Source organism: Cynocephalus volans, chromosome 10 (assembly GCF_027409185.1).
Source record: "Cynocephalus volans isolate mCynVol1 chromosome 10, mCynVol1.pri, whole genome shotgun sequence".
NCBI lineage: Eukaryota > Metazoa > Chordata > Mammalia > Dermoptera > Cynocephalidae > Cynocephalus > Cynocephalus volans.
In genome coordinates, this window is record NC_084469.1 from 90809442 (window position 1) to 90874180 (window position 64739).

Consider the following 64739-nt stretch of genomic DNA (forward strand, 5'->3'; position numbering starts at 1 on the left):
AATATCTGATACAGTTTGCTATAAGGATTCAATCAGATGATGTAGGTAAAACACTGGCCTGGTTCAGTGGCCAATAAGTGGCAAAGATATTATGAGGATAATTTCTAAAATACCTTTTTCTATAATGCCAATGCATTTTCCCAAAAGATAGAGGACTTGAAAAGTATGCAGAATGCCAAAGTACTCAAGATCCGATCAGCCAAACCAAAACCCCTTATTTATTGATGATGTAAACCAGGGTCGATGTGAACACATCAGACCCCATCCCACATCTACTAGATCAACCCTACTTAATCTTAGTGTAGCTCAAATGCTAGACTCTGACCAGAACAGGGTTCGAGTCCCAGAAATGCTTGCACACGCTATGTGACCTGAGACTAATGATTTCACCTCTCTAACACCAGAGGTTAATCCTACACAGTAAACCTATCCCTCACGGGGCTATTTAGAAGAATTCAATGAATGATGCACAAAGCTCGGTAAGTGGAAAGGGCTCGATAAGAGAGAGCTGCTGTTATTACTTCTACTACTCCGCCAGTCTTTCCTCCTCTTTTTGAGGGTTTCGCTCCTTTTGGGGCCGGGGACTCGCCTCAGGCTGTCTCTGTCGCGACTTCCAGCTCCACTACTGTCCCGGGCTCTTCTTCGTGGTGCCTGCTCAGAAGGGTCTTCCTGACCGCCCCCATTCCCCCCACCTCCAGCTCCTAAGCTAGCGCCACTAAGGAAGCGCGGACAACACTCCGCGGATCCTAGGAGCTGGAGCAAAGGGACAGAAGCAAAGGGAAAGAACTAACCTCCGCCTGAAACACTTCGGCTGGGCTGTGGCCCCGCTGTCCTCTGATCAATCAAAAGCGAAGAAGCGACCCCAGGACCAAACACAAGCGGCAGCGGCGGAGCAATGCCCGCCCTTTTAGAGCGCCCTGGCGCCTCATTGGATGTGTCCGAGAGCGAACCCAACGATAAGCCACTTAGAAGAGAGCGGGGCCAGCCAATCAGAAGGGCAACCGCAGCGGGGCTGGGCTAGTGCCAGAAGGGAGGCGGTAGGCCAGCCACAGACTGGCGCGGTGCGAGCTCGCGGCTTGTCAGCACCAAACACCTGACTAGGCGGAAAGCCCGCTGGCCGGGCTCTAACCCCCAGGCCAATTAATGGTGGGGCAGCGCAATGGGGCATTCTCTCTGCGGGGTGCTAGGGGGCTGATACATGAAGTACGCAGTTAATTCTGGTTCGGCAGTCATAGTGTGAGTGAGAATTTGAAGTACGAGCACCTAGGCCAATCACAGGTCAAGGCACTGCCCCGCTGTGGTGTCTTCCCTGTCCCCGTATGCTTCCGGGTGACGCGGGATGAGTTGTGCAGCCAATCTGTGGTGGGACAGGGCAAGAGGCGGGAAAGGGGAGCTGCCCACAGGCTCCTGAAGCCTGGCTGGCTCTTGAGGGCCTCCCAGCCAATCAGGTGTGGCGGTAGCCTACACACACCCACACACACCCTCGCCCCATCCCCCCACCCCTCACACCCTCCCCGCTCCCCTCTCCCCTCCCCACACTTCTCCACAGATTGTAAAGGGTTGAGAGAAAGCTGAAAGTGTTGCCAACTAGAGCTACTTGGGGTGGCAAGATAGGCAGTGGTATCCCCGAGCACTTGGCGGGGGAGCCTCAAAGGCTATATGTAGAAGGAGGTTCAGTACCCAGTCTCTTCATACAGAGGGTGAGAAAGGGCAGACTCCACAGCCAATCAACACTGGGGGCCGGCTAGAAGACAGGTGAGATCTCAGCCTTAGAGGCCCAAAGCCTAAATCTCAGACCAATCAAACTCAAGGCCCCACCCCTCCACAGCACGCTCGAGCTCCGCAGCCAATCAGCTGCGGCCCGAGACAGAAGCGAGGAAGTAGCGCTGTCAGCCACTCGAGGCTGTTCCCACCGCGCAGGCGGCCTGAGCCAGGAGAAAGTGCGGCCCACGCTGCAGCCAATCAGCGTCCGCCTCGGGATCCAGGCGCTAAGAGCGAGCTGTGCACGCACCCAGGCCTGGTTTTCCTGGCCTCGCCCTGCTCCCCACTTTCTAACGGCCAGTACTCAGGCTTGCACCACCACTGACTATGTGTGAGGCTGAATGGGCAGGAGGAACAGGGGCTGAGCCGGTGAGTGCCATGGTTTTTCTTACTCTTCCTTTTCCGGCTTGGGCCTGGCTCAGGCAAAGCTGGGTAATGGCTTGAGGGGCCGCCCTGGAGGTAGGGGTAGTGAAGGTTGAGGGTTTTAGGCCCTAGGGCCTTCCTTTGCCCTGGAGAAGCTCGAAATGGGTGCTTCTGGGAGCTTTGGGGCCTCAGCTGGGCAGAGGCCAAGCCAGCATGCCTTCTGAGTTGGTCCATGATCCCTGAGGCCAGCCTGAATTGGAAGTGTGTTCTGGGGAAATTGGAGGCCCTTACACTGCATGGGGTCATTGGTCATGACGTATGGCCTCTGAACAGGGAGAGGTTGTCTGGGGTCTCTGGACTGAGTCTGGATCTAGTAGCTGAGAGGAGAGGCCTGTGGCTCTCCAGAGGTTATAGGGAGTCACTAGCCAAGTCACTGAAACTTCTGTAGTGTGCATTCGGGAGGTTTTCTGGTGTCTTTGGACTCAACCTGGGCTGGGAGTGAATCTTAGTGAGGTCGAAAGCCCACTGGGAAGTTGTCAAGGGTCACTGCATCCAGGTTGGGCTCGGAACATGCAGTTGCAAGGCTTTCTGGGGTTTTTGGACTCCAGGTTGAGGTGCTCTTGGCAGATTTCCCAGTATTAGGTCCAGGTTGTACAACATGGCCATAAGATTAGGCCAGTGATCCTCCAGAGATTCTGGGGAGGAGATTTCTGAATCCCAACCAAGCTGTTTGCCCTGCATGAAGTATTATTGCCCTGTGGTGGCTCTGAGCAGAACTGAGATTGGGTCATGTCTGAGGTTTTTCAGTCTCCCTGTCCCCACTCTTCCCCATTTCCTTTCTGGTCATTTTCAGAACATATCAGGTTTTAAGCATGGGTTAGGTGCATGGGGAAGATAAATGTACTGGAGCAAAGGAAGAAGTGCGCAAGATATTCTACTCTTTAGGAAATCACCCAGGTTGTCTTTACTGATGATTTCACTCAGCTTTTCAATGGTATTAAAGCTTTCAGAGTAATTTCATGTCCACCTAGAGTTCTTAAACCAGGAGTAGGAGGTGCAGGAGGTGGTCTGAGTGGGATTGAACGGTCTGTGAACTCCTGGAAATCATAAGAAAAATTGTATGTATGTGTGTGTGTATTGGGAGGGATGGCAAAGGGGCTACAAGGATAAGCAAGAAGAAATATTTAACCCCTCCAGGGATGGGCTTCAGAGCAATCTGTGAAACTCTTGTCATTCATATGCAAATTGGTATGAGTGTCTACAATTCTTCTAATGGAGGGATTGTCTCATGACTTACATTCTCAACCAGATGATGACCCCTTAAAGCAGACTTCTGTATTATTTGTGGGACCTGGATAAGACTACAGAGATTCTCCATTTTATTCCCACACCTGGTATTGGCCCGCACTTCAAGATGTCTCACATGCTAGCCTGCACATCCAAGCTCAGTCTACATGCCCCTCACACACAATCAGGGCCTAGAGTGTGTACATCAATCACACAGTTCACTCTCATGAATATAGACCTGCGTTCGAGTCTTGTGTAGGCCCTGGAAGTGGGCTCAGAGTCATTTGGTCTAGGAAATCCAGGGCTCTGGATTCCTAGAGCACAGCCTAGAAGTGTGTGGGTGGGTGGGTCAGTGGGGGCTCACAGGTTCCAGGTGAGCACTTTCTAGATTCCCTTGGACTCCTCATCCCACAGGAAGGGATGTAGCCAAAGGAGGTAAGAGGGGAGCCTTCTGCCTGGGTTAAGTCAATACTGGTATTCAGTACTGGTCCTGAAATATCTCCTGTAAGGAAGTTGAGGGTCTTGGAAGAGTTAGCCCCATATTAGAGCTGAAGAGAAAGGCCACTCACTGTAGAGATGCAGTAGAACCTAAGTTTTCTGACTTCTAGTCTAGTTATTTTTCCACTTAATCCACAAAAGGTGTGGTATGATAGGGTCTTTATGACCTAGATTCAGCTCACCTGGGTATGATTACGTCTGGCTCTTAGGTTATATAGAACATAGATTTAAGGGAAGAAAGGAAATAATTTACCCTGTGGTGTTTCTTCTCTGATATGTATTGGATGTATTTAACTAGAAAGAGTGAACATCTTGAAAGTTCATATAAGATTTGGATAATTGGTCTTTATATGAAGTGCTGTGGGGAGTTTAAGGAGATGTGTTCCTGGGAAGAGTGGCTAGTTCATAGATTTTTTTTTTTTTTCTCGTTTTTTCCTGCCTGCCTCCTATAGAATTTTTCTACATTGAATCTTGTTCAGTGTAGCTTGGGGAGAGTGCTCAATATTTAAAATGAGAAAAAGGAAGAATATTTTTCATAAAACAATCATCCCTCTAATTGGCCTATTCTGATAGTTTAATTTTAATTATAATATTTGAAGAGAATCGATATTTGTATTGCTGTGTTGACATTGTTACATCAAGCAGGGTTGCAGCTTATGATACAAGGATTTCTGGAAAGTTTTTATTTTGCATCCAGGGTGTGCACTAAGGACCTCACACATTTTCCTCTTAGTGTTCCATTGGTTAAGCTTATTGGTAAGAATAAAAAATACCAGATTTCAAACTACTCAATAACATGAGTATTAAAAAGGACTGAGAGGCAGAAATCATGCCTTCTTTTCTCAAATACTCCTCTTCCAATTATGTCCTACCTAATCTCTCCTACCCACTCTACCCTCTGCCAGGATGCAGACTTGTGTCCTCATAACCTGTGGTTTCCTGGCTCTAGCTCAGAGGAACAACTGCAGATGATTCCTGCTGAGTCAGCCTGGGAAGTGGAAGGTGGGCAAGGTTTTTGAGACTAGGGAGGGGAGATTTTTCAAGAATAGCAAGTCAGTAGTGTCCCTACCCTTCCAAATCAAAGTGCTATTTGCTTCTGCTGTCACTACTCAGTGCAGGATGGCTTGGGTTGTGCTGTCAAGAATGTAGGGACATGGCCTAGAGTGTCATCAGTATAAGGGCTGAGGTGCAGAGGACTCTAGAGATACCTCTAAGGAGGCAGTCTCTAAGGGGATATCCTCAGGTGGGGTAGACACCAAGTAGGAGGCAAGATGGGGTTTCCCATTCTTGGGGGCTTTTTTCACTAAGTGGGGAGTCCCCTTGCCCCTTCTCCTCCCTTTTAGGTTCCCCCAAAGGCCACAGGCAGTCCCTGTCAACTACATTTGGCTTACAGAGGATTCTGCCCTTTGAGCACAGTCTCCCACTCTCTTGATCATCAATGGGCAAACCACACCAGTGGGGAAGCTGAGTCACCAGCACATGATGTAGGGCTGGGAGGTGAGGGGAACCACACTCCACTGGGTGACTTTCAGACTCCTGTACCTTTCCTTCCATATTTAGTGCCTCTCCCTCATGGCTTTCTCCACCTATTCCTTGTCTTTAGGGATTGTGTGTTTCTGTGTTGGAGAAAGGATGTTTCCCTCTGCATACATACATATTAAAGGGATTGATGCTTTAAGTGTTTTTTATATGGGTGTCCAATGTGTTCCTGGGTGTGGTGGTGTGAGGAGTTAGAAAGCTCAGAAATGGAAAATATTTAATGTTCATAGTAGCAGATGAATACAGCTTGCCAATTTGCATTTTGCCTTTCACTTTGACTCATCTTCCCCTCTCCCCATCCTCTTGCCCCTCCAGCATCCTCACCCATTGACACACCCTGTCTGATCTAGGAAGGGTTATCACCTGCCTGCACCCAAACTAAAATGAGAGGGAAGGCACATTAGGTCTGCAAGGAGAGAATAGGAAGCTGGTCTGAACATTCTGGGGACCTGGAGCCAAAGGAAGAAATGGGAGCTTGGAGAAACAACATTTGGGTCTAGGTAGGGGACCAGGATTTAAGGGAGAAACCTAGGGAGAACCAGACTGTGTCTTGTCACCAGAGCCACCTATCAGCACTTGACTTGTTTATTGTCCAATTATTTATTGCATATATATGATATGCTGGGGACATATCATAAATACCTCATCAACATTTGTTAAATGAATGAAATATTTGCTACAGGATCAGGGATAACAGAATAAGAAACAGAAAAATAAATGTGAATCTCTCAGACCTCATCCCTTCCTCAGATTAAAGAATGCTAAAGTGTGAAAAGAGGGAGAATCTCCAGGGACCCTGACCCGTTGGGCAGGAAGTGAAAGAAACCCCTGAGTCCTGATTTCAGAGAAATTTCATTTGTCATAAGTCCAAGAAAAGGAGGTTTTCTCTTCGAAGACCACCACCGGCACTTCCTGGAGTTGCCCCCTTGAAAGCTTGATGGGAGGATCTGAGTCATTCACACACTCAGTCCCCAGTGGTGGCCCAGATGACAGGGGTCATTCCCACAGAGCAAATGAGGCTTCCCAGTACCAAGTCAGTGAGAGTGAGTAGGTAGGCATGCTTTTGGCTCTTTCACCCTCCCCTTGGAATCCAGATTTTTTCAGTCCTTTTTTCTCCTGAGGTAGTAGAAATAGCTTCCAGCTATTACAGCTCTATTGTCACCTTTAAGAAATACAACTAATACCATTTGAATGGTACAATGTACTTACAAACCATTTTCACAGTCATCATGTCATTTCATCTTCACCCCCACCTCCAAATGAGGTAAGCAGAGATTATCCCTATTTCATGAATGAGGTAACTGAGTCTCAGAGACGTGACTTGCACGAGGTGACTCAACTAGTAAATGGCAGAGATGAGACTCAAATGCAGTTCTGATTATTCCAAAGTCGTTATTCCTACAGATATACTTCTCTGATTCTAGGGGTTCACAAATGAAAGAGACAGGAGGTTAGGAGGAAGAATGTCTGGGTTCTGGAAGTAGAGGGGCCAGTCTCTTGCAGGCGTAAAGCAGAGCCAGGGGTATAAAACCACACCCCTTTGGGGGACTGTGGCAGACTGATACTTGGGACATCCAATGGAGGACTGTGAGGTCAGGGGCGGAGCTAGCTCCTGGGGGGGCCCCAGGAGCCCCACAGCAGTTCAGAGCATGCGGTGTCCAGGAGGAAGCTACAACTGGTGAGTGGTTGCTTCTCCCCAGCTGAGGCTTTCCTTCCATTATACCCCTTTTTCTGTCTACCCCCTGCCAATGTGTAGCCCTCTCTCCCTGAGGTATCCAAATAGTAACCCTCCCTCCACAAGGGTCTTTACTCACAGTGAGCCTGTACCTAGGAATATGCCTGCTGGGTGCTAAGGCACCTAGGTTCTGTTTCTCTTTATATCTGGGCTCCCAGTTCTTAAAAGCCAATGTGATGGTTTTGATGTGTGATAAACTCCTGCCTTGTTGGATTCTGTCTTTCTACTCTTCACTTTTTGGCTTCTGAAAAAACAAAATTAAACTATCTCCTCTTGAGATACCTTCTTGAAATAGCTTCCCTCTCTATAGTTTTCATTTCTCTTTCTCCCACTTCCTAGAGGGTCAATTCTGCTCCAAAACCTCTCTCCATCACTGGGTCAGGAGACGTTTCTCTTGTGGCTTCTGCACCTGCTCTTGAATCACTGGATGGGAGTCTTTGGTCTCTTCCAGTTCTTTCTTTGAGGATGTGTTCTAGAAGCTTCAGCCTCAGGCAGTTGGCTGATCAATGCCCTTAGAGCCTGCCCTCCTGCAGCCATGACCCCCGTCTTGCTGCCCTCTCCACCTTTCAGGCATGATGGGCTCCACATGATTGGCTTATGAAGGGAGGACCCATTAGCTTTCTAAGTTCTCCCATTAAGCTGTCTTGCTCCATTCCTAAATGCTAGGGTTGACTGGATTTTATGGCAATCTCTTTGTCTGGAATGAGACAAAGCCTAGCAAGCCTGGCCTGCTCAAAGGTTTTTCCCTGCACAGGGGCTTGGAGAAGCAGAATTATCAATGTCTGCTATTGTTTAAGTCAGAAATTGCCAATTGGCAAGCCCCACCTATACGAGTCTTAAACCCATTACTTGATATTTTTGTTAACTGCCTGGCCCTTGCTCTTTAAGTCCTGAATTTGGTCTAATTTCCATTCTCTGACATCACCATCCCCACCCCTGGCTCCTGTTATGATTCTGGATAGTCTCAGGTCCTCTTTTGGGTTACTTCATTTGCTCCATTCAGGACAGAGAGCTCTGATCTAGGACCAGCAACTCACTCTTTCTCCCCTCATCTCCACAGGCTTGAGAATATGCTGTTCCTCCCTCCCCTTTCTACCATGGACCCCACATTGTGGCCTTTCTCTCAGAGCTTCTGAGATTAGTATCCAGGAAAGGCACAATGCCATTGCCCCCTACAAGACTGCCCAGCCCCTATAGCTCTGATCGGCTGGTACGGCTAGCAGCCAGGCTCCGGCCAGCTCTATGTGATACACTGATTACTGTAGGGAGCCAGGAGTTCCCTGTCCACAGCCTGGTGCTAGCAGGTGTGAGCCCCCGGCTGGGCCGCAGGGGCCGATGGGCTCTGGTAGAAGGCATTAGCCCTTCCACCTTTGCCCAGCTTCTGTACTTTGTTTATGGGGAGAGTGTAGAACTGCAGCCCGGGGAGCTGGGGCCCCTTGAGGAGGCAGCCAGGGCCTTGGGGGTGCAGGCCTTGGAAGAGGCATGCAAGAGGGCTCGAAGGGACAGGCCTAAAGAAGAGCTGGATCCAGGGCTGAAGAAACATCAGGAAGAGCCAGAGAAATCCATGAGGGATTCTGAGAGAGAACTGGGACTTGGAGAGAAGCGACAACCAGAGAAGTTTTTTAGAACTGATGGAAGAGAACACGAGATGTTGCACAAGTACAAGCCACCAAGAGAGAGCACTGAGATGGCAGGGGCAATGCAGGAAGGCCAGGAGAAGCAGATGAAATCAAAGAAGGAGAAACTCAGCCAATCCCCTGTTGGTCACAGGGGAGCAGATGGGAAGCAAGGAGTGGTCATGTGGGTGAGGGGGAGTCCAGCGGGCTCTGAGGAAAGTCTGCGGGAGTTCCCTGGCCCCATTCCCCCACCAGGTTCCCTCCAAACCAGCATCATCCCCAGGCCCTGGTGGGCTGAGGCCCCTCAGTTGGGGGAGGGCCAGCCTGCCCTGTGGAGCATCCTGCTGTTGCCGCCCAGATATGGCACTCCTTTCTCCCATAGCACCCCCATCACTGGAGCCTGGCAGGAGGTCTGGCCTCGGGATCAGAGGTGAGTGAAGGGCCTAGTGGAAGGCCTCCAGGCTGGGAGAGAGTGGTCCAGGAGAGGCAGCTGTGATGGGTGGAAGGGTATCACATCTCTTATGTCTACTGTACATTTTCTGAGCTAGGGATGGGACAAGAAGCTCCCACCACAGGGGAAGCCAAAGCCAGCCCCTGAGGAGAACTCAGGACACCCCTCTCCTCAGGAACGGGCCAGGGTTGGCCACGCTGTAACTCTTCCTCACCCTACCTCCAGGATCCCACTGTCCTTAAACCCCCACAAAGGACTCTGGAGCCAGAACCAGCTTGCTTCCTCCAACTCCACCCCAGGTAAGTCCTGCACTGTCCTGCACACACCCCATAACATGTTCTCCTCTAGGGCTGGAGCTCCAGAAGTCCAGCCTAAGCAGGGCCCCTACCTCACTCTGCTTCCTCCAGGTTCCCTCCCCCAGGGTCCCACTCAGCCCAGCCCTGGGGAGATGGAAGAGTCTGTTCAGGGGCACACAGGTGACTAGGGTGAAGACACTTTTGCTTCAGCCCCACTGTAACCCCTGATATCTTGCCTGGGTGTTCCAGCGATTTGACTCTGGGGAATCACTTTTTTTTTTTTTTGGCCCTGCCCTCCTTTGACTTCTCTGTCACTACAGGTGGGCTTGCAACCTGTGTGGGTGATGAGGGCACAACAGGCCACCCATCTCGGCAACACCCTCCTGCTCGGTCTCGGCCCTATTCTTGTTCTGTCTGTGGAAAGAGGTTTTCACTCAAGCATCAGATGGAGACACACTACCGAGTCCACACAGGTATGGGCGCCCTGCCCAGTGTGAATTGTCTGCTTCCTTCCCAACTCCTGTCTGCCTGCTCCTGAATCCCTCTCTGCGTGCCTGGCTCCCGCACAATTTCTTTCCTCTGTCACCTGATCTACCGCTAATTTGGCCAGCCTTCGCCCCCTTTTTCTTTCCTTCACTGGCCTCCCCCTCTGCCTGTCCTAGGAGAGAAGCCCTTCTCCTGTAGCCTCTGTCCTCAACGCTCCCGGGACTTCTCAGCCATGACCAAGCACCTGCGGACGCATGGGGCCGCTCCCTACCGCTGCCCTCTATGCGGGGTCGGCTGCTCCAGCCTGGCTTCCATGCAGGTCCACATGCGCGGCCACTCACCCAGCCAGCTCCCGCCCGGATGGACCATTCGCTCTACCTTCCTGTACTCCTCCTCCTCCTCGAGGCCGTCCCAGCCCTCAACCTCTCCCTGTAGACCCTCTTCCTCCACCACCTGACGGGGTGTCGGTAGCTTCTTTGGCCTCAGCCAAGAGTCCAATTAAAGAATGAAAGGCGGGCCTGCTCGGCTTCTGACCTGGCACCGCTGCTACGGTGGCCTAGAAAATTCTGCCCCAGAAGCACCTCTGGAAGGGCACCGAGAGCTCTCTCCCAGATGTCCGCGGGTCGCAGAAGTCTGGGTCAGTGAGCAGAGGTGGGCGAGGGGACTGAGGTTTGCACGAGTGAAGGTTAACTGTATACGGGGGCTGTCAATTGCATAATCAGAATAAAGAGTTTCCTGTGCTCTCCTCTCAGGACAAGAAAGCCGAGTCCAGACTTTAGTCTGTGTGCAGGGGTGGGGTGGGGGCAGCCTTGCCCCCTTATCCTGTAGTGTTCCCTGGTGACCGTACTTCCGCTGTCCAGCAGGGCGACACTTCCTCCATATCCCGGGGCACCCGGTTCTCCCCCGGAGGCTCGGTGTCCGCAGCAGGCCCTGGGGTGGGGGGGTGCTATGAGACCCCCAAGTCATTTGCCCTTTCCGCAGCAATCCACGGCGCGCGGAGTCTGATCGGGGCGCTCCTGGCCCCAGGCTAGAGAGGAAAGCGTGCTCCGGATCTACTTTCGGCCAGCCGCCTCCTCTTTCTAAGCACAGGAGCCCTGAGACCGCAGCCTCTCCAGCAACTTACCACCACGTCCCGTGGAACAGCCTCCAGGTCGCGCCTGGAACTGAAACTAACCCTTTGCCACCGCCCCTTCCCCTGCCCACGCCTCCCGCAGCCACGAACTTCATTTCCCAGTGTCTTCCGGGTTCCTGGGGTCCGAATTCGGCTGCACTCGGGGAGTCGTAGTCCAAGCGAGACTCTAGCTCAGACAAGAACATTGGGAGGATCCCGGAGCGAGGACCACACCTCCCGGAGACCCGGGAACTAGCTTTCGGGTCCTGGTCGGGGAGCCAATAGTCCCAGCTCTAGTGCTTCAGCTCCCGGCGGAAGGAGCGAGGAGTATGGACTACATTTCCCGGAAGGCCCTGCGGCTCGCCCCTCTCCGGCCGCGACACGGTGGTCTACGCTCTTCTGGCGCAGTCTAAGGGTGACTGCCGACCAGCCTCGGACTCCCCTTCCCGTGGTGCCCCGCGCGTGGCAGGCTCCGGCGCTAGTTGTTGTCGTGAGCCGCAGGTGCTCCGCCCCGTCTGTCCTCTCCCTCCCCTCCCCCGGCCCTGCGCACGGGCCGCCCCTCCCCCCGCCTCCCCGGCCCCTCTCACGGTGCCAAGATGGCGGCGGCGGCGGGCGGCGGCAGTTGCCCCGGGCTTGGCTTCGCGCGGGGCCGCTTCCCGGGCCGGCCGCGGGGCTCCGGTGGGGGCGGGGTCCGAGGCGGAAGGGGCAGCGGGGCCGAAAGAGTGCGGGTAGCTCTGCGCCGCGGCGGCGGCGCGGCGGGGCCGGGCGGAGCCGAGTTTGGGTCGGACGTTGCCCTGCTCCATTTGCTGGGGTTCCGGCGGGGCCTGCGCCGGCTCCGCCGCCTGTGGGCCGGCCCACGGGTTCAACGGGGTCGGGGCCGGGGCCGGGGCTGGGGCCCGAGCCGGGGCTGCGGCCCGAGCCGCGGCTGCGTGCTGGAGGAGGAGAGCAGTGACGGGGAATCCGACGATGAGGTGAGGCGGTCGGAGGCGTCCCCGGCGCCGGGCGGGGCGGAGGCCAGGGGCTTCCAAGGGTCTGGGTGGCCCTAGGGGTGGCGTGGGCAAGGGGGATCCTCAGGGCCCTTGCGGAGAGAAAGGGTCCTGGAAAAGGCACGGAAGGAGGTAGACTCCATGGAGCTTTCGGTGGAAAGGGCCTCTGAAAGTGGAGAGAAGCCCTGGCTGCAGCTAGGCACTTGGGCCCGAGGCGAGTCCTGCTGAAGTGCCCTGGGCTGATCCTTCTTAATAGTCAGCAAAGCTAGGACAGTAGAGGTTTGGGCGAGGGGGCAGTGGGGACTGCATGCCCAACTAGTGGTGGTGGTTAACAGCAGCAGCATGGCTTTATTGGACCAATACTAGAGCTGTCTGGGCGCTTACCTGTAGGCTGCTCCGCTGGGCCTCATAATCTCTGACACATCCCTGCTTTCACCAGTGCCCCAGTTCCTCTTCTGATCTAAGGTAGAGTGGTGGAGGGCTTCCTCTTGGGGCACGGTTGAAGAGGAGTAGAGTGAAGGCTGAGACTGGGCACTCTGGCAGGTCTAAGTTCAGTTCAGGTTGTATCCCCCAATTTTCAGAAAAGACAGGAAGGTGTGGGTTGTATTACTTAGGACAGTTAATAACCACTTGAGGGCTCAGTGTGGATCCTGATATCAAAAACCATTTGATGCCCCCACACACATGCATCCTGCTTGGGTACCCCCATTCCCATCTCCATTCAGGAAGAAACTATGGCCTGAAAAGGTGTAAATGGAGATCCCATTTTTTTCTGGATTGGAATATGATGCAGTCTAAGTGTAGGGCCTACTGCCTGACCCGGGGTGACCCTGTTGTGTTCTCTTTTGGGTCTGCAAACCACTGATGGCTGTGCTGATGTGGGCTAGCACTGGGGATGGGGGTCCAGAATACCTTGTGTCTCCGTCCTTAGGGAGACACCCTGTTTTCTACTCCTCTCTGACCTTCCAGTCTTTTAAAGTTCTTTTGTAAATAGATACGGGCACGTTAAGGGGGAAGCTGGGGATATTCCTCTATACCTAAATCCCAGGTGGAACAAAGGCTTTGGCACTGACTGCTATTTCTCCCCTCCACCCCGGCCCCTAAATCAGGAGTTTCAGGGTTTTCATTCAGATGAAGACGTGGCCCCCAGTTCCCTGCGCTCTGCGCTCCGATCCCAGCGAGGTGAGTGATGGGGAAACTCTACCTCTGTAGCTGCACAGGAGTGTTATTCTCACCCTTCATGTCAGCTCTTTGCTGTTCAGCTAGTCTCCATCAGTTACTGAGTGTGTTCTGTGTTAACAGATCAAGCTAGGCTGGGCTGTGGGGGAAACAGACAAGTAAGACTTAGTCCCTGCCCTCCTGGAGCACTTTTCTCAATCTGCAGGGCCAGCTTGACCCATCTCCCCACACCTATTCTCCTTTTAGGTCGAGCCCCTCGAGGTCGGGGCCGCAAGCATAAGACAACCCCCCTTCCTCCTCCTCGCCTAGCAGATGTGGCTCCTACCCCCTCAAAGACCCCTGCCCGGAGACGGGGTGAGGAGGGCACAGAACGGATGGTGCAGGCACTGACTGAACTTCTCCGGCGGGCCCAGGCACCTCAAACCCCCCGGAGCCGGGCATGTGAGCCCTCCACCCCCCGTCGGTCTCGGGGACGGCCCCCAGGACGGCCAGCAGGCCCTTGCAGGAAGAAGCAACAAGCAATAGTGGTGGCAGAAGCAGCTGTGACAATCCCTAAACCTGAGCCCCCACCTCCTGTGGTTCCAGTAAAACACCAAACTGGCAGCTGGAAGTGTAAGGAGGGCCCCGGCCCAGGACCTGGGACCCCCAAGCGTGGAGGACAGTCTGGGCGAGGAGGCCGTGGAGGCAGGGGCCGAGGCCGAGGCGGACTTCCCCTTGTGATCAAGTTTGTTTCAAAGGCCAAAAAAGTGAAGATGGGACAGTTGTCCTTGGAACTTGAATCAGGTCAGGGTCAAGGTCGACATGGGGAAAGCTGGCAGCATGCCCCCCAAAGAAGAGTTGGATCAGGACAGGAAGGGGACCCTTGCTGGAAGAAGCAGGAGCAGAAGCTGGAGGAGGAGGGAGAGGAGAAGAAAGAAGAAAAAGACAAGGAGGAGGGAGAAGAGAAGGAAGAGAGAGCTATAACTGAGGAAGAGACGATGCTAACCAAGGAAAAGGAAGAAGCAAAGCTGCCATCACCACCGCCGACTCCTCCAGCCCCTTCACCTTCTCCACCCCTCCCACCCCCTTCAACATCTCCACCCCCACTTTGTCCTCCACCACCCCCAGTGTACCCCCCACTCCTACCATCCCCACCACTGCCTCCTGCCCCAGAGGAGCAGGAAGAATCCCCTCCTACTATGGTCCCAGCTACGTGCTCCAGGAAGAGGGGCAGGCCTCCCCTAACTCCCAGCCAGCGGGCAGAGCGGGAAGCTGCTCGGGCAGGGCCAGAGGGCACCTCTCCTCCCACTCCATCCCCCAGCACCACCATGGGAGGTCCTACAGAAGACAATCCCACCGTGGCCCCCAAAAGTACCACCTTCCTGAAGAATATCCGGCAGTTTATTATGCCTGTGGTGAGTGCCCGCTCTTCCCGTGTTATCAAGACACCCCGGCGATTTATGGATGAAGACCCCCCCAAACCCCCAAAGGTGGAGGTCTCACCTATTCTGCGACCTCCCATCACCACCTCCCCACTTGCCCCACAGGAACCTCCACTAGCCCCCTCTCTGCCACGTGCTCCAACTCCCCCATCTACCCCAGTTCCACTCCCTGAGAAGAGACGGTCCATCCTAAGGGAACCCACATTTCGCTGGACCTCACTGACCCGGGAGCTGCCCCCTCCTCCCCCAGCCCCTCCACCTGCCCCATCCCCACCCCCTCCCACCCCCTCCCGAAGGCCCCTTCTCCTTCGGGCCCCTCAGTTTACCCCAAGTGAAGCCCACTTGAAGATCTACGAATCGGTGCTTACTACTCCTCTTGGGGCTCCTGAAGCCCCTGAACCAGAGCCGCCTCCTGCTGATGACTCTCCAGCTGAGCCTGAGCCACGGGCAGTGGGTCGCACCAATCACCTCAGCCTGCCTCGATTTGCCCCTGTGATCACCTCTCCCATTAAGGCCGAGGTGCGCCCTCATGGGGCTCCAGCTCTGAGCAATGGGCAGCAGTGTCAGGCTCAGCCACAGCAGCCCCTACAGGCTTTGCAAACCCAGCTGCTGCCCCAGGCACTACCACCACAGCAACCACAACTACAGCCGCAATTACAGCTGCAGATACCACCGTCACCACAGCAGACGCCACCACTGGAAAAGGCCCGGATTGCAGGCCTGGGTTCTTTACCACTGTCTGGGGTAGAGGAGAAAATGTTTAGTCTCCTCAAGAGAGCCAAAGTGCAGCTATTCAAGATTGACCAGCAGCAGCAGCAGAAGGTGGCATCTTCGATGCCGGTGAGCATCGTGCTTTAGGTGTCTACACCCAAACCATCCAGCCTCTATTCTCTGCAATCCCTTAACCTCCTGCCTCCCTAGACACTATCCTGCATTGCAAGGAACCCTCAGAACCAGTCCTTCACTTATTCCCTAGATTCCTGTCTTCCTTCCCTGGCCCCATACCTTCCCTGTGCTATTCCCTGGCCCCATTTTTTCTCACTTTCCAGCCCCTGACCCTGTTTATTCCCCTACCAGCCAAGTCCTGGAGGGCAAATGGAAGAGGTCGTGGGGACTGTCAAGCAGATCTCAGACAGAGGTTCTGTCAGGTCTGAAGATGAATTGATGGAAGCTAAAAGGGAGAGACCCTCGGTATGCAGTGGGAAGAAGACCCTCTGAAGAAGGCTGGTTGGAGGAGCAGGGCTGCAGAGCACAAGGAACAATCTCCCACATGTATTCCTGGTGTCTTCTTCCTCAGGGCCCTGAGTCCCCTGTGCAAGGCCCCCGCATCAAACACGTTTGCCGTCATGCTGCTGTGGCCCTGGGTCAGGCCCGGGCCATGGTGCCCGAAGATGTTCCCCGCCTCAGTGCCCTTCCTCTCCGAGATCGGCAGGACCTCACCACAGAGGGTAGGAGGGCTGTGTTGTTGGGAGACTTGACAGCCATGTCAGGTTTGGGGGTGAGCAAATACACCAAGAACCTAAGAGAGAGGGAGCTGAGTCAGCTGCTTGGAGCTAAGTGGCAAGTGTGGTGGAGGGCTAGGTCTTAGACAAAGCGGGTTGGTTTGGTGGCACCTGGAATCTATCACTGTTGGAATGTGAGAACCAGAGGGCTAATTGAATAGGATCTGAGGAAGAACAGGGAAATGAGGTAGAATGCCTGGTGGCTTTCTGGTTCCATCCCCTCCTTTCTGCTGCAATAGATACGTCATCAGCATCTGAGACTGAGAGTGTCCCATCACGGTCCCAGCGGGAAAAGGTGGAGTCAGCAGGGCCTGGGGGAGACTTGGAGCCTGCGGGGTCTGGAGGGACCCTGACGCACACTCCCCGACGCTCGCTGCCCTCCCACCATGGCAAGAAGATGCGGATGGCTCGGTGTGGACACTGTCGGGGCTGCCTACGTGTGCAGGACTGTGGGTCCTGCGTCAACTGCCTGGACAAGCCCAAGTTTGGGGGCCCCAACACCAAGAAGCAGTGCTGTGTGTGAGTAGCTAGGGTGTATCCTCCATTCCCACCCATGGTTGTCAGTCACTCAGACCATCTGCCCCAGCTCCTCCTCTGCCCAGCCAGATCAGTGGGATTGGCATCCTTGTGGAGAGCTTCCCTCTCTTCCCCCAGACCACCAGTCCCCTACCCTGGTGACGTGCTGCTCCCCTCCCCAGATACCGGAAGTGTGACAAGATAGAGGCTCGGAAGATGGAAAGGCTGGCTAAAAAAGGTAATGAGGTTTGAGGACCATTTCTTCACAAAACTTTATTTAGATTTGTGGTATGGAGGAAACCATGTTTTCTTTGCTGTCCCCCCTTATCCTTGCAGTTCACCACCTTTGTCTTCCTTTTCCATTGTGTGCTTTCATTTCTCTTCTGTATTCATAGTCTTCTGTCCCACTTTCTGACTTTTCTCTATCCCAATGTACCACGTCCCTGGCTGCACTCAGATTCTACTAAGTCCCCTGTTCCCACAGGCCGGACGATAGTGAAGACGCTGTTGCCCTGGGATTCCGATGAATCTCCTGAGGCCTCCCCTGGTCCTCCAGGCCCACGCCGGGGGGCGGGAGCTGGGGGGCCCCGGGAGGAGGTGGTGGCCCCCCCAGGGCCCGAGGAGCAGGACTCCCTCCTACTGCAGCGCAAGTCAGCCCGGCGCTGCGTCAAACAGCGACCCTCCTATGATATCTTCGAGGACTCGGATGACTCGGAACCTGGGGGTCCCCCTGCTCCCCGACGTCGGACCCCCCGAGAAAATGGTGCGACCCTCTTGATGCTTTTTCTATCAAGCAGTCAGTGTTGTGTCTTTTGTGTGGAAGGGACAGGGCTCCCAGACCCAGGGTTCTCTCAGTCTGATAGAGAAGGTGGCTTAGGGCAGAGGAGGCAGTTTTAGGTAGATGTGCAGAACTGGTGTGTGAAGTTCTTAGGTTGATGAACAAGATGTGAGTCGTCTAGTGGGCCCTGGTTAATTAAAGAAGGTCCTGGGAATCCAGGTAACATTTTGGGGTTGTAGAAGAACGGGGAAATGGGGCATGGAAGGAGAGAGACCTCACTGCTCACGTGTCCTGCCTAGAGCTGCCGGTGCCAGAACCTGAGGAGCAGAGCCGGCCCCGCAAACCAACCCTGCAGCCTGTGTTGCAGCTCAAGGCCCGAAAGCGCCTGGACAAGGTCAGCATGGCCTGCTCCGAGAACCCTGATCCCTGTGTAAGGCATGGCTCCTGCCCTCCAGGAGCTACCTGGCAAGTCAGGGTGATAGGCACACCTGAGTGTTGTGCTGTGTTCATTCTAGAGGACAGGCCCTGAGGGCTGAAGCAGGCCTGGCCTATCTGGAAAACAGAGTGGGGTCTGGGCAAAAGGCAGGTCCAGCAGGCTGGGGGAAAGAACAGTGAGGAGAGGAATCTGCATAGAAAATGGGGCTGGCAGCCTTCTGACCACCACCACCATTTCTCCCTAGGATGCTTTGGCCCCTGGCCCCTTTGCTGCTTTTCCCAATGGCTGGACCGGGAAACAGAAGTCCCCTGATGGTGTGCACCGAGTCCGTGTGGATTTTAAGGTATGACATAGATGGGGGCAGGTTGCAGGGCTTGTGGTTGGAAGAAATTTATTGATCATGTTAGAGAACCCAGGGCTGTGAGGATGGATCTGACTTGTGTTCTTGGCTGCTCTTAGATCCTGTATCCTCTCTTCTCTTAGGAGGATTGTGACCTAGAGAACGTGTGGCTGATGGGTGGCCTGAGTGTGCTCACTTCCGTGCCAGGGGGGCCACCGATGGTGTGCTTGCTGTGTGCCAGCAAAGGACTGCATGAGGTTGGATCTCTGCCCTTTTTCACAGACCCCCCCCACCAAGTCTCCATTGTCCCTTACTGCCTGATTTCTTGGGCCCTCTTATCCAGGTCTCATCCCCTGACCCTCTGGCCTCACGCTGTGCCCATTATTCACTCTCCTCCACTCCTACCCCCAGCTGGTGTTCTGCCAAGTCTGCTGTGACCCTTTCCACCCATTCTGCCTGGAGGAGGCTGAGCGGCCCTTGCCCCAGCATCATGATACCTGGTGCTGCCGCCGCTGCAAATTCTGCCATGTCTGTGGACGCAAAGGCCGGGGATCCAAGGTTTGGGCACTGAGTCAGCCTAAGCTAAGTGGAAGTATGGAGGAAGGGGTATCCCTTTGCCAGTAGGTTTTGCCATTGCTGTCTTTTTCCAACATCCGACAGCACCTCCTGGAGTGTGAGCGCTGCCGCCATGCTTACCACCCTGCCTGCCTGGGGCCCAGCTACCCAACCCGGGCCACACGCAAACGGCGCCACTGGGTGAGAGATGTTGCCCACACCCTTTGCTTTGCTGTTCTAATTAATAACATCACCACCCCCAGACTTGCTGTAGGCCAGTGCTCTCATGAGGAGGGGTGGATTGGGGATCCTTTTGAGAATTTGATAAATGATGTTTCTTATTCAAAAATTTCACATAGATAGAGTTTAAATGCAGAGTTCATATGTAATGGTTTTAGGTGCTTGTGGATTCCTATTACCAGGGTCAGAATCCTCTGCTCTTGCCTAATATCTACTCCTGCCCCTCACCACTTCCTCTCTCTTCTTTCTCCTTGTCTCTCTTACACGTCTTTTCTTCTCTCACCTGCCCTTCCTCAACTGTTCCTGCATACCCTCAGCTCCTCCTTGCCCATCTCTCCCCTCATGTTGCTCCACACTTGTATCTGGCTTTCCTCTAACATCGCACTTTTCCCCCAGATCTGTTCAGCCTGTGTGCGCTGTAAGAGCTGTGGGGCAACTCCAGGCAAGAACTGGGACGTCGAGTGGTCTGGAGATTACAGCCTCTGCCCCAGGTGCACCCACCTCTTTGAGAAAGGTGGGGACCTGGCAGGGGAACTGGGCCCTGGGGGGCCATAGGGGAATGGGCCAGGCTCCTAGACAGGCAGCTAGAACACACACTCTTTTCTCATGGCTTTCCACCTTCTAACCACGGAACTTTGTCTTCAGGATACTCTTCCACAGATGTTTATCCAGTATATAAAATAGAGGGACACAGAATTCCTTCCAAGGGCCGTGAGAGTAAAGGGAATGGTGCTCAGCCTTTTTGGTCTGTGAGGTCCCTTTTGGAACCTCGAGTCTCCACTGCACAATTTAAAAACCTGGGCTTTCTTCATTTATTCAGGCAGCACATTTAGCAAGGTCTTGCTTTTTGTGAGACATTGGGGCTGTAGAATTAGAAAAGAGAGTATCTCCAGCCAGTTTTTTGGAGTTGGTAGGGACCCAAGACAAGGGCATAATGGAGATGGACCATGTAGCAGTCAGGGTATGGTTGGCCCCTGAACAGTTACTCTGAAGGGTAGATAGTAATTCCATCCTCTCTGACTCTCCCTCCTCTTCCTTTTTCCTCCAGGAAACTACTGTCCGATTTGCACACGCTGCTATGAAGACAATGACTATGAGAGCAAGATGATGCAGTGTGCACAGTGTGACCACTGGGTGCATGCCAAGTGCGAGGGTCTCTCAGGTGAGTAGATGGAGCAGCCGGGGTGTGGCTTCAGCCCTGAAGGAATCCCTACGCCCATCACAGGCCCACAGAGGACAAGTGGGCTAAATGTCTTTGGCCTAGGGGCTTCTGAGAGCCCTTACATCCTCCCAAACCATTTTCTCCTTTCCCGCTTGGGCTATTCTAGATGAAGACTACGAGATCCTTTCGGGACTGCCAGACTCGGTGCTGTACACCTGTGGACCATGTGCTGGGGCCACACAGCCCCGCTGGCGAGAGGCCCTGAGTGGGGCCCTTCAGGGGGGCCTGCGCCAGGTGCTTCAGGGCCTACTGAGCTCCAAGGTGGCAGGCCCACTGCTGCTGTGCACCCAGGTCTGGAGGGCCCAGGAGGCAGGATAGGGTGGGGCCAGGCCCAGCACTAGCCCTGCTGACTTCCACCCTTTGCAGTGTGGGCAGGATGGGAAGCAGCTGCACCCAGGACCCTGTGATCTGCAAGCTGTGAGTCAGCACTTCGAGGAAGGCCACTACAAGTCCGTGGTGAGTGGGACACTGGGAGAAGCAGGTGGGTGCCAGGAGGAGAGGGCTGGGGTTGAGGCTAGGGTTAATATCCTGACAAACCCCCTTATAGCACAGCTTTATGGAGGATGTAGTGGGCATCCTGATGAGGCACTCAGAAGAAGGTGAGACTGCAGAGCGCCGGGCTGGAGGCCAGATGAAGGGGCTCCTACTGAAGGTGAGCTCTTTGGGGGATGCCTGTAGGGTGGTTTGAGTGGTAGTGGCGGGGAGAGAGTGGGTTCTTCAGACCCTGCCCCCGCCAACTCTTCTGGGGAAGCCAGTTCTTCTCATCCTGTTAATCCACTCCCCAGCTGCTAGAGTCTGCGTTCGGCTGGTTCGACGCCCACGACCCCAAGTACTGGCGACGGAGTACCCGGCTGCCAAAGTGAGCAAGGCTGGGTAGCAGGAGGGGAACCAGGGAGTGAGGGCAAAAGCAAAGGCACCTGGGAATCCAGGAGTCAGGGTGGGCTGAGAATACATGAAGAGCAGAGTTAAGGTCTGGAGGCTGAAGAGGAGGATGGCAGAACCAGGATGAGATTTCCCAGTGGTTCTAGACTAGCAAAGCTTTGTTTCTACTTTGTGCAAAGCAGTTTTGGGGACAGAGCAGTGAGCAAGTAAGGTTAGACTTTGCTTAAAGAGCTCATGTTTGTGGAGCTGGGCAGACAACTGAGGACTCAGATGGTCAGGGAGGTGATGGGGGGAAGCCCAGGGAGCTGTGGGAACGCAGAGGAAGCACCTGCTGGAGTCTAGGGATCAGAGAAGACTTCCTGAAAGAGGTGACATCTGATCTGAGATGTGGAAGAAGGTTATACCAGACACGAAGAACAGCATTTTATATGTCAGAGGTAGCACAAGAGGGCCTGTCTTGTTTGAGGGATTGAGAGAAATTCCATGTGGAGAGAGGCTTACGAAGGGTGTTGTGGCATGTTTAGTCTGGTGTCGTGGGGAGGCCCCAGTCCAACTGCCCTTATTAGACATGTCAGATGCTGACCCTGCCTGTCCACAGCGGAGTCCTTCCCAATGCGGTATTGCCCCCATCCCTGGACCATGTCTATGCTCAGTGGAGACAGCAGGAACCGGAGACCCCAGAATCAGGACAGCCTCCAGGGGATCCTTCAACAGGTACTAGAAAGTGGGGGAGGCTTCTCACTCCTAAGTTGGTGGGCCAGGCTTCAGACCCTGATTCCTGGACCGCTCTTCCCACATTTTTCCCAGCTTTCCAGGGCAAGGATCCAGCTGCTTTCTCACACCTGGAGGACCCCCGTCAGTGTGCACTCTGCCTCAAATATGGGGATGCGGACTCTAAGGTGAGGCTTGCTGTGTGAAGCCCCAGATAATGGGGCATGGTCCCAGATCTCCCCATCACACCACTCTTCTTCTGCCCCCAGGAGGCAGGGCGGCTCCTGTACATCGGGCAGAATGAGTGGACACATGTCAATTGTGCCATTTGGTCAGCTGAAGTGTTTGAGGAGAATGATGGCTCCCTCAAGAATGTGCATGCTGCTGTGGCTCGAGGGAGGCAGATGGTGAGGGCATGGGCCTGGAGAGGTGGGCAGCCCTCAGGGTCTCAGGTAGGGCCCCTTCTCCAGTGGAGACAGCTCTTAATCTTGTTCTCTACCGGCGCATGTTCTTTCACTTCTGGTCCTAGGTACCTGCAGCTTTTTTCCTATTTGTGCCTTCTGGCCATATTCTGGGCCTGAAGCCTGGGGGACTAAAAGAAGACCTGTTGATTGAACTTGTGCTAGATGCTTCCTGTACAGTGTGGCATTTAGCTCTTACTATGTCCCCGTGAGGTGAAGTGTTGCCTGGGTTAGAATTCCCCCACTCAGCAGTGTGGGACCTGGGCCAGGTACTGGAGAATGTCTCAAGTACTCCATAAAGAGTTAGTATGATAGAGATATCTACTGTAGGGGGCAGCTGTGGGGATTAAATAGAATAAAACAGGTTCCACATTGGAATGGTGTGAGAACGATGGTAGGTGCCACTCTGTAAGTGTTAGCTGTTATCCTTTTCCATACTACAGCACTTTATTGCAAAAAATCTGAAATAGTTTTGATGTGTGATGTTTGCTGTGTGAGGCGCTGGACTAGACAAGGGCCTAAGCAGTGTCCCAGAAACAGTGATGCTGAGCATCAGACCCTGGTCCCAGTCACTGGCTTCTCCCCTTAGCATTCCCTCCTACCCACAGCGCTGTGAGCTCTGCCTGAAGCCTGGAGCCACGGTGGGCTGCTGCCTTTCCTCCTGCCTCAGCAACTTCCACTTCATGTGTGCCCGGGCCAGCTACTGCATCTTCCAGGATGACAAGAAAGTTTTCTGCCAGAAACACACAGACCTCCTGGATGGCAAGGTGGGCCAGAACTGTGGGGGAGACAGCTTTCCTTTGCTTTCTTCTCCTGTTCTATTCAGCAAACCCCATGGCCACTCAGGCCTAGCCCCTGCTGCCTCTCAGTGTCTCCTCCTTGTATGTTCTCCCAGAGTCTTTTAGGCCAAGCCTCTGACTGTTCAGACCTTGCCTATAGAGCTTTTCCCTGCATCCCCCTCACCCCCCACCAATCCAGCAACTCCCCTTCACCACCTACCTACCAGGAGATCGTGACTCCCGACGGTTTTGATGTTCTGCGCCGAGTCTATGTGGACTTTGAGGGCATCAACTTCAAGCGAAAGTTCTTGACAGGCCTTGAACCTGATGCCATCAATGTGCTCATTGGTAAGCCACTTGCTCTCTACCCTAGTCTTCTTGACCCTTCCTGGCCTCTGCCCCTTCTGACCTCTTCTTTGCACCATAGGCTCCATCCGAATTGACTCCTTGGGTACTCTATCTGATCTCTCTGACTGTGAGGGACGGCTCTTCCCAATTGGCTACCAGTAAGCAGTCCAGGGGTGATCAGTGGGGCTGGGGGAGCTCCAGGGCTGGATCCTGTTTCTCAAGTTGTCCTAATCCTCTTGTCTCACACGTCTCCTCGCCAGGTGTTCCCGCCTGTACTGGAGCACGGTGGATGCTCGGAGGCGCTGCTGGTATCGGTGCCGAATTCTGGAGTATCGGCCATGGGGGCCGAGGGAAGAGCCAGTTCATCTAGAGGCAGCAGAGGAGAACCAGACCATTGTGCACAGCCCTGCCCCTTCCTTAGGTACGGCCTTGGTACTACCTCATTTTCTTCCCTGAATGCAGCCCTCCCTGAACAATTACCAATCAATCCCCATTGCCCTCTCCTCTCAAAAAACTTCAGGATGCCTGCTTTTCAGTAATAGATAACTTATGGGCTGTGCGTGATGTGCCAGGGGCTGTGCTCAGCATTTCACAGGAAGTGAGAAGGGGAGAGCACCATGCTTCCTGCTTGAGGAGGGTGGTGATCTTGTAGACAACTGTAGGGAGCAGTGTGTTTACACCTCCTTGACTTGGGTCTCCATGCTCATGTAGTGCTTCTCCAGCCCTCTGAGAAAGGTACAAATTGTACTGTGCCTTGTTGGGGGGCAGTTGCTTTTCACAGTAACATAGTGGTGGAGCCAAGGTTTGAACCTGGATCTGCTCAATTCCCAAACTGGCACTCTTACAGCCATACTGGCAGTGAAGGATGTAGCTGAGACCTGGATGGCATAAAGCAGAGAATAGGCGTGGAGATTAGTAATGGCAGAGGTTGTCATGGGCCGAATGAGAGGAGGAAGAGATTTGGATTGTGTTTGTGGGTAAGGGCTTTTTTCCAGGTTGGAGCATGCGGTGAAGTGGAGAAGAGAGGAGGGTGCAGCCATCCTGGCTGGAAACAAGGCAGTGTTGGGAGGAGGAGGGAGAGATGAGCTTGCAAAGACTGGGTGGAGGCAGGTAGTGGAGAGCCTCAAGTGCCAAAATAGGGCAGGTACATTGTGATGTGGCAGAGATGCCCAGAGCAGGTAAGAAAGTGGTAGAACTGGCCATGCTGGAGAGAGGGCATTGCCCCTCATGACATGCAGGGCCTGGATCAGAGAGCAGTAGGCAGCCAGGAAGTGAGGAGATGGCAGAGGATGGGTGAGGAGAGGTCATGACGGGACCCTGACCCACCTGTATGTAGAGGTTTTGTAGATGCCACGGGAGGGGTTGGGGACATCGGTGATGAATGGAAACCAGTGTGTGTCGTGACCAGGTCAGGGGCCTAGAAGGCACAGATGGCTTAAAAGGAGGGAGGGCATATAGTAAGAGGCTTTAATGAAGAGCCCCTACCACCCCTGATGCAGTTCTCTTGCCTTTTTAGAGCCCTTAGATCATGAGGACCCCCCACCAGATACAGATGCCCTTATCCCTGGAGCTCCTGAGCACCACTCACCTGTTCAGAACCTGGACCCCCCTCTTCGGCCAGATTCAAGCAGCGCCCCTCCTCTGGCCCCCCGCTCCTTCTCAGGGGCTCGAATCAAAGTGCCCAACTACTCGCCATCCCGGAGGCCCTTGGGGGGTGTCTCCTTTGGCCCCCTGCCCTCCCCTGGTGAGCACCTGGGGAGTGTCCAAGGGAGAGCGGAGCAGGGGAGGCTGGAGCTGCTGGCTAACACTGACCCTTTTTCCCACAGGAAGTCCCTCTTCTTTGACACACCACATCCCCACAGTGGGAGACCTGGACTTCCCAGCTCCCCCCAGACGTTCCCGTCGTCCCAGCCCCCTGACCCCCAGGCCACCACTATCACGGCGGGCCTCTCCTCCTCTCAGAGCCTCCCCTCAGCTCAGGTTGCCCCCTCCTACCTCAGCCGTTACAGCCCTCACACCTACCTCAGGGGAGCTGGCTCCCCCTGGCTCAGCCCCATCTCCTCCACCACCCCCTGAAGACCTGGGCCCAGACTTTGAGGACATGGAGGTGGTGTCAGGACTGAGTGCTGCTGACCTGGACTTTGCGGCCAGCCTGCTGGGGACTGAGCCCTTCCAGGAAGAGATTGTGGCCGCGGGGGCAGTGGGGAGCAGCCTTGGGGGCCCAGGGGACAGCTCAGAGGAGGAGGCCAGCCCTACCACCCGCTATGTCCACTTCCCTGTGACTGTGGTGTCTGGCCCTCCCCTGGCTCCTGGCGCCCTCCCTGGAGCCCCCCGCATCGAACAGCTGGATGGAGTGGATGATGGAACAGACAGTGAGGCCGAGGCAGTTCAGCAGCCTCGGGGCCAGGGGACTCCTCCTTCAGGACCAGGAGTGGGCCGAGCTGGGGTCCTTGGGGCTGCAGGGGTCAGGGCCCGACCTCCTGAGGACCTGCCATCGGAAATTGTGGATTTTGTGTTGAAGAACTTAGGGGGATCTGGGGAGGGAGGTTCTGGCCCCAGAGAGGAGTCACTTCCTCTGGCACCTCCCCTGGCCAATGGCAGCCAGCAGCCCCCCCAGGGCCTGCCCCCTAGCCCAGCTGACCCCACCCGGACATTTGCCTGGCTCCCTGGAGCCCCAGGGGTCCGGGTGTTGAGCCTGGGCCCCACCCCTGAGCCCCCCAAACCTGCTACATCCAAAATCATTCTTGTCAACAAGCTGGGCCAAGTATTTGTAAAGATGGCTGGGGAGAGTGAACCTGTCCCACCCCCAGTGAAGCAGCCACCTCTGCCACCTACCATTCCCCCCACAGCCCCTACCTCCTGGACTCTGTCCCCGGGACCCCTGCTTGGTGTGTTACCAGTGGTAGGGGTTGGTGTGGTCCGCCCTGCCCCACCCCCCCCACCTCCTCCACTGACACTGGTGTTGAGCAGAGGGCCCCCCAGCCCACCCCGCCAAGCCATCCGTGTCAAGAGGGTGTCCACCTTCTCAGGCCGTTCCCCATCAGCACCTCCCCCAAACAAAACCCCCCGGCTGGATGAAGATGGAGAGTCTTTGGAGGATTCCCCCCAAGTTCCAAGGCTTGGTAGCAGTGGGTGAGTGAGTATGCTGAGGCTGGAGAAGTAAGCCAGAAAGGTGGGCAGGAGGAGAAGGCAGCTCAACCTCCTCATGATTCCTCCCCACCAGGTTTAGCCGAGTGAGGATGAAAACACCCACGGTGCGTGGAGTTCTCGACCTGGACAATCCTGGGGAGCCTATTGGGGAGGAAAGCCCTGGGTGAGTGGCCAGGCCCCTTTCCCTGGAGGCTCTGGGACCTCTGTCTCTTCTCCCTCCTGACAGGTCTCTCCTCGCAGGCCCATCCAGGAACGATCCCCTTTGCTGCCACTTCTAGAAGGTGGTCTTCCCCGGGCCCCTGATGGTTCCCCAGACCTGCTTGAGTCCCAGTGGCACCACTATTCAGGTAGGGACCAGCCTTTCCCTCTCAATGCCTCTTTTCTTGTGCTTGGCTCAGCTGGGTGACTGACAGATCTAGGAGTGACCCACTTCAAAATATGGTGCATACCCACTGGGTATGAGTTCAAGGCTAGGTGCTGAAGTTACAGAGATGTCTTTGGGGAGTTTATTGCCTTGTAGCAGAAACAGAAGTGATGTTTCAACTCCATGTGAGAGGTCCTTGGAAAGTGTTTTGTCCAGCATGCCCAAGAGCCCAGGGAAGGACCTCAGATCCTATTCTGCCAGGGTCAGAAGGTTAGGTAAGTCATAAAGCCAAGGATGTAGTTTTGGGTATCATCCAGAGAGAATGGAGCCCACCTAGGACCCAGATGAGGGGCAGGAGCAGTGGGAAGAAGATCAGAAGAGAGTAGTGTCCCAGAGGCCAAGGGCAGAGAGTAGTCAGCAGTCCCAGCTGCCACAGAGAGCACCAAGCCTATGGGGTCTAGGATTGGAGTGAGCAGTGGTACAGGATGGGAGGATATTGTGTCCAGAATTGAAGGCCAGTTGATGAGGAAGCCAAAGTGACTTCCAGGCATCCCGTCAGAAAGCTGAGCTAAGGATCAGGAGGAGGAGGTAGGGCAGCAGTTTAGAGGTGTTTGGTGTGTGAGGGCTGAGACAACAAAGCCAAAGATGATGGGAAGGGTGGTCATGGATGGGAAAGGAGGTAGACGGTGGCTTGGTGGCCCGTTTTGAACAGGTGTCCCCTGAGGTGGAGGAAAAGAGGTGAGGTAAGTGTATAGGCAGAGACATTGGTACACGAGGTTGGGGCACTTGGAGTAGTCTTGGCCAATGGAGTCAGTGAAGCTGGAAGTGAAGTTTTCTGTTGGTCACTGAGGGCAGTGGGAGAGTGAGTGAGCTGTGGCCAAGTAAGCTGGTAGTTGAGCAGCCTGAGGCTCACAATTTGTTGTGGTCCAGTCCTGTCCAAATGTTTGGATTTTCTCATTACAAAACAGAGCTTAGCTGCTAAGCATGGAAGTGGTCTAGGTGGACTGAGATTGCTTAACTAACAGGCTGCTTATGGGGTCAGAGATGGCATGAGGATATGGCATGACCACGACAGATGGGTCCCTGCCCTTAGGAACCATACTACATTTTGGTAGGAGAAAAAAGACACTTACATTAGCAAGTACACTGCAGGTTAGAATGAGCACTGTGAGAAAGCAAGCATTGAGAGAGTGCCTGGGCAAGGCCCCCGTAGTCCCTCCTGTTGTGTTCAAGGAACAGAATGGAGGTGAGGATGGGGAAGAGGGTAAGAAAAGAGGTTGAAGAAGTTGTTAAGGGTGGGCCCTAGGGCACTGAGGCCTGAAGATGATGTGAGTCACACAGCGAGAATCTGGTTTAGCGTCTCTCTCACTTAGGGTTGGGAACAGTGTGTGGGTAGGTTGGCCCACAGAAGTGATGTGGGGAGAGAGTATCCTCCCTCTCCTAAAGCATGTTCCACTCAGATTTTTGAGTGTACCCTACACACCCCCAATTACAGTGATTGGTCCTCAGTGCACATCTTGCTTGTGCCAGCAGCATTTGGTTCAGCCAGTCCCTCCCTTCTTGAAGCACTTTCCTTCTCCTGCTTCCAGGACCCCACATTCTCCTCTCGCCTCTCTGATCATGCCTTCTCATTGTCCCAACCTGTCAATTCTGTTGTGTCCCAGGGCCCTGGCTTTGACTTCTCTATCTATGCTCCCTTTCAGATGCTCTTGTGTAGCTTCATGGCTCTAAATCCCATATGTATTGTGATAGTCTCCAAATTGCATTCTCCAGCCTCGACATGGTCCCTGAACTCCAGGTTCTTACATCTTACTGCCTGCTCTCCATCTCCACCAGCAGGTTACAGGGGGAGATTTTCTAAGAGGCATCTCAAAGTCAGCATGTCCAAAATTGAGCCCTTGACATTCACCCCAAACTCATTCCTCCCTTATTTTCACCATCTCAGTCAGTGGCGGGCGGTTTTATCCTTTTCGGTTGTAGTTCAGGCCCCAAACCTCAGAGATGTCCTTGACCCACCCCCTCTCTCACATTCACATCTACCACATCAAGTTCTGTCTCCTCTGTCTTTAAAATCTATTAACCCCTGAGAAATCCCTTAAATAGCTCATAATGTACAGTATACTTGGTTCTGTGCCTGTGTACTAATATATTGGTAATATTTACATAAATTTGCTGCATATAAAAAAATACATGTGCAAAACATAATTCTTCAGTATTTTTAATTTTGTGTGAGAAACAGTGATGAATGGTAGATGGGCATTTAGGGTAGACTGGGTTTGAGTGAGCAATAGGTGTGTCCTACACAGCTAAAACACTCCAAGCCTCCGTGGAACTGTTATTCTGGCCAAAAAGTCCTGCGGGAAAGGAGTTTCAGGCCCCTGAGGAAAAACAATGTCTATTCTGCAGAGCTCACTGTGCAATTGGAGTAGGAAGAAGGCCATTAGACCCCAGTATCTGTGCTTGTGCCTGGGTGAAGGGAGAAGTGTCTGCTGGGAGGGTGTGGGGAGCTGGGGACTTTTGACTCCAGGAATAGTGATCCCCACCTACTCTGACCTGCTCCTTGGGACCAGGTGAGGCTTCAAGCTCTGAGGAAGAGCCTCCATCCCCAGAGGACAAAGAGAACCAGGCCCCAAAACGGGCTGGCCCGCATCTGCGCTTTGAGATCAGCAGTGAGGATGGGTTCAGCGTGGAGGCAGAAAGCTTGGAGGGTGAGTTGGAAGTAGCAGTGGCAGGGAGGGAGAGTGTCCCATAAAACACCACCCTGACTCTGCTCGGCCCTACCCTCTCTCCAGGGGCATGGAGAACTCTGATTGAGAAGGTGCAAGAGGCCCGAGGGCATGCCCGGCTCAGACATCTCTCCTTTAGTGGTAAGTGGTCGGTCCACAGGAATGGTGGAGGCTGGGAAGACTCCCCAAGGGCAAGATGGGCCCTCCACATGACTGGTTTATCCTTACCTTCTCTCTTCAGGAATGAGTGGGGCAAGGCTCCTGGGCATTCACCACGATGCTGTCATCTTTCTGGCAGAACAGCTACCTGGGGCCCAGCGCTGCCAGCACTATAAGTTCCGCTACCACCAGCAGGGAGAGGGCCAGGAGGAACCGCCCCTGAATCCCCATGGGGCTGCCCGTGCTGAGGTCTATCTCCGGTGAGAGGTCTGGGGTGTGATGCCTTGGTCAGGGAGCCCTGTGGGAGATCTTCAGGGTAGGAATTAAGTCTGTACAGACTGGAAGCTGAGGCCTAGAGAGGAGACACTAGGCCACTCCAAGAGTTATCTCTAGAGTTCACATCAGAAGGATGAACCCCTCATTTCCCCTTTTGCTGTATCTTCAATAGCATATTCTTCCTACCCTGCCAGCAGCAAACCCAGGCCAAAAAATAGGCAGTATCTCCTTGAAAGAATGGCTGTGAACCTCCCTTCTTTCCTCCCTGCCATCTACAGGAAGTGCACCTTTGACATGTTCAACTTTCTTGCCTCCCAACACCGGGTGCTCCCTGAGGGGGCCACCTGTGATGAGGAAGAGGATGAGGTGCAGCTCAGGTCAACCAGGTATAGAAGGCAAGCTGGGGTACTCTGGGTGGTCTGGAGTGGTCCTAAAGAGGGTGACCAGGGGTGAGAGAGGTCATTCCTGGGTACCAGCCTGTGTGACACCACTGTCTCCCACCAGACGTGCCACCAGCTTGGAGCTGCCCATGGCCATGCGCTTTCGCCACCTCAAGAAGACATCCAAAGAGGCTGTAGGTGTCTACAGGTTAGTGGGGTTGGGGGCTGGGGGGATGCCCCTCAGGTGGATGGACAGGTGCCCTGTTGAGGGCCCCCTGGTTTCTGTCCCCCTATCCCCTGAGTTCCCCCTGTCCATCCTACCCTGCAGATCGGCCATCCATGGGCGAGGCCTGTTCTGTAAACGCAACATCGATGCTGGGGAGATGGTCATTGAGTACTCTGGTATTGTCATTCGCTCTGTGCTGACTGACAAGCGGGAGAAGTTCTACGATGGGAAGGTGGGCTCTGCAAGGCCATGGGAATGAGGTGGGTGAAGTAGGAACAGCCCATGGGGACAGAGCACCTGATTTTCCTCACTCCATCACTGTAGGGCATCGGGTGCTACATGTTCCGCATGGATGACTTTGACGTGGTGGATGCCACAATGCATGGCAATGCTGCCCGCTTCATCAATCACTCCTGTGAGCCCAACTGCTTCTCTCGTGTCATCCATGTGGAGGGCCAGAAACACATTGTTATCTTCGCCCTACGCCGGATCCTGCGTGGTGAGGAACTCACCTATGACTACAAGTTCCCTATTGAAGATGCCAGCAACAAGCTGCCCTGTAACTGTGGCGCCAAGCGCTGCCGTCGGTTCCTTAACTGAATCCGTGGCTGCCCGCCATGACCCCTCACACTGCCCCTGCCTCCCGCTGCCATCTTGCCCCTACCCTGGGGGCTCCCTAGTCTCTCCTAGAGCATCTCACTCCCATCCTCATGTTCAGGGTGGATGTGGGCATGCAGGTGGCAAGGGCCCTGCCTCCACCCCTCCAGCCCACCCAGCAATTGCCCCCTTTCTTCCTGGGGGCCCAGGATGTAGATATTGTACAAAAGTTTCTAAATCCCTTCTTTTCTATGCACTTTTTTATTTAAGATGGTGGGGTCCCAGGTGGGAACCTCCCACAATAAAGTCTGTCAATGTTTGGAGAGGTGGTCTTTCCATTTATATGGTGCAGGGAACAGGTAGGAACTCCTACTTCTTCACACCCCACACCCATCCTGCGCTAAAGAAGTTCATCGGCCCCATCAGATATGTGAGAGGCTATCATTCAGAATTTAGGAATAAATTGTGGGGTCTGTTAAGGCTTCAGAGTAACAAATGTTCCACATTTCCCAACTTAGAACATAGTTGAGTGTCTGTGGATGAGCTATCACAGGGTTAGCAGGGCTGTTTCTCAGAGGGGACTGTGGTTGCTCAGAGGCACATAGGGACAGCTCTCCCACTTGTGGACACGTGTGTATGTTGGAATGAGCCCTTCTGGGGGGAAAGGGAATGAGAATGTCTGTTGGGTCTTGGCCTAATTAGGATTTACCTCAAGAAGTCCCCTTAAAGGACCAGAGACAGTAAGCATTTATTTAAAGGGAAACTTTTTATTTAGTTGGCCTGGCAAATCCCAGATCTGCCAAGTTTGGACAGCACCTGCAGTGCATCTGCCCGCCCTAGCTGGGCCAGGTGTGCACCAAGCTGGCCCAGAGAGGCAGAGGGCTCCCTTGCCACCACCATCTCTATCAGAGCCCGCAGTGGTGAACGACTTGGCCGCAGTGAGTAGGCAAAGGTGGACCAAGCAGCAGGCAACCCATATCTTGCAGCCAGATGTCGAGTGGTACCACAGGCCATGCTCCCACCTGGCCCAGGCTCAGGGTCCAGCAGCACAATCAGTTCCTCCAGCACCTCCAGCTCATCCAGGAGGTGAGACAGGGGCTGTGATGCCAGACTCTCTGGGAGATGGAGGGAAGTGTAAAGGGAGGAAAGTCGAGCTGCTAGTCTGTCTCCCTCCTGGGTGCCTCCCCTACTCACCCCTGCTCAGGAGTGGAAGCAGAGAGACCTCCTTCCACGTGTTCCCTGTCTTTGATGCCTCCAGGGCACCTGGGGATAATGAGTGCAAAGAAAGGGTGTGGGTGTTGGGCGCTCCGCAAACCGAACCTGTATAGGGGAGGGAAACGGCTTTCCTATTGGGCAGGCAGAGGTGCCTCCGCAGAGCAAGCAGGAGGATCACTGCCAAGGTCAGGAGCAGAAGCAGCACCACAGGCAAGGCAAAACTCGGCAAGGCCTGGCGAGAGATGTGCTCAGATGTCCACGAAAGACTGGAACTCGCTGGTGAGCTGGGCTCCTGGGAGCTAGGGACGCTCGGTTTTCCAGATGTCAGGGGGCAATATTCCTTGGTAGGGACCGGCCTCTGGGAATAGGGGGTTGAAGAAAGCGGGTATGCCACGCCCCTCTTGCCCCCTCAGCCCAATCTCCCATCCTTATAGCTTTCAGTGGGGCCACATCCCTTGCATGATCTAGTCCCCACTGCTACCCACCCTCCATTTCAGGCCCTCCCCCTTCAGGCACGCCACTTCCTGATACTGGTATGGCCCCACCCCTATCTTCAATGGGGCTACACCCCTTCCCTAAATCCAGATCCCGCCCATTCAATCCCAAGCCACGCCTTCCCACCCCCTCCCCACCTTCAGCAAGCCCTTGGCCCTCCGGAGTCCGACCAGCACCTCTCTGCAGCGCTGCCGGGTTCTGCCGCGGCCTCCGGTGGGAGTGAGGGCCGTGGCTCCGCTGCCGCAGGGGCTACATAGCTCCGCGCCGTCGGGGTTGCACTGCCCAGGAGAACACTCTTTGAACGGGTACGTTAAGAGATCGCCGAAGTCATTGAGCCCGCAGTTTTCCACGAACTCGTAGTCTAGTGAGAGACGCGGGATCCAGTGTAGCCGCCGAACCCCAACCCTTCTGGGATTGCGACGCCCTTTCCCCTATCCCAGCAGGTTCCGCCCCCTCGAATTTACTCAGCCTATCAGCGTACGCCCCACCCCTTTTCCCCTCGCACAGGCCCCGCTCTTTTTATTACCCTATACTGCCTCGCCCTTTTGATTTCCATCCTGCTCTGCACCGAGCTCCGCCCACCCTTTCCACACGGCCCCCATCCCGCCTCTCGTAACAGGCCACACCCCTCCGTTGTTGCCCTATCGTAACCCACCCTATCCCCTCCCGCCCAGGCTCGGCTAGCCATCCGTTTTACCTGCATTAGGCCCACCGCCCCTACCCCTAAGCCAGTTTCACTTGCTGTACCTCACAGATCTCGCCCTTTCCCCCGCTCCCAACACCTCTTAACTCCGCTCGAATTTATGCATATACCCAGTCTTGGCTCCTCACCCGGGCAGGGAGGTGGTCCGAAGCGCTGCAAGCATTTGCTGCAGCACTTGTTGTCTGGGTTCCAGTACTCAAGGCGGCCGCAGTACTGGGAGGCTTCCACCCGGGTCAGAAGCAGCACAACTGTCAGGAGGCGTCCGGGCACCATAGGACACGGCCTGCAGCCTGGGGGGATGTGAATGCACTTTCCGGGAAACCAGGGCAGAAGGAAGCAATGGATGTGGGGGTACAGGATTCCCAGGCCCCTTTGGAAGCCGGGAATCTATCCCCCAGCCCCCATCCTACCATCAGAGAAACCCACAAGTCCTCAAGGTGGCTAAAAAGACTCGATCTAGATTGCATAGATCCATACCCCATCTCTGCCATGTCCTCAGCTACCCGCTCTCCACCTTCCATCCCTAAATGGGATGATATTAATAGCACTTGTCTCATAGGGTTATTGTGGAGAATTATAACCATTATTAGAAGTAAAGCACTTATTCAGGGTTCCATCCCTGTATCGGCCAACCCCCCCCCCCCCAAACCACTTATAACAGCGACTGACATGTACTAAACTCAATTTAAGTGTTAGATATTACTGACTCCCATCTCAGGGCACCAGGCACAAAGACTCAGCCCTCACTCCCTGTAGGCTCCTGCTCCACTGCCTCACCTGAGTTCCTTACCCTAATTTCTTCTAGGATCCTCCAACCTGCCACAGCTAGGCATCTCCCCCTGAAGAAGCCTCAGATGGAGATACTAAGGTTTCTAGCACAAAGGTGTCCCCACCCCACCAGAACCATTAGGGCCCTGGGCCCCAAGCCTGCTCTCCCACCTGTTGTTCGAAGTTTCTCCGCTGAAGTTGTGGCCACAGCCCTGCCCCAGCTTCCTCTTTTCGTCATGTGTGAGGGTGGAAGGAAACTCCAGCCCACAGCTTGGCTCAAGCTAACAACAAAGCTCTAAGCCCTCAATATAGCACTTTATTAGGGGAGGGGCAGTAGGAAGAGGTCCCCATGTTGAATGTATTACATTATAGAGTCCCAGAGCCTGGGGAAGAGGGAGCTGGAGAGTGAAGGGTGCTTTGAGGAAGGGTCCTGGCCAAGAACATCTGTGCCTGTCAGAGGTGAAGGGCAAGGGGGCCAGAGTCTCAGAAGCGGCCATGCCGGTGGTCTGGAGAACGCCGTCGGTTCCTTTCTCGGGGACGGTGGCCAGTATGGGACCTTGGGGGTGACCTGAGGACACAAGTGGAGAGAACTGGGTTAGAGCCATGAAGAGCGGTACAAAGATCCCCCTAGCCTGCCTCTCTGCTCTGGGGTGGGGCAGGTTAGGTGTTGAAGTAATTAGCTTTCCAGGAAGTGGTCACAGGATAGATACTCAGGGGCTGATCTCAGGGTTGGAAATCCAGCCTGGTCTTGGATTTGGCATTCAGGTTGCTTTGGTGCTTGTCTCCAGATGGGGCTCAGGACTAATCTTAGGGTACAAGAGTCTTGGGACACTGTTACTGGAGCTTAGGATCAGGTTCATCTCAGGGTATAGGGGCCTTAGGTTATGAGGAGTCTCAGCAGGCTGGTCCTGAGGTACCTGCGCCTGGGTCCCCGTCCATAGAGCTGCCGCCGGAGGTTCCGGGAAATGGGTCGAAGGTGCATGAAGTTGCAGAAGCCACCTCGGGTACATTCCCTGGATAAAGGACAGACGGATAAAGGAGGTCATTGTCATTGACAGGCTCCCACCAGACACTCAAGAGTCAGACTCCAAGTATCCATCCCACCTTTGCACTACCATACCCCATCTCGTACTGCCGACAGCATGACTCCCGGAAGTCAGTGACAGGAGACAGCTCAGCATGCACAGCCTGACCATTGAACCAGCGGTTATTGAGTTCAGCCACTGCTCGCTCTGCATCCTCCTCCCGCCGGAACTGAGAGCAAAGCAGATAGGTTCAGCATTTGAACTCCGAGATCTTCGGGGGACTAGTTAGCAGCTCTGGGGCTGGACTGGATTAGTGATAGACCTCAAGCTATGAGGCTTCAGTGGTGGCTGTTAGGCACTGAAATGCCTCCACCTCTGGGCTCTAAAGAGGGACAGCAAGCACCTTGACATAGACATTGCCCACGAGGTGGTCCCCCAGGTTGTCGCACACATTCATCTCTTCAATCTCCCCATACTTCTCCTGCAGTTCTGTGAACACCTCCTGCGGAAGACGGGGAGGAACCCAGCTGAGCTCCTGGCCCACGAGAAACCCAACCTTCCCCTGCCAACTCTCACCTCAAAGAAGTTATCATAGTGTTCCTGCACCTCCACGTCGCTCACGTGACCTGGAGAAGGGAGGCAAGGTGGAATCAGGGGGTGGCCTGTTGGCGGCTGTCTGCCCTGACAAGCCTGGTCCCTTACTTACAGTGTGATCCGTCTGCGGTTTGGGCCGTGTTCTGTGGATTCCGGTACAGGTTGAGCAGCACTATGGTCTGAACAGAATTTAAAAGGGGCGGGGCCTGAGCTCAGAGGACAGGGCTGCATGCAGACAGCGGGGTGTGAAGGTTGGGGTTGGGATCTTGCACCAGAGAAGGAGCCTAGGCATCCTAAGTGCATCAGCGATGCTTGCCCCTAAGAAACCAGAAAACGGGGTGAAGGAGAACTCAGCAATGATGGACAGTCCAGGGTGTAGTCTGTACAGAGGCGGCGTGGCCAAGTTTCTGGAGAGGAACCAGCCGAGAAGTCCGACGGGCGAATTAAAAAAAAAAAAAAAAAAGCCGGGCAGTAAGGTGGGACTTAGAAACCCGGAAAAGGCGGAATCTCGTGATGATGGACAGCAGGAGGGGAAGGGCTGGGAGGCGTTACTCCCGGGGCTCGTGCCGGGTCTCACCTGGCTGAAAGTCGGTTTGTTGTGAAGCCGGGAGCACCGGTCCCCGTGCCGGCAGGCCCCGATCTTAAAGTAAAAAGAGCAGTTAACCCTGGAAGAGGTGCAAAGACAGAGGTGAACCGAGGGCCGGGAAGGCCGGACACCCCAGAAACACCTCCCCAAGCCGCCCAGCCACCAGGGACCTAAGTGCCCCGGCCCCGGCTCCCTGAGTGGCCATTCCTTGCGCCCGTTCTCACTTGTCCTTCTCAGTCCCGAATATCGAAGCTAAATATTCAGCCATTTTTACCCGAACTCTCCAACTCTATCTTCTCCTTACGCCACTTCCGTTGCTTAGGAACGTTGGGAAGTGTAGTTCATCGCTGTATCCGGACGCTTAGCACGCGCTCAGAAACTCTCTACTGCGCTTGCGTGTTGGAGTCCCACGCCCTCCTCACCCAATCGCCGACAGAAGCTCCCTGAAGGCGCATGCGTGCAGCCTCACCAAAAAAAGACTACAATCTCCAGAGAAATCCGCGGCATCTCACGCAAACATCCGTTGTTCAAAGGACCAAAGGAGCAAAGGCATCCAAGCAGGAGGAAGCTCCACTGGTGAGTTGGGAGTCATTTCGCACACCCTAATAAACGTAAAGAGCTTCTCAACCCAGGCAGCTTGTTGGTTAGGGCGGGGGTGCCCTTCCTTCAGTAAACACACCCTTCTGTTTATATCTGATTTTTCGTAATAGGGGCGTGGTTCTTCGTGATCTTTACATCTGTCACTTAGGGTCAAGGCGTGGGTCTTGCCCGCAGACCCTTGGGAAGACCCGGCCCCAGCACAACTATGAACTTGGAGCGAGTATCCAATGAGGAGAAGTTGAACCTGTGCCGGAAGTACTACTTGGGTAAGGGCCGATTCTCTAGGACCTCGGGAGAAGATGGGGGACTGGACTAGAGCGCCTGAGAGAAGAGGGTGTAGGGGCCTGGACGTGGGTCTAAGAGACGAAGCAGCTGGGGACGCCGAGTCAGGTTTGAGGGAAGGAGGGCCTGGATTCCAAGGAAGGAGAAAGCTGGGGCCTCAACTTCTGGGTACCAAGAGAGGAGTGGGGTTGGGGGACTGAATTCCTGGTCCTGAGAAAGAAGGATTAAGGAATCAGATTCCTGGATCCCAGGGAGGAGCCAGGATTCCTGAGCCCCTGATAGCAGAGATCTCCATGTGAATTTGGATATGGGAGAGGACCTTCCAAATTGGTTTTCTAGGTGGGAATTGGGGAAGATCCTCATTGCCTTATGACCCAGTGTGGGTTTTTTTCTCCCGAGGTGGGTTTGCTTTCCTGCCTTTTCTCTGGTTGGTCAACATCTTCTGGTTCTTCCGAGAGGCCTTCCTTGTCCCAGCCTACACAGAGCAGAGCCAGATCAAAGGCTGTGAGTCTAGGGCATAAATCAAGGGAGGCTATTGGGTGAGGGGAGGGGGAAGTCGGGAGCCTCGGTGGGAGGGGATGATGGAGGCTCCAAAATTCTGGGGCTCTGTAGGAGAGAAGAGAGGGCTGGTGTAGGAGAATCCATAGAGCAGCTGGAGGTCAACCTCCGCTTCTGTTCCCCATTACAGATGTCTGGCGCTCAGCTATGGGCTTCCTCTTCTGGGTGATTGTGCTCACCACCTGGATCACCATCTTCCAGATCTACCGGCCCCGCTGGGGCGCCCTTGGGGACTACCTCTCCTTCACAATACCCCTGGGCACCCCCTGACAACTTCTGCATAGGCTAGGGACTTGTTCATTCTTCCAGGATGGGCTCCCCTGCTCTAAGCTCAGTCTCAAGCCCCAAAGATTTGTTCTGATCGCCCATGATCTCTGCTTACATCCCCTAATAAAGGACCTTAACTTTCTTTTTTTTATTTTATTATTTATTTATTTATTATTTATTTTTTTTCCTTAATTTTATTTTGTTGATATACAATGTGGTTGATTATTGTGGCCCATTACCAAAACCCCCCTCCCTCCTCCCTCTCCCCCCTCCCACTAACGGACCTTAACTTTCGATATTGATTTCCTGGGATCTTTTGGAGGCTGAAGCGTAAAATAATTATTAATATTCAAAAACATTTATTGAATGCTTACATTGTGCCAGGCTTAGTGCTTTGTGCTGACTTTGTGCTTCATACATTATATAAATGTTTTCACTGAATCCTACTCATAACCTTCTAAAATAGGAACTGTCCTGCACAGGAACCCTATTTTACAGATGAGGAACTAAGAAAGGAATATTGCTTCTATTTCTAGAGGCTGCTATCCTGTACTGGTAGTTGTGAGTTAGAAAACATGACTTTCCTACTCTGGACCTCAGTCTTCTAGAACATCGGAAGTGCAGATCACATTCCTACCTCCTAGGATTTATCTGGCCCAAGACTTATGTGGTAAATCGAAGTTTCCCGTTCTGTGAAGGAGGTGTTGTCTGCAGAAATAAAAATATTCAAGAGCTTTCTCAGAGAAGCCTTCCTTGAGGGCCGGCCCATGGCTCACTTGGGAGAGTGTGATGCTAATAGCACCAAGGCCACGGTCTCGGATCCCTACATGGGGATGGCCGGTTAGCTCACTTGGGAGAGCGTGGTGCTGACAACACCAAGTCAAGGGTTAAGATCCCCTTACCGGTCATCTTTAAAAAAAGAAGAAGAAGAAGAAGCCTTCCTTGACCATCCTATTTAAAATTTAATTCCCCACGGAATTAAATTGATACTCCCTATGTCCCTTTCCGGTTACATCCTTTCTTCTATCACATTTCACTTAAAGTGTTTTACTTATTTGTTTATTGTCTATTTTCCGTCCTCTAAAAGATAAGCCCCGTTAGGGCAAGGATTTTTGTTTGTTCTGTTCACTGCAGTGTCCTAAGTGCCTGGTACATTAATAAATACAGTTGTCCCTCAGTATCCGCGGAAGATTCTATCCAGGACCACCACTTCCCCCTGCACCCACAGATACCAAAATCCGGGGATGCTCAAGTCCCACAGTTGGTCCTGTGGTCCTACCGTATTTGCTAAATAAATTGTGCCTGAAAAGAGATTAATAAGTAGCAGGTATGTAGCGAGTGCTCAGTAGGAGGGAACCCAGCCTAAATCCATACCAGTCTTCCTCTTACGGACTAGGGGGCTCTCACGGTCAGTTAAATCCTGTAAATAGCTAAACTCGTGTTACTCAAACCTAATACTACGAGTCCCGAGAAGGCTCTCCATGCCCGATCGTTTGTGTCCCACCATGCCCCGCGCGGCTCAGGAGCTGTCATTCCGATTGAGTCTTGGAGCTAGAACTACAACTCCCAGAAAGAGCTTTGGGTAATCTTTGGTTTGTTACCGGAAACGGGGACACCCCCCCTCGAAAGGAGGGACTTAAGCCTGAAACCCGATGGCGGCAGCTGCCAATTGGCCAGGGTGCCAAATTGACGGCTGCTCTGACTAATAGAAATAAGAGACTGCCGAAGGGGACCTCCCACAGAAGGCGAAGAAGGGAGGTGGCAGCGGTGGTGGCGGTTGCGTCTGGACAGTGCTCAGGTTGGAAGACCGGCAGCATACCAAGCTCCCCTTTGACCTCTCCCCGTCCGCCTCCGGCCTTGCTTTGTGACCTTTGGCTCTTTGGGGCTCCTCTGACCCAGCTAGCCAGACCCTGGACCCAAACCATGTTCCCCGTGAAGGTGAAAGTGGAGAAATCAGGTGAGGACCCTGAGGTCTGGGGCCTGTAGGGGAGCACTAGGCAGATCAGGGTATGAAGGTCCTGACAGACAGGATTTTCGCGAATAGGCGGACTACGTGACTCTTGCAGCCCTTCTGACTTGCTATGTCAGACATCGAGCGTTTGCAGCCACCTTCATACCTTCCCGGTCTGTACTCGCAGTAGCTTTGAGATTGAAAGTTGGTGGCTCGGGTAGTGTGTTGTGGTAAGACATGAGGATCCCGAGCCGGTAACTCTGAGAAGGGCCCTTTTCTTGTATCCACCTCAGTTTCCCCATTTCCCCATTTCCAGCAGTGGTCATAAGTGGTCATTGTGCTGTTACCCTGAAGTACAAGGACTCTTAATCCTCACATAACTATATTCCAATAATCCTAGGAAGTAGGAAGTGTGGTAGATGGAGAAACTGAAGCTAAGAAAGGAAGTCATTTTGGGTTGGGGCCCAGCTGATGGTAACCCAGGACTGGAATGGTAAGGGCAGTGGGAGGGGCACGGAATAGTAAAATGATGTAGGATGTGAGATAGGATAAGTGTTATTAAAACAAAACAAAACGGGAGGAGATGAAATCAGGAGTGGGAGGGAGAGAGCCATGAGGATATGTGAGGGAACAGTTCATCAAAGGAAATAGCTTTGAAAAGGCCCCAAGGTGGAAGCGTTGTCCGTCATGGTCAAGGAACAGCAGGGAGGCCAGTATGGCTGGAGCAGTTTGAGTGAGGTGAAGAGTGTGAGGAGATGGAGGCAAAGAGGTTGTAGGTGAGTGGAACATATCTTGTCGTGCACAGATGAGGACCTTGGCTTTTGCTCTGAGGGAAATGGGGAGCCAAGGGAGGGTTTTGAAACCAGGAGTGAGTTAATAGAGGTGCTCCCCAAATTCCAAAAAATCATGGATGGAAAGCGAAGGGGACCTGACCACAAATGATGGTGGGGGGAAAGCGATAGCACTGTGAACACCAAACTGAGGATTGCAGACTCCACTCTGGGGCACTATGGAGTCTGAGGATTCTAAACAGAGGAAGATCAGGGTCAGTTTGGTTTTTTTAGGAAAATTCCTCTGACCACCTTGTGGAGCATGGATCAGAAGGAGAGACTGAGGCTGGGAGCCCAGGGAGCAGGAAACACTATCAGGGTAGGCAGAACAGGGATGGGGTAGGTGGTAGAGACACTCAGGAGGCTGAGTAAACAGGTGATGGGGTTGGTGGGGTGGGGGAGGGAGAGAGGTGTCCATGGCGAGGCCCAGGGAGAGAAAGGGGGACAGTGGGGCCGCCTTTGGGGGACGGGGGGTCCAGAAAGAGGAATAAGTTTTTTGGTTTGGTTTCATTTGGGCAGCTGGCCAGTATAGGGATCCGAACCCTTGACCTTGGTGTTATGACACCACACTCTAACCAACTTAGCTAACCGTCCAGTCCAAGAGGGGTAGCTTTAGAAAACACTGAGGCCAGTGTGGGATCCAGTGGGTAAAAGGAGCCTGAGTGATATCCAGGAGGAGGTGTATAGGATGCCATAGGATCCCCAAGTCTGGGATTCAGGAGAGAAGCTGGAGCTGGGGACAGAGAAATGGGCATGATCCATACCCTTGGCTCCTGCTCAAGGCTCTTTACTACAATCCCAGCTGCTCCTACTCCCTGCCCTCTTCCTGTCTCTCCTCTGAGTGATGTTGGGAATCCCTGCGTCTTCTGATCTCCTCAGGAAGTACCAAGGCTAGTAAGTGTCTCTCCAGGCTCAGAGCACTGGGGTCCAGAGTTCCTACTAGTCGGAAAAGGAGAGCAAACACCCCACAAGGGGGAGAGGAGAATATTTATAACATCATCACTTCCTTACGTTTTCTGATGAAGGAAGGCAAACACACAGGTTGACATGGCCAGTTAGGACCTGTGACATGCAGGAAGGTGGGTCTAGATCTCATTTCCTGGAAGGAAAAAAAAAAGCCAAAAAAGGATGTTTTAGATGAAATCTCCCCATTTTTAAATATTGTCAGCTCATTCAGATTTAATTCAGACTTAAAACAACATCACTGCCTCAGCTAAACAAATCATGTCTGGGGGCCAGATTCTGTACCCAGTCTGAGCCTCTACCTTTTAACTTCAGCTTTGAAGCCAGATGGCCTGGGTTCAAATCCCCAGCTCTGGGATTTCTTCACTGTGAGACTTTGCACATGTGGCTTAACATCTCTGTGCCTCAGTTGCATCTGTAAAATGGGGATAAAAATCATACCTACTGCCAAGGGTTATTGTGAGAACTCAACGTGTGATGTGCTTGGAACAATGCCTGGCTCATAGTAAGCACTCTGTACATGTTACCTATTATTTTCCCATCCTAATAAGAGACTAATACACAACATAAGCTTATTTAAACCTTGCAACAGTCCTAGCAGGGAGGTATCATTTGGAGACCCATTTTCAAGATGAGGAAACAGGTTCAGTGAGGTGAGGTGATTTGCTCATGTCACATATCACATACAGTGATATGTGATACAGCCCTGGAACTCGGAGCTCTTGCTCATCACTTCAGCAGTCTCTGCCCACTGCCTCCTTTCAGCATGCCTGGACCTGGCCACAGGAATAGCTGGAGTAGAGGATATACAGGCCTTTTCCTCACCCAGTCAGCTGCCCACCTATCTGGGGCCTAGGAACTGACTCCTGCTTCAAACCTTCTTCCCCCAGAGCTGGAGATGGCCAAAGCCCGGAACCAATTGGATGCTGTTCTGCAGTGTCTGCTAGAGAAGAGTCACATGGACAGGTTGGAACCTGGTCCAGCATGGGGTCACAGGGCTGGGGGCCCAGGCAGGTTGGACCCTTTGATCCCTGGTGGATCTAGATGGGAACCCAGATGGTGACTTGGGAGAAAGGTGCTTAATGGGGAGGCCACTCAGTGCCTACCCACTCTAAGCCCATGGAATCCTGAGCCAACAGTTAGTTCTGTTCTGCTACCAGGGAGCGTCTGGATGAAGAAGCCGGGAAAACCCCCACAGACACCCACAATAAGTAAGTTTTTTTTTTTTATTATTATTGGATCTGGACCCAAGAGTTTGTAGTGGGTAACTTCTCAGCCAAGCTCTGACCATTGTGCCCTGTGCTTCCTCTATCACAGTATTAGTCACTGCACATATACAAAGACCCTGTGACAGAAGCAGCTTAGGTCCCCTCATGGTTGACACCTAGAGCACCAGGGATGTGGGTGGGACACAAGGCCCAAGAGGTAGGTAGGGTTCATTTGAACATCTCAGGCTTGATCCCTATATCCCTAAGGGTGCCCTTTGGGACGTTTTGAGCAGGCATTTTTTTGCAAGTCAGCCTGCTGATGCCCTGTCTCTCCCACAGGGATTGCTCCATCACAGTCACTGGCAAAAGGTAAGGTGGCAGGGTTCCCAGCCAGCTGATGAGAGGTTCCCAGTCCCTGCCCTGGTCCTGACACTCCCCTCCTCACACAGACCATCTGCCCGTTTCCCCCACCAGCGGAGGAAGAAGAGGAGGGAAATGGATGATGGGCTGGCCGAGGGAGGGCTGCAGCGATCCAGTGAGTAGGCAGTGGCCCTAGAGCGTGGGCACGGAGCCAGGGGGCTACATGAGGATGCTCACATACCTCCCTCCCTCACCATCCCAGACACGTATGTGATCAAGCTGTTCGACCGGAGCGTGGACTTGGCCCAGTTCAGTGAGAACACACCACTGTACCCAATCTGCCGTGCCTGGATGCGCAACAGCCCCTCAGTACGCGAGCGTGAACGTTCACCCAGCTCACCACTGCCCCCACTGCCTGAGGATGAGGAGGTAGGATGAGTGGTGGGCCATCCTACAGCCCAGCAGCCAGGGAGAGCAACAGGTGGACAGGCTCAAGGCAACTCTCCCTGAGCTACTGGGGTAGGCAGGTACAGGTCCTTGTGTCCATCAAATTTATCATGGATGAGGTGAGGCACACAGATGTGTACCGTCAGGCAGGGGTATGAATGGAGGTCACTAGGGCAGACAGACATGGCTCCCCTGGGCTGGGGGAGAGAGGGAACAGGCTTCCCCTGGGGAGATAGATGTGACCTCCAAAGTCAGGAGTCCCTAAGACCTGAGGGGTGGGACAGGGATTATAGTGCAAATAGATATGGCCACCTGGCCTGGGGAAGCAGATGAGGACTCCCATGGGCTGGGCAGAGATGAATGGGGTCTGTAAGCCATCTGGCCTGAGGGTAGATGGGGATCCACAGGACTGACATATATGACCCTTTGGACTGTCAAGGGTAGATAGGGCTCCCCAGAGCAGATATGGCCACCTGGCCTGGGGAGTGATGGAAGTGGGTCCCTAGGTAACACAGATATGATCTCCTAGACAGGATTCCCTGAGGCAGGCAGATATGACCCCTGGGCTGACAGGTATAGATGGGGATCCTTGGGCTGGACAGGAGAAGACAGGGGTCTCTGGGGCGGGCAGAACTGACCCCTAGGCTGGTTATGCCCTTCAGACATGACTCCTCTAAGTACAGGTCCCTTGGTGAAACCCTCATGTCTTTGTCGCTTAGAAAGGCAGGAGGTATGAAATGTGTACTCCCAGTCCTCTGCTCTGACTGTCTTGGGCCTGGTGGGGGGGCCCTTGTGTCCCCAGGGTTCAGAAGCCACCAACAGCAAGAGTCGTGATGTGTACAAGCTGCCTCCACCCACAGCCCCTGGGCCACCCGGAGATGCCTGTAGATCACGCATTCCATCCCCACTGCAGCCTGAGACCCAGGGCACCCCTGATGATGATGAGGTGGGTATGCAAAGCTAGCCCAGGTGTAGGGGACATATGTTGTGGGGCTCAGGCATTGCCACCCAGCCCAGCCTCTCTGTCCACCCAGCCCTCCGAGCCTGAGCCTTCACCCTCCACACTCATCTATCGCAACATGCAGCGCTGGAAACGCATTCGCCAGAGGTGAGCATCCCCCAACCTGCTTCCCCCCATGGCCTCTCTTGCAACTGCTTAGTTCTTCCTGTACTTCCCTAGGTGGAAGGAGGCATCTCATCGGAACCAGCTTCGTTATTCAGAAAGCATGAAGATCTTACGGGAGATGTACGAGCGACAATGATGTTCCCAGGTCCCCTCACCCCAGTAAACATCCCTTGACTCCACTCTGGCCTCTGTTCCAGCCCATCCTTCCCGGCCCAGACATAAAGCAGTTGGCACAGCTCTAGCACATTTATTGCGGGAATGAGCCTAGATAGGAGTGGCGGGTGTGTGTGTGTGTGTGTGTGTGTGTGCGTGCGTGCGTGTGTGGTGTGTGTGTGTGTGTGTGTGTGTGTGTGTGTGTGTGTGGTGTGTGTGTGTGTGTATGTGTGTGTAGATAGGGTGGCAGGGAATTCAAAGAGGGAAAAAGGTTGTAGGGAGTGAAAGAGTGGCTGCTTGGTTAGGTCTTGAGGGATAAGAGCAGTGTGGAAGGTGGGTTGCCTAGTATATCTGGCGGAGACTTGGGGGTCAGGACAAAGGGACTGGGGGGTTCTGTTTAGAGTTTGGGAGGGGGCCTGGGACATCTGTGCAGGAGTCTGGGGAGGTTGGGAGGGTAGGGTGTGTGTACAGTTTGCAGTTGGGAGTCCTGGTTGGCCTAGGTTAGGTATCCTAGGGTGATGGTCAGAAAAGGGTTGAAGTGGTGGCTGGGGTTTCAAGTCAGAAAATGGGCTGGGGGTGGGGGGTGGGGAGTAGAGTATTTGGTTGCAAGGGAAGGATCCAGGATCTTGGGACCAGGCCTAGATGGTCTGGAATGGGAGGTCTCTGCAGTCTGGGACATTTGGGGGTGAAGAGATTATCCCTGACTGGCCTGGGGTGGTGGCAGGGCTGTCTACACCATAATCTGGTGTCTAATGAGGAAGGGATGGAAATGAGATGTAGAGATGTCTCCGTAGAGGAGCCAGAAGGAAGTAGAAGGAGTCTTGAGTAGAGATACACACCAGGAAGATGGGGTCAGTGGGGGTGAGATGCTGTAGGCTGAGGGTCAGGGTAATGCTTGCAGGGTCTGGAAGCTAGGGAGGTATTGGGGCTGGGGTGTGAAAGTGGGGTTGTCAGTGGAAGGGTTTAGTCATTGAGGCTAGGGTGGAGGGGTCAGGGCTGGATCCCGAACTGGGTGGGAGGACGGTCTTGGCGCGCTTGGGACATCTGGCTGGGCGGAGTCAGATCGGCTTTAAAAGGGAACCTGAGGCAGCTCCCGGGGTTCGGGCGCGTCCAGACCCCTACTTGGGGGCAGCCGGTGGCGACAGTGGGGCCTGGGCTGACGCTGGTGCAGCCTGGATGGACAGAACGCCCTCGGGGGACAGCGCGGACGTCACGGCGGCAGGGTCCACGCCAGGCGGCAAGCGGTAGCGGCGGTGGAACTCGCGCGCGACGAACCCATGCTCATCCTGGAGAGGAGAGAGGCTTGAGCGGCCCCGCCCCCCATAGGTGCCCCGCCCCCCATAGGTGCCCCGCCCCTCTGGCCTGCCGCTCGAGTCTGCGCGCTCTGGCCCCGCCCCCGTGCGCGGGCTCACCGGGCGCTCCTCGTGGCGCGCATGCACCTCCACGTGTTCGCCGACCACTTTGACAGCAATTTCCTCCGGCGTGAAGTGCTTCACGTCCAGCAGCACCGAGAAATGGCCGGGGTCCGTCGGCACCTGCGCACAGCCGGCGCGGGGCGGGACTGTCATCGGGCGGGGCGGGGCGCGGTGCCCCGGCCCCAGCAAGGCCCCACCCCCGCTGTTTCCGGTGCTATGGCTGACTCTGACCTCCGGAGCTGAGGAGTCCCCTTTCCTACTCAGAGTCACCAGGGACCTCTACACCTAGAATAACCGGGATTCCTTTCTCACCTAGTGACGAGGCTCCCGTCTCCGCAAGGTCAGGGACCTCCGCCTTCACAGGATGAGGAGGCCTGCCCCCTTCCCCAGTGTCAACGACTCCAGAGTCACCCTGTCCCCGGGGCACGATTTCCCAGCTCCCTACCCCTCGGAGCCCCCAGGGCCCTTATTCCCCACCACCACCCGAAATCCAAGATGCCTCTTCCCTCAGTCTCCAGAGTCATTTTTACCCTCCCACTCGGATCATGGGACCTCTGGCGCCCTCAGCAGTTACTGGTACCCTTCTCCCACTTCAGAGTGGCCAGGCCCCCCTGCCCCAAGTCACAGGACCCTTTCTCCCCTCTAGGGGACATCGGGTCACCACACACAGTCTTCAAACTCTCTTCACCAAGACTAACAGAACATTCCGTCCCCTCGGCGACACTGTCCACACCCCCACCCGCACTCCCCCCAAAACGCCTTTTTCCCCCAGATTCTCTGGGTCACCAGCCTCCTTCAGTTACCAAGACTCCCCTCAGAGTGACCATTCCCATCCCATCAGTGGCCCAGCCCTCCCACTCCCCTCATAGCTAGAGACAAACACACCCTTCCCCCGGCCCCTCCCCGCTCAACGAGAGACGGGGACCTCCCACCCGCTTCAGTAACCCGGTCTCTGAGATTCCATACTCAGAAGCCCCTCTGAGTGGTCGGACTGTCCACCACGCTCAAAGTCAACGGGCATTCTCTCACTCCCCTCAGGGTGACCTGGACCTATGCTCTTAGAAATGGTCGAGTTACCGCCCCTCCCCAGGCCTGGCACCTGGGCCACCGGCAGCGCCACGCTGGGTGCGCGCAGGTAGTAGGGGGCGAGCGCGGTGGGGCAGAGAGCAGCCAGCTCGGCCTCCAGCAGCCCCTCGCCGAAGCGCTGGTCAAAGAGGCGTCCGGGCGCCGAAAGTCCGGGCAACGGGGCCGAGGCGCGGCGCAGCCAAGACGGCTGCACAGGAACCGGGATCTCCATCCTGCTCCGCCGCTGCAGCCCTGGGCCCTGCAGTGCCCCTGCGTCTGCAGAGGCCGATTTATAGTGCGCCCCGTGCGGCCCCTCGGAGGGCCGCCCGGGGACACTGGGACCAGGGCCAGATCCGGCCATTAGTACAGCCTTATTTAGAAACCCCAACAATGACTTGGCCATTTATTAAGCGCCTGCTGGATGCCTGGCAAACCTGCCTGAGAGGTGTCATTAAGATTCCTCAATTTCTCGAAAGGGAAACTAAGGCTGAGGAGGCACAGCCCTGCGAGCGTGGGGAGAACAGAGCGGAGATTAGGACCCAGGGCCCGCCAAACCCACTGAAAAGTTTCCAGTCCCTTTAATCCACTCCCGCCCCGCTGGCAGTTCTGATGACGCAGATGGAGGTCTTAGAAGCACATTCCTGGAAAATGCAGTAGCAGGGCCAGGCTGTCAGGAGGACACTGAACAGACCCTACCCCCATCCTCAGTCGGGCCCAGAGCCCAGCCCCCTGGCAGGCCGGGCCTAATTCTGTGCCTCTGACTCAGCCTCGCGTGCGCAGCGGCCAGGGGGCGCGAGCACGAACAGTCCAGGCTGGCCCCCCGGGGGCCGCGCGCCGGGGCCTGAAATAGCTCATTTTGATCCCGCTACCTCGGCCAGGAGCCCAGGCTTGGCACATGGTGCAACCAGCTGCTCCTGCAGCAAAAGAGAAGTGGTTAGATGACCATGAGGACAGGTTGACTGGCTCGACTGATGAAGAAATGGCGGTTAGAGAGGGGACAGACTGCCTGCTTGTCACCGCATAGGAAAGAAAGAGAGACTGGAGTCGGGATGAGACTTCTAGAGCAAGAGGGAGGGCGATTGGAAAGTGGACTGCAGCAGAGCTAGGGTACTTGAGATCAGATCCCTTCCATTGGTCTACGGTCTTGCCAATTACTGCTGCACGCTACAAGTTCTCCAATCAAACATGCCCTCTCAGGCAGCCCGGCGTTACAGCCAGTCGTGAGACACCTCCCTTTGGACACTTTACCAGTTACTGTTATTTTCTTCTCTATCATTGGTCTTCCTGGAGGCCGCTCTCTTCTTGCGCGGCACTCCCAGAGAGGGGTGGGGCTGATAGGGTATTGCTAAGCGACAAAGATGCACGCGGGATCTGTCCGGTGAAGTAGTGCAGCAGACCAAATCGCTGAGGTAGATGCGGGATGGACCGCAGGTAAGGACTATCCCTCTTCCAGGGACACAGGAGGCCTGGGATGGACCAAGGGTGAGGGCAACACAGCCTAGGGACAGATTTGCTCGTGTCCGGAGTTTCTCGAGCTCAACCGCATTGAAACTACAACTCCCAAGATGCTCCACAGCCATTGACCGTTCCAGCCTTGGACTTCACCATCCCGGGGGTCCCATAAACGTCTTATATTCCGCTCTCTGAATTGCCCTCAGGGATTCTTTCCGCTAAGGTCGTCCAAGGGCAACTTGGGAATTGAGTTTTTTTATTTTGAAATTGCCTCCAGACACTCGTGGGTGTTGTTTTGAACTTTCCTCGCTTAGGCGGAGCCCAGTGAATCACGGGAATTGTAGTCCACCTACAGTTCTTAGCATCCCCAAGGATTTAAGGGAAATGTACGGTGATAGGGTCCAGTCGCAATTCGTAACCTGAGCTCCACTTCGAAATCACCTGGGATGCTGCGAAAAAGATACGGATATTTTGATTATGTTGGTCTGGGGTGGGAACCGCGCGTCTTTAATTTTAAAAGGCCCCTCCTAGACTGGATCCAGAGTTGAGAACCACCGGCTACCAGTTCCTGGGTTTTCTTTTAAGACTGTTCCAAGGGCTCATGGGAATCGTGCCTCCACTATCATTATCTTGAATGTTTAGCTGTGTTTCAAGGGAATTACAGTCCATCTCTTCCAGGAATCCATGGAAATTGTCTGATTCTGCCTTCCTCTCAGTCCCCCTCCCCACGCTGCAGTGACCATGTGCTGCCTGCCAACCCCACTCTTCCCTTGCAGCCTGCCAGTTTTTTCCACTCAAGACAGTCCCTTTGGAGATGCTCCCCTCGGCCGAAATCACTACTGGCCATCCCGAAGCCAGACCTGGTGCCCTGAGGTGAGGACACCCCACAGAGAGTGCTGAACTCCAGCTCAGTAGCAAGGGAGTGACTACTAGAGGGTAGGAAGACATGTAATGAGAAATGGGGATGAGAGATTAATAGTGAAAGGATGAGGCACAAATGCAAGGCAGCTCGCCGGAGAAGTTCCGATTTTATTTAGCGAGTACATCTGTTTTATAGGGTTAGAAGAGAGTTGATAGGTTTACAGGGGACACGGGGCGTTTGGGGATTGGATGGATTATGTTGCTAAGGGGCCAGGAGCAGGGAGCCTGCGCTGATTGGCGCGCGATTCGCGCCGGCGGGAAGGTATTGTGGCACCGGCGGGAAGGTATTGTGGCACCGTCGGGAAGGAAAAAGGCAGAAGAGAAGGGTAGCCAGCGCCATGATGGGGCACGGCCGAAAAAGGGTTCTCATACGACCTAATATTCTTCCCTTTTTGCTAGAATAGGGGCGACGTCCTTTTCTCTCTCTGGCTACTTCCTGCTGGTAGGGGGCGTCGTTTGGGAAGGGGTTGGAGTGTCAAGGAGGAATATGGTCAGGAGACCCCATAATATGGTGGAATATAGAAGAACCTCCTGGGGGGTGAAATGAATGAAAGTTCCCTGCAGCCATAAGTCGATAATCTGTTGAGTCCACTCCTGATGTGCAAAAACCGGGTGTGGTAGCCAGGCGTCGGAGGAAAGGGCATCTAGGAAGGCAATCCATCACGTCCTGTATGTTTCATCAGCATGTGGTGAGGAGTTTCTGAGAAGAGGCGGAGGGTTCATCAGTAGCTAGGAGTTGGTAGTTTCTAAGTAAAAGCTGGTTAAAAGTCTGGTTAGAAATTTTGCCCACTTGGGTTTGTAAAAACTTGAGTATAAAAGGTAAAAAAAAAAAAAAAAAAAAAAAAAGGCATACCAGGAGGATTACAGAGAGGGGGCCGAGGATGGGCCAAACCCAGGTTAGGAGAGGGTTGGACATTAGAGAGGAGAATGGGCTGGAGTCGGGTGGGGCACGCAGGCTGGTAGCTAATTCAGTGAGTTTAATGATGTTATTTTCTACCACACCCGATTCGTTAATATAATAACAACATACTTCTCTTAGGAAGAGGCAGGTGCCACCTTTTTCCGCTGTGAGCAGATCAAGGGCTCCCCTGTTCTGGAGGGTCACTTGGGCCAAAGAAGTTATTTGTTTTTGTAGGGAGGTTAGAGATTCTGCCGTGGACATGAGGGCCCTTTCTAACCTGGATTTAATATCTTCGACACCCCACAGAGAGTGGCCCAGGGCTCCTCCCGAGAGGCCGGCACTGGCGACGGAAATGGTTAAAGACATACCAACCAAGATAGGGAGGAAAGCCGCTCTTTTCTGTCGGTCTGGGGGATTAAGAAGGTGAAACATTTCTGAGCTGGTGTATACGGTGAGCTGGGGAACAATAGTTACGAGAAGGCAAGAAGAAGTTATGTTGGGGAGGAAAGTGGTGATAAGGGTTCCATTGCACCAAAAAAAGGTTCCAGGCAATGCATGAGTAGTATTTGTGAGGTTCAGACTGTATTGGCAAAAGGGGTCATTGAAAGATTTGTAAATAGTGGGGCCACAAAGGCGTGTTCTAGGGAGGAGGGTGTGGTTGCCGTCCTCAGGCTCCCACAAAGGAACATTGGGTAGGGGTGAAGAGGGAAGCGGGGCCTGGGAAGGGTTTGGACGAAGGAGTGAGTCGGTGTTGACTGGGACAGCAGCAAACAGGGGGCGAGCCAAGGAGGTGCACAAAAAGCAATTTCCGGGGGAAATGGATGGAATAGTCTGGTTTAAAAAGGACAGGGTATCGGAGATGATCTGTAACCAAGTATATATAGGGGAGCCCGGGGCATGAAGGGAAGGGGCATTTTCTAAAGAGGATATGATGTTCTGTTCATGATGTTTTATGTCTGTAGAGACAAGAGATATAGGGTTGTGAAGAGGAACATGCTCACGGGATATTTCAAAAGTTCCGCAGGGGTGTGAAGCATAGCCATTACAGTAAACAGAAGCAAGGACCCTGGTAGCCCATCGGCTCCCCCATGGGTCCTGGAGGGTTAAAGAACACTGTCGTTTGCCACCACACTGAAAAAATCAACTACCAGTAGGCTGTCCCATATACCCTAACCCCCAGTGGATCTTACATGACCAATATGGACAGCCGCCATAGGTGTCAGGCCACCAGCGGCAGTAATCGCGGGTCTGATCAGAGGAAGCAAAGGTAAGGGCGGTTGGCTTGTTTAATTAACTTGGAATTGGAAAGAGTGATAGTGACAGCCTCGGAGCAGCCTTTGATGGAGCAGTCCGCAGTAGCGGCCAAATGGGTGACTTTGGTGGTTTTTTTTGTGTGTGTATGACTCTCTCACCTTAAATCTCCATACATAAGACGGAGAAGAAGAGGAACTTTGAAGAAGTATAAAGAGAAAGAGGAGGAGGATATTAAAAGTGTTAAGAATACTAAAAGGGAGCATCCTTGTGGTTGATGAGAGGAGGGGCAGGAATGCGGGAAAATCGCAATTTCAGGGGATTAGATGGGTCCGGAGTACAAGAATAAGAGGGAGAAGGAGTAGATGGAGGGGAGCCTCGGGACTCTTCTGAGATATCCTGGATGCCGGTGGGGACGAGGTTCCGGGTGTCTGGTCTTAATCTAGAAATGTGAATCCAGGGAGTAAAACTGTTACCAGGTAAAGAGAGTTTGGCGGCTGTAGGGGTGCAAAGAATAACTGGGTAGGGGCCCTCCCACTTGGGCGTGAGAGGTCCTTTTTCTTCCGGGGAGTTATAATATACTAGTTGTCCAGGGTGGAGAGGCAAGAAGTTTTGAGAGGAAGCAGGGTCAGGAAGAAGCCAATCTTGAAATTTCCAAAGTTCAGAGCGGAGATGGAAAAGGAGAGGTAAATTGAGGTCTGGCGGTATTGGACCCTGTGAGGGAGTGAGCCCTGGAGGTAAGAGGGGACACCCGTACATTATTTCAAAAGGAGACAACAGAGAGTGTTTTTTTGGAAGAGCCCTTATCCTGAGTAAGGCCAACGGGAGTAGCTGAACCCAGTCCAGGTGTAGTTCTAAGGATAATTTTGTTACAATATTTTTAAGAGTTCTGTTGGATCTCTCTACCTTTCCAGAAGCCTGGGGACAATAGGGACAGTGTAAGTGCCACTGAAAAGAGAGAGCTTGGGAAACTTTCTGGGTAATCTGAGAGAGAAACTCAGGACCATTGTCTGACTGTAATGAAGTGGGCATTCCAAACCTAGGGATAATCTGAGAGAGAAGGATGGACGCCACTGTAATAGCCCTTTTATTAGATGTGGGGAAGGCCTCTACCCATCCAGAGAAGGTATCTACGAACACTAGGAGATATCTGGTGTGTCGTGCAGGCGGCATGTTAGTGACATCCACCTGCCAATCAGCTGCAGGTGTGTGACCTCTGGCCTGGTGGGAGGGGAAAGGTTTAGGTTTTTAAGGAGTGTTGGGGTTAGTGTGCTGGCAGACTTTACAAGTAAGGGAAATTTCCTGTAGGAGGGCTTTATCTAAAGGGGACTAGTGTGGAAGAGAGCATGTAGAAGCTGGAACAGGGCCGTATTGTCTGCGGGGGGCATGTCAGTGAGGGCGGCTAAAAGGTGAGCAGGGTTATGTTCGGGGTTCATGGCCGCTGTTCGTGCAGCCGCATCGGCCCTGGAATTGCCCTGTGTGATAGGGGAGTTGTCTTTCTGATGAGACTTGCAGTGAACTACCCCTAGCCAGATGGGCAGACTAGAGGCCTCTGTAAGTTTGGTGATAAGGGATGAATTAGTGATTGAGTTTCCTTCTGTGGTGAGTAGGCCCCGTTCCCTCCACACAGCAGCATGGGACAACAGGATGTGGAAAACATATTTGGAGTCAGTGTAAAGCGTGAGGGATTTACCTTGGGCTAAAATATAGGCTCTTGTAACTGCTATAAGCTCAGCCTGTTGGTTGGTAGTGCCTGGGGGTAGGGGTTTGGCTTCTATGATTTCGGTGAGCGAGGTTACGGCATATCCTGCATAATGGGCAGAGTCCTGTCTGAGAGAACTACCATCCGTAAACCAAATGTAATCGGGATGAGAGAGAGGTCCTTCTGAAATAGAGGAGTGACAGGGCAGGAAGTTTTCTAGGGCCTCCAGGCAATCCTGGGAAGGGGTGCCTATACCTGAAGGACAAGGTATGGGAAGTAAAGTGGCAGGATTTAAGGGGGGGCACGGAAGAAAGGTGATGTCAGGTTTTTCGAGGAAGGAGGTGAGAAGGGACAAAACAACCCTGGACGGAGGGAGGGATTGAAGTCCCTTGTATGTCAGGAGATCCTTTAAGTGGTGGGGGGAAAGGATAGTTAATGGTGCCCCGAAAGTTAATTTGTATGCCTCCTTTTGTAAGAGCTGTCCGGCGGCTAGGACCCTTATGCAGGGTGCCCATCCATGGACAGTGGGATCTAACTGCTTAGAAAGGTATGCTACGGGAGCAAAGGAGGGTCCATAATTTTGTTCCAACACCCTGAGTGCCTGTCCGCCCTTCCCATGGATGTACAAGAAGAAAGGTTTAGAGAGATCAGGGAGATGGAGTGCTGGCGCCTGTACAAGGGTCTGTTGCAATTTTAAAAAGGGATGGCGGGGGGAGGAGAGTAGGGGTTCATCAGGGGGACCCTTAGTTAGGTTATACAGAGGTCTGGCCAGGAGGGAATAATTTGGGACCCAGGCTCTGAAGTATCCAGCTAATCCCAAAAATGACAATATTTCAGCCTTTGTTTGGGGAATGGGAAGGTCCATGAGAAGTTGTTTTCTATTAAGCGTAATTGACTTTTTCCCTGGGGAAAGGAGAAAGCCGAGGTAGGTTACCATTGACTGGGAAATTTGGGCTTTATGTGGGGAGACCTGATATCCTTTATTAGCTAAGTGATTTAATAGGTGAGCAGTATCTGTTTGAGATTGCTCCCACGAGGGGCTGCACAAGAGAACGCCATCTACATACTGAAGAAGCATGGAATCGGGGTGGTTGGCATAAGAATCAGTGAGATCCTGGGCTAAAACCTGGCCAAAGATGTGAGGACTGTCCCGAAATCCCTGTGGGAGAACAGTCCAAGTAAATTGTCGGGAGTGTCGGGTGTGAGGATCAGTCCAAGTGAAAGCAAAAATATCTTGAGAGCTTGGCGCTAGAGGTATAGAGAAGAAAGCATCCTTTAAATCCAAAGCCGAAAAATGGGTTGTGGTGGCTGGGATGTTAGAAAGGAGGGTATAGACATTGGGCACTAAGGGATGGATAGGGATGACCGAGGAGTTAATGAGGCACAAATCCTGCACCAAGCGATCCAATTCCCATACACGCCTTCGCTCCTCAGGAAGGAGAGTGTTAGACTGTAAGCCTGCAGGATCCACTGAAACTCCCTAACATAGGTGGTGGGGTCAGTGGTAAAGGAGCCCAGTTTCTTCTCTAATTGTGTGAGATCAGAGATGGAAAAAGGTACATGAACTCTGATTACCCCTTCTGGGCCAGCCACCTCTCGAAGCGGTGCAATAGTGGGAGGGACTGGAGGGAGCCCCTGTGATCTAGTCAGTGGAGGACTAAAAGGTTTTGCGGGAGGAGGGGAAACGGGGGGCAGCTGGGGAATTGGAGTGGAAGGGGAAGCTGAAATGGAAGATGGCGGAGAGGAAACTGAGGCAGAGGGGGAAGTGGGAGCGGAGGGAGGTGGGCGGTATGCGGGTGGTTCATCTGCAGGATCGAAAGTAGGAGGGTAGGGCTGAGCCCGTGGCGCACTCAGTAGAGTGCTGCGCTGGGAGCGCGGCAACGCTCCCGCCGCGGGTTCGGATCCTATATAGGAATGACCGGTGCACTCACTGGCTGAGTGCCGGTCACGGAAAAAAAAAAAAAAAGAAAGTAGGAGGGTATTTTGTCTCAGGAGGTGAAAGGCCTCGACATAGGGGATCTCCTTCCACTTTTTGAGGTGCTGGCAATAGTTAAAAAGGTCGCGAAGGAGGTCTGGGTGTAGGGATCCCTCAAAAGGCCAATGGTTTTGGTTGTCCAGGGGGTACTGGGGCCAATCTTGAGTACAAAATCTGATTAAGAGCTTTGGCTTAATATCTGGTATAAGGGAGAGTACAGTAAGGTTTCTGAGTTAGTATTTGAGGGGCGAGGTTTCCGGAAGGGATGAGGAGGCTCCCATTGTGAAGTGGACAGAGATAAGGAAATCAAGAGGAAGAGAAAAAGAGAAAACAAGGAAATGAATCCTCGGGCCAGAAGTGGGTCAGCAAAATCCAGGAGGCATCCCCCGAGGAGTTTGTGAGCCACGGAGGTTCTATAGGAACCAGATTAGGAGGAGAGTGAGGGTCGTCACCCACACTTCAAGCTCCCAGGAGGCACAGTGCCGGAGGCCATGAGGAACCTAGTACTAGGATTTTTGGAAACCTTTTTAGCGTCCAGAGAGAGAGAGAGAGAGAAGCAGAAAGGAGCCTCCACCCTGAACCCTCACGCTCAGAGGCTCCTGGAGAGAAGGGAGTGGATAGCCGGAGGGACTGCCACGACCCTAAAGGTCTTAATGGGGTGTAAGTTTACATCTCTTAAGGGCGCCGGAGCCTTGTTGGTCGATAACTGCTCCCCTGTAGCCCAGAAGAGGGTGGCAGCCCTATAAGGGAGACTTACCCAAGAGTGGAAACGGTGGTGAGTGCGAAGAGCCAGCGCCCGAAAAGGTGGATGAGGGTGAGCTGCCTTGGTTGAGATGGAGATGGGGCCCACAGTGGACAAACCCGCCTCCCGGGTTTCAGCACCAATGAAAGGATGAGGCAGCTCACCAGAGAAGTTTCGATTTTATTTAGCGAGTACATCTGTTTTATAGGGTTAGAAGAGAGTTGATAGGTTTACAGGGGACACGGGGCATTTGGGGATTGGATGGATTATGTTGCTAAGGGGCCAGGAGCAGGGAGCCTGCGTTGATTGGCGCGTGATTCACGCCGGTGGGAAGGTATTGTGGCACCGGCAGGAAGGAAAAAGGCAGAAGAGAAGGGTAGCCAGCACCATGATGGGGCGCAGCCAAAAAAGGGTTCTCATACGACCTAATAAATAGATGGTTCTTTCTCCCCATCCCCAAACTTCGTGTGTGTCTTCATTCCCCTACAAGGATGACCCCTCAGACTTCGCTTTTTCTTCTTGTGCTCTCCCCGGTTTTAGACCCTGAGCCCATCCAGGTCCCAGAGATCGAGGCTCCCACAAGCTCCCAAGGTTCTAGCCACACGTCCCAATTCCCCTGAGCTGTTTGAGGAGTCCTGGCCATCCAGTTCAGGGACCCCTTCCCCACCCAGCACCACTGAGGGACAGATGGGAGCCTCCCCACCACCCACTCTGATTGACAACGGGGACTCTGTGGTGGCCAAGTAAGTACCAGCAGCCCTGGGGAAAAAGGGTTAGAAAAGCCCTGGGTTAGAGGGGTGGAGAAGGCATTACACAATAATCATCATAGCTAGAACTGTTTATGCAGCACTCTTTTAGGATCAAGCACTTCACGTGTTGTGGAATATACTAAAAAGCATATGTACTTCACAGGGCCTGGTTTTCCAAAGCCTTGCAGTTTCAAATATTGACCTTGCAAGGACAGGAAATTTCCCTCAGGCTATAAGTCTCTGTTGCAAGATAAGGATTGTGGCACAGCAGGTTGCTGGCTCAAAGACATACTAGTTACTGATTGTTATGTAAAGATACTGAGAAATTGCTGTTAAGAAGGAATGTTTGCTAAGATCAAACTTGTTGATAGGACCACTTAATTGCCTTACTGGAATGTCATTTGGCTTGTTTCACTGAAAGTTACCAGCCTATACTGTTAAACTATAACCCCATCTTTGTCTCTTCCTGTAACTTCCTGGTCTGGAAAATAAATGCAGGAAGAGAACCCCAATTCAATGTTAATATCCCAAGGAAGGGATGGCTCTCGCTTGAGCATCCTAAAGGGAGATTAACCACTTCGGGGCCTCTCACTGCTCAGTAGAGATGGGCTTTAAGTAATCTTTTGCATCTCCGTCACCCAGGGGGAGTGAGGTGACAAATCAGTGGGGGGCGAAGCAACGCAAAGCAACAACGTGTTATTAAGAGCTCTGAAGCTAAACTGCCTGGGTTCAAATCCCAGCTCTGTCACTTACTCTCTGTATGACATTGGCCTTGGTTTCTAATATCTCTATATTGACGATATTATAGCACATATTCCCTAGGGCTGTTTTGAGCTTTCAGTGAGTTACTATATGTAATGATCTATAATAATGCCTGTCACTTAGTGAGCACTTGGATTTGTAGGACACATGTTCAGCTGCCAAAATAAAGAGTCCCAAATGTGGCTTAAAGAAAATAGTATTTATTTTTCCTTCACCTAACAGTCCAAACAGAAGCAACCAGGGCTGAGATGGCAGCCCCTACTTGAGGTGTCAGGGACACAGATTCCTTCTACCTTGCTGCTCTCTCATCCCTAGGTTGTTGCCCTTTCTTTCATGGACCAATATGGCTTCCAGCCACATTGAGTTTCTTTTTTTTTTTTCTCTTTTAAAGATGACTGGTAAGGGGATCTTAACCTTTGACTTGGTGTTGTGAGCACCACGCTCTCCCAAGTGAGCTAACTGGCCATCCCTACTTAGGGATCCAAACCCATGGCCTTGGTGTTATCAGCACCACACTCTCCCAAGTGGTCAGCCCCACATTGAGTTTCTAGAATCACATCTTCTCATACCGTTTGTCAAGAACCTAGTCACATGGCCACAAGGTTACAAGGGTACCTGGTAAGTGTAGTCTATAGAAGAGTAGCTCTGTGCTTAGCTAAAAATTACATTACTATGTAATAAAGGAAACATATATGGAGGGATAACTAACAGGCTCTGCCATGGTAATTGATAAACATTGGCTATTATGATTATTATTGGTATTTTTATTTGACTCTCCTCACTCCACTCACTTCCTATCCCCCAATGCTCACAGGTATATAAACAGGTTTCGCCAGGCTCAGCCCACAAGCCGAGAGGAACGCCAGCCTGCAGGCCCAACCCCTGCTGACTTTTGGTGGCTGCAGGCTGAGTCTCCAGACCCCAGCAGTCAATTTGCAGCAGGTACCTCCTTCAGTCCCATTCACCCCCTGGCCTAAAACCTTTCCTGATCAATGACCCCAGGAGCCACTCCTCCTGGCCCTCATAACTGAATTGGGGCTTCTTAGCAGGAGCCAACAAACCAGAAGGAAGACCCAGTACAGCAGTTCCAACTCCTGCCAAGATGGCCAGCACATCCCAGGCTATGGCTCCCCTTCAGGAAATAAAGCAGGTGACATTCCCATCCACTCCCAACCTGTGTGCCTGAATTGACAGCACCAGCCACGGGACAGACTTAGAGTGAATCCCCAATTTGAAGAAGCTTAGACAAAAAGGGAGAATTTGTTGGCTAATGTAATTGAGAAATCTAAAAGTTGATGGTTTCGGGCACGACTGGATCCAGGTGGTTGAACAATGTTGGGAGGAGCCCACCTTCTCAGCTCTGTGTTGTTCTTTGTGGGGCTCAATCTCAAGTGGGTTTTCCCCTCACAGTAGCCATGATGGCCCCCAGTGATTCTAGGCTCCCATGGTACTTACTTATTTACTCCAGTAGAAAGTGGGGCTTTCCAGTAGCTCCATCCAAATCACCAGGGCTCACTCTCATTTGCTCATCCTTGAGCCAGTCAGTGTGAACCACAGGATAGAATATTTTGATTAGTCAGCTCTGGTCAGGAAGGTGAGGTCAGTCATTCTCCAACAGCAGTGACTTGCACATGACGTTGTGGATCCAAAGAGAAAAACCGGGTCTCTCTTCCCTGAGGAAGAGAAGCAGATTCTGAATGGCATGTGGGGAAGAGACCTGCACTCTAGGTCCCTGTCCAGACCCCCTTTCCCAACAGCCTTTGGGGTGGGAGCTGGCCTCTGACCCTTCTCACCCTGCAGAACCTCAACACATGGAACTCATCCCTGCTGGACCTGGAGATGCTGAGCCTACAAAGCAGAGCTTCCAAGCTGCTCAAACGCAGGTGCCTCCGCCACCCCCATCATCCTTCCCACTCCTACAGCTCCAGGTGAGCCCACTTTGCCTCACTTCTGCCTTCTCCCTGCAGCAAGACCTCCACCTCCTCCTCCTCCCTCAGCCCCAGTGATGCCAGCAGCTTCTCGTTCCCCATCAGTTCTGATGACCTCTCTCCTTTCTCCATGACCTTCACCCCTGACTCCAGTAAGGGCTCTGGCCCCAGGAGACCTGGTAAGTGCCACGAGGCAAGGATTGAGAGCAGCCTGGGTGCAAACCCCAGCTCTGCCACTGATCAGCTGTAAGACTTTGGGCCTCTCTGGGTCTTGTTTCCCCAACTGTAAAACAGCCATAATAATTGTATTCCTTTCCTGTGGGTATTATGTTAGTGAATACATGGGAAGCACTTAGCACAGCTCTGTTAACAATTGCTATTGCTCCAAAATCAGAAGGCTTCATAACAGCCAGCTGCCAAAAAAAAAAGTCAGAAGGCTTTTTCAAATTTTGCACCACCCTGATTTGACAGCAAAATCTGACCTAAAGAACTATTTATAGTCTATATTGATCTCATTTAGGGTGGATATTTATACTTTTTGCTATGTTATATATTACGTTGAACCATATGAAATTTTTGTTTCTGTAAGTCAAAAATGTTCAAAGACTTGCCAGTTAGCTCAGTTGGTTAGAGCATGGTGTTATAACACCAAGGTCAAGTGTTCAAATCCCCACCCTGGCCAGCCACCAAATATTGGCAATTTCATATGGTTCAACTAAATATTAATGCATTTGAGTCTGGTGTAGTGCCCCAGACCCATGCCTATGCTGGACATACCATGTGACTTTGCTAAAATATGCAAATGGCTGAACTCTCAGGATTTCAGAGATGGGATTAAGGACCAGGTTTAATATTGTTGTTATTGTTACTCTGTGTCCAGGTCCTTGGCTGCAGTGTACAAGATAGATGTTATCTGGGTCTAACAGGGCTCCTGCAAGTCCCTACAAGTAAACAGAGGTGTTCATGCATGTCATGTGATCCTGCCCAAGGACCCGCCTGTCTGATTCTTCACTCTTTCCAAGCTTCACCTTTACACCTCTCCCTCCTGGTCCTCAGTTTTCTCATTTGTCAAATGGAGATAAAACTAGTACCTATTTCATGGGTTGTTTGCAGTTAAATTTATTCATTCATTCATTTAACAAACATTGAATCCTACTGTATATGAAGGCCTGTGAGCAGGATTGGGGATTCCACAGCAAACCAACCATGCATGTTCCCACCTTCAGGGTCCTCACAGCATAGTGGGTGTGGGGCAGAGAATACAAACAAATGTGAAATGTAAGCAGAAATGAAGGACATGTAGGATAGGATTGTGGAGCTGGGAAGTCAGGGAGAGCTTCCTGGAGGTGGTGCTATCTCAGTGAAGACCTGAATGATAAAGGTGGAGATGGACAAGAGCCTACCAGCACGTACAACGGACTTCAAGTGGGAGGGAGCATGGGGCAGACAATGGGCCAGAAAAAGCTAGAGCCAGGGATGAGAGTAGTGTGGCATAAGGTGGGAGAGGTGGGCAGGGGTCAGATTACATTGGGCCATGTAGACATGGTGAGGCATTTGATTGTTATGTTATTAATACTGGGAGCCACAGGAAAGTTCTGAGCATGGAAAGGACATGATTTTTCTTGGATGTTAAGAGACTCATTATGGCTGCTGTCAATACCCAGAGAGAGACACTGGTGGTTTGGCCAGAGGAACAGAATGGAGTGGAGAGAAGTAGCCAGGTTTGAAAGTTAACAGCAGGATTTAGGGGAGAAGGGGAAGGGAGAGGTCTGGGATGATCCCGCCTTCCTTTGTGCAGCATCAGATGGTAGGGCCTCCGAAAGATAATGTTAGCTCTACTGATCATGATTTATGAAATGATTCTCTGGGTGATGGAAATGATGTTTGTTTGCCTCACTGGACTGAGGACAGTACCTGGCCCTGCCCTTAGTCATTGCTATGTTCTCAGCACAGGGCTGGGCACTGGGATGGAGCACAATAAACAGTTTATTTTGCATTCGTGCCACATATATTGATTGCATGAGATCCTGTTCTTGACACAGGGGCTGTGGTAATAGACAAGACAGACAAAAACCACTGCCCCTACATAGCTGGCATTGCGGAGGGAGAGACGAACAATAAAGTCAAGAAGTGTGATATTTAGTATGTTAGGTGGTAAGTGCTAAGGAGAAAAATGAAACAGGACAGAGGATAGGGACTGGTAGGACTGGAGGTTGTTGCAATTTTGAGTGGGGTAGCCAGGGAAGGCATCACTAAGAAGGTGACATTTGGGCAAAGACCTGAAGGATGCCAGGTAGTGAACCCTGTGATACATGAAGGAAGAAGATTCGAGGCAGAGGGAACCACAAGTGCAAAGGCCTTTGCCTTTTACCAGGAGAGAGGTGCAGTGAGGGGAGGTTCTTAACCAGGAAAGCCCTGATCTGACTCAGGTGTTCACAGGCTCCCTCTGTGAGTGGGGAACAGATTAAGAGGACAGGAGAGTAGGGAGACCAGGAAGGAGGCTACTGTGATAGTACAGGTGGGGTGAATGGGGTTGGACCAAGGGGAAGGGTGGTGGCACAGAAGTGGGCAGATTCTAGAGAATCTGTCTTATTCACTGCTATAACCCCAGTGCCCAGAACAGTGCCTGGCATATAGTAAGAGCTCAATAAATATTTGTTGAATGAATGAAGCTGAATGAGGACAGGTTGAGAAGCCCAGGAGTACTCTCTGATTTTGACTTCTGACTTTGCCCCCTTCCCCACTTCTCACTCCAGAGAGGAGTTGGGACATTATCTGGACAGCCTGTCTGAATAACCCTCTGGTACAGTTGAAAGGTATGTGTGCAGGCTGTTGGTTTGTTGATCACCCTGGCCCCTGCCTCACCCCTCTCTCCTCTGCTTCCCCCACAGCAGCCCAGGCACCGGCCCAGGCCCCCACCCCTGTTCCAATTCCTGTCTCCTCCCGGGTACCACTTCGGCCAGAGGATGATATTCTGTACCAGTGGCGGCAGCAGCGGAAGCTTGAACAGGCTCAAAGAGGCGAGGGTGACGGAACCTGGGTGCAGTCCCGGACCCCTGTCCTCACCACTCTGGTGAGTTGGGGGAGGAAGGATCCTGCAGATGCTGGAGGGAGAGCCTGAGAGGGACTGAGTACCCTCCACCCTCTTTCTCTGACTCTCAGATCCCTCTTTCTATCTGTTTACAGACCTCTGCTGCCCCTGCGGAGACCCTTGGTTCCCACAGCACCCAGCCTAACTGCGTCCCACTGTGGGGCAGTTTGGCCCGGCCTGATCCTCCAGAGGCCTTCAATGCAGAGAGGCCTCCTATTCCCCCAGGGTTCTCACCACACATCTTCTGGGCCCCCAGCCCCCACAGCTTCTTCTGGGCCCCACAGTCCAGTCCCTGGGTATCTCTCGGGGCTGTTCCTCCCACGCCACCAACCTCCACCCTAATTCCTCCACACTCCATCCCGGCAACATCGGCCTCCATCTCCGCGCCCCCTGTCGTCCCCCAGGGCCCGTCCACCCCTGAACCAAGTAGTTCCGCCCAGCCCAAGAGGCTGGGTCCCCAGCCTCGGAGGGGCAGAACCCCACACCAGGAGGCTGCTGGGCAAGTCACGCCAGCTGAGGAGGGGCCTGACCCGCAGCTCAGGGGTGCCCTGGGCCAGGTAGTGACAGCCCGGCTGTTCCCTGACAACTTGGAGGACACTCCCCCTCTCCTCCAGAGCCTGCCTCCACCCCAGGCTGAATCTATGAAAGTAAAGGCCACACACCCACAAGCCAAGGTTATGCTTCCTCGCTCAGAGGTCACGCCCCCTCAAGCCAAATCACACTGTCAGTCTAAGGCCGAGTCTCCGAAAGCCAAGGCCACGTCCCGCCCAGTGGGGTTGAGGAAGGGCAAGGCCACTCCCTCCGCTGAAGCCGGGTATCCGCAGCCCAAGGGCCCACCCGCTCTATCTGAGGAAGCCTCCACGCTCGTCAAGGCCCCACCACCCACCTTCAAGATGGGGTCGCTCGAGGCTGTAGCCACGCCCCCGCCCGCTGCTCACCACGCCCCCTCAGAGGACCTGCTCTGCCAGGCCGCTAGACTTCTGGAGGCCGCTGAAGGTGAGTCGAACATTGGCGCCCCCCGAATCTGGGTGGTGGTCCAGCCCTGGGTCTAGGCCCCTTGAGCTTGCTCTTTTCCCCCCAGACTCCGACGGCAGCGAGTTCCAGGACGACACCATGCTGCAGGTGCTAAGAGCCCAGAGGGCAGAGCTGCGGCGGCAGAAAAGGTGACCCTCCATCACCATGATGTACAACCCTGGGCCCCTGAATCCTCTGAGACTCCCCTTGGGTGCCCAGCCCTCCTGAGCCCTTTTCCCAAAACCCCATCTACAGCCCCAGAC

The 64739-nt window shown here is 53.4% G+C and overlaps 8 protein-coding genes across 13 annotated transcripts in view; 5 read left to right on the forward strand and 3 right to left on the reverse strand.

The window, feature by feature from the left end:
* Positions 1-8342: 8342 nt before the first annotated feature.
* On the forward strand, positions 8343-10793 carry ZBTB32 (zinc finger and BTB domain containing 32). Its single transcript, XM_063111745.1, has 4 exons — positions 8343-9229; positions 9476-9549; positions 9867-10019; positions 10209-10793. Exons 1-4 carry the CDS (start codon positions 8343-8345, stop codon positions 10487-10489), a joined length of 1395 nt encoding a protein of 464 aa, XP_062967815.1. The 3' UTR covers positions 10490-10793.
* Positions 10794-11739: 946 nt separating this feature from the next.
* On the forward strand, positions 11740-31700 carry KMT2B (lysine methyltransferase 2B). Its single transcript, XM_063113230.1, has 37 exons — positions 11740-12114; positions 13239-13311; positions 13555-15569; positions 15807-15920; positions 16027-16177; positions 16471-16750; positions 16930-16985; positions 17232-17510; positions 17825-17919; positions 18206-18304; positions 18445-18558; positions 18713-18859; positions 18962-19057; positions 19493-19610; positions 20145-20258; positions 20425-20609; positions 20685-20774; positions 20866-20970; positions 21104-21177; positions 21799-21914; positions 22008-22099; positions 22181-22318; positions 22981-23139; positions 23379-23499; positions 23579-23657; positions 23760-23920; positions 25016-25243; positions 25326-26631; positions 26723-26812; positions 26890-26996; positions 29584-29721; positions 29806-29880; positions 29981-30158; positions 30453-30560; positions 30679-30762; positions 30883-31012; positions 31105-31700. Exons 1-37 carry the CDS (start codon positions 11740-11742, stop codon positions 31378-31380), a joined length of 8166 nt encoding a protein of 2721 aa, XP_062969300.1. The 3' UTR covers positions 31381-31700.
* Positions 31701-32148: 448 nt separating this feature from the next.
* Positions 32149-34395, reverse strand: IGFLR1 (IGF like family receptor 1). The gene is made up of 4 exons (XM_063109941.1): positions 33919-34395; positions 33225-33448; positions 32572-32950; positions 32149-32492 (listed from the first exon to the last, which is right to left on the reverse strand). Exons 1-4 carry the CDS (start codon positions 34061-34063, stop codon positions 32149-32151), a joined length of 1092 nt encoding a protein of 363 aa, XP_062966011.1. The 5' UTR covers positions 34064-34395.
* Positions 34396-34834: 439 nt separating this feature from the next.
* On the reverse strand, positions 34835-37092 carry U2AF1L4 (U2 small nuclear RNA auxiliary factor 1 like 4). 2 transcript variants are annotated; one of them, XM_063113231.1, is made up of 8 exons: positions 36988-37092; positions 36755-36842; positions 36290-36356; positions 36160-36209; positions 35987-36085; positions 35663-35812; positions 35476-35571; positions 34835-35126 (listed from the first exon to the last, which is right to left on the reverse strand). In XM_063113231.1, the coding sequence occupies exons 1-8, from the start codon at positions 37029-37031 to the stop codon at positions 34920-34922; spliced, it is 801 nt and encodes a 266-aa protein (XP_062969301.1). In that variant the 5' UTR covers positions 37032-37092; the 3' UTR covers positions 34835-34919. The 2 variants fall into 2 exon arrangements, with proteins under 2 accessions (XP_062969301.1, XP_062969303.1); XM_063113233.1 differs by having other exon boundaries at positions 34946-35126; positions 35679-35812.
* A 158-nt stretch (positions 37093-37250) lies between these two features.
* On the forward strand, positions 37251-38626 carry PSENEN (presenilin enhancer, gamma-secretase subunit). Of its 2 annotated transcripts, none has more exons than XM_063112371.1 (4): positions 37251-37339; positions 37474-37629; positions 38045-38149; positions 38334-38626. In XM_063112371.1, the coding sequence occupies exons 2-4, from the start codon at positions 37569-37571 to the stop codon at positions 38471-38473; spliced, it is 306 nt and encodes a 101-aa protein (XP_062968441.1). In that variant the 5' UTR covers positions 37251-37339; positions 37474-37568; the 3' UTR covers positions 38474-38626. The 2 variants fall into 2 exon arrangements, with proteins under 2 accessions (XP_062968441.1, XP_062968442.1); XM_063112372.1 differs by having other exon boundaries at positions 37259-37339; positions 37512-37629.
* A 1618-nt stretch (positions 38627-40244) lies between these two features.
* LIN37 (lin-37 DREAM MuvB core complex component) lies at positions 40245-45534 on the forward strand. Of its 2 annotated transcripts, none has more exons than XM_063113047.1 (9): positions 40245-40427; positions 43105-43180; positions 43375-43425; positions 43762-43791; positions 43872-43957; positions 44045-44211; positions 45032-45175; positions 45264-45337; positions 45410-45534. In XM_063113047.1, the coding sequence occupies exons 1-9, from the start codon at positions 40394-40396 to the stop codon at positions 45489-45491; spliced, it is 744 nt and encodes a 247-aa protein (XP_062969117.1). In that variant the 5' UTR covers positions 40245-40393; the 3' UTR covers positions 45492-45534. The 2 variants fall into 2 exon arrangements, with proteins under 2 accessions (XP_062969117.1, XP_062969118.1); XM_063113048.1 differs by lacking the exon at positions 40245-40427 and adding an exon at positions 41490-41570.
* A 52-nt stretch (positions 45535-45586) lies between these two features.
* Positions 45587-48265, reverse strand: HSPB6 (heat shock protein family B (small) member 6). Its single transcript, XM_063113049.1, has 3 exons — positions 48023-48265; positions 46921-47043; positions 45587-46794 (listed from the first exon to the last, which is right to left on the reverse strand). The coding sequence occupies exons 1-3, from the start codon at positions 48218-48220 to the stop codon at positions 46627-46629; spliced, it is 489 nt and encodes a 162-aa protein (XP_062969119.1). The 5' UTR covers positions 48221-48265; the 3' UTR covers positions 45587-46626.
* Positions 48266-48782: 517 nt separating this feature from the next.
* Positions 48783-64739, forward strand: part of PROSER3 (proline and serine rich 3) — an 18078-nt gene continuing 2121 nt past the window's right edge. Inside the window, exons 1-10 of one of the 3 annotated variants that reach the window (XM_063113046.1) lie at positions 48783-49419; positions 50217-50313; positions 57473-57675; positions 59258-59385; positions 59490-59593; positions 60244-60371; positions 60525-60550; positions 63263-63444; positions 63558-64458; positions 64544-64625. In XM_063113046.1, coding sequence (XP_062969116.1) covers positions 49409-49419; positions 50217-50313; positions 57473-57675; positions 59258-59385; positions 59490-59593; positions 60244-60371; positions 60525-60550; positions 63263-63444; positions 63558-64458; positions 64544-64625 — 1862 coding nt within the window. In that variant the 5' untranslated portion in view covers positions 48783-49408. Of the gene's footprint in view, positions 49420-50216; positions 50314-57472; positions 57676-59257; positions 59386-59489; positions 59594-60243; positions 60372-60410; positions 60551-63262; positions 63445-63557; positions 64459-64543; positions 64626-64739 lie in introns of all 3 variants that reach the window. The other 2 variants (XM_063113044.1, XM_063113045.1) reach the window with 2 other exon arrangements.

Excerpts from the sequence above, each read along its gene's own strand:
- ZBTB32 (XM_063111745.1), top strand. The coding sequence starts at position 8,343 with ATGCCATTGCCCCCTACAAGACTGCCCAGCCCCTATAGCTCTGATCGG. Across the intron at positions 9,550-9,866 it reads TTCCTCCAACTCCACCCCAG|GTGGGCTTGCAACCTGTGTG; the intron begins GTAAGTCCTGCA and ends CTGTCACTACAG. Across the intron at positions 10,020-10,208 it reads ACACTACCGAGTCCACACAG|GAGAGAAGCCCTTCTCCTGT; the intron begins GTATGGGCGCCC and ends TGCCTGTCCTAG.
- KMT2B (XM_063113230.1), top strand. The coding sequence starts at position 11,740 with ATGGCGGCGGCGGCGGGCGGCGGCAGTTGCCCCGGGCTTGGCTTCGCG. Across the intron at positions 16,178-16,470 it reads GCAGGACCTCACCACAGAGG|ATACGTCATCAGCATCTGAG; the intron begins GTAGGAGGGCTG and ends CTGCTGCAATAG. Across the intron at positions 30,763-30,882 it reads GAGGCTGTAGGTGTCTACAG|ATCGGCCATCCATGGGCGAG; the intron begins GTTAGTGGGGTT and ends CCTACCCTGCAG.
- IGFLR1 (XM_063109941.1), bottom strand. The coding sequence starts at position 34,063 with ATGGTGCCCGGACGCCTCCTGACAGTTGTGCTGCTTCTGACCCGGGTG. Across the intron at positions 33,449-33,918 it reads CGGACCACCTCCCTGCCCGG|ACTACGAGTTCGTGGAAAAC; the intron begins GTGAGGAGCCAA and ends GTCTCTCACTAG. Across the intron at positions 32,951-33,224 it reads GGGCCAAGGGCTTGCTGAAG|AGGCCGGTCCCTACCAAGGA; the intron begins GTGGGGAGGGGG and ends CCCTATTCCCAG.
- U2AF1L4 (XM_063113231.1), bottom strand. The coding sequence starts at position 37,031 with ATGGCTGAATATTTAGCTTCGATATTCGGGACTGAGAAGGACAA. Across the intron at positions 36,210-36,289 it reads AACCGCAGACGGATCACACT|GTCACGTGAGCGACGTGGAG; the intron begins GTAAGTAAGGGA and ends TCCCTTCTCCAG. Across the intron at positions 36,086-36,159 it reads ACTATGATAACTTCTTTGAG|GAGGTGTTCACAGAACTGCA; the intron begins GTGAGAGTTGGC and ends CGTCTTCCGCAG.
- PSENEN (XM_063112371.1), top strand. The coding sequence starts at position 37,569 with ATGAACTTGGAGCGAGTATCCAATGAGGAGAAGTTGAACCTGTGCCGG. Across the intron at positions 37,630-38,044 it reads GTGCCGGAAGTACTACTTGG|GTGGGTTTGCTTTCCTGCCT; the intron begins GTAAGGGCCGAT and ends TTTTCTCCCGAG. Across the intron at positions 38,150-38,333 it reads GCAGAGCCAGATCAAAGGCT|ATGTCTGGCGCTCAGCTATG; the intron begins GTGAGTCTAGGG and ends TCCCCATTACAG.
- LIN37 (XM_063113047.1), top strand. The coding sequence starts at position 40,394 with ATGTTCCCCGTGAAGGTGAAAGTGGAGAAATCAG. Across the intron at positions 43,958-44,044 it reads GGGAGGGCTGCAGCGATCCA|ACACGTATGTGATCAAGCTG; the intron begins GTGAGTAGGCAG and ends TCACCATCCCAG. Across the intron at positions 44,212-45,031 it reads CACTGCCTGAGGATGAGGAG|GGTTCAGAAGCCACCAACAG; the intron begins GTAGGATGAGTG and ends TTGTGTCCCCAG.
- HSPB6 (XM_063113049.1), bottom strand. The coding sequence starts at position 48,220 with ATGGAGATCCCGGTTCCTGTGCAGCCGTCTTGGCTGCGCCGCGCCTCG. Across the intron at positions 47,044-48,022 it reads TGGCGCTGCCGGTGGCCCAG|GTGCCGACGGACCCCGGCCA; the intron begins GTGCCAGGCCTG and ends GGCTGTGCGCAG. Across the intron at positions 46,795-46,920 it reads CGCGCCACGAGGAGCGCCCG|GATGAGCATGGGTTCGTCGC; the intron begins GTGAGCCCGCGC and ends TCTCCTCTCCAG.